The sequence below is a fragment of the Gavia stellata genome, chromosome 2 (assembly GCF_030936135.1).
Source record: "Gavia stellata isolate bGavSte3 chromosome 2, bGavSte3.hap2, whole genome shotgun sequence".
NCBI lineage: Eukaryota > Metazoa > Chordata > Aves > Gaviiformes > Gaviidae > Gavia > Gavia stellata.
In genome coordinates, this window is record NC_082595.1 from 19,900,306 (window position 1) to 19,967,359 (window position 67,054).

Sequence of the window (67,054 nt, forward strand, 5' to 3'; positions counted from 1 at the left end):
GATAGCAGTCTTCTACAGCCATGGATAGGGAAAATTCTGTGATTCAGCAGATTGTTAGGGCTGCTCTTGTTCTGGCCCTCATGTCAGAACAGCCGATAGTTGGAGGCCTCCTATGCCCCATGCTCTCCTCTGGGTCACCTTCTGGGACACTGATGTGTCCTGCCTTGATGGATTGGATTCAAATACTGGAGAGAAATACTGAATTCATCTACAGATAAACAGGAATTTTTAATCTTGGTCTCCCTAAGTCTCAGCTACAGCCTGAGTGTCAATAGGAAGGGCAGCTTTTTGGGTCTGTGCGGACTAAAAATAGAAGTGTGGGCATTGTGATAGAAAAACCCACGCAGCCAGCAGAAGACACCCACTCTCTGGCCTACTATCCCAGCCCATTCAGACTTGCTGCTGGTCACCAACAAGTCCTTCCATCTTTCTGTGCCTCAGTTTCTTGGGAGGGGATGTGTGGTGAGAGGAAGTCTGTGTGGGGCTTGGTACTGTTGCACCAGAAGTAAGGGAGGTGACAGCCAGAACAGTGATTGTCCCTGGAGGACAATTTTGTCTGCCGGGTTTGAAACTAGAATTGATTTGGATGGAAGAACCAGGCCTAGGGAGTTGGAAGTGAAAACCAATGCAGAGGCCACTGGGAAAACTGCCAGGACCTGCCGCAGGGAGCTGGCACCAAAACCGCAGCTGTGCATCGGTAATGTTCCCTGATCCTGTCCGTCTGGTTCAACAGGCAGCTTAAAGCATAACCGCTCGTCATACGCCAGGATGTTTGTTTTGCAGGCTTCTCTCCCGTTGAAGAGGCTGTAAACTTGAGCAGGTTTTGTTTGGGACAGGATGTTCCTGGTTGTAACCACACAGGACAGTGGGTTCCCTCAGACAGGTGGAGTCGGGGGGTGGCCGCATCTCCGAGTGTCTCAGGGAAGCATTGCCATGCACAGGATGAGGCAACACTGGGGCAAGGATCCTCTGGGGTCTGTTCTTCTGGGGTTGCTTGCAGCTGCCGTTGCAGGTCCTGACTCTGTGCTCCTCCTGCTTTGCAGGCCTCCTACCTCACATGGGGTGTCCTCCAGGAGCGTGTGATGACAAGAACATATGGTGCCACTGAAATGGACCCTGGTGAGAAGTTCAAGGACTCCCAGTTCCTAGTGTTCATGAACCGCATCCTGGCCTTCACAGTGGCTGGTCTGTACTGCGCCCTGACCAAGCAGCCACGCCATGGGGCTCCTATGTACAAATACTCCTTTGCCTCCCTCTCCAACATCCTCAGCAGCTGGTGCCAGTATGAGGCACTCAAATACATCAGCTTCCCCACCCAAGTGCTGGCCAAGGCCTCCAAAGTGATCCCAGTGATGATGATGGGCAAACTGGTGTCGCGCAAGAGTTACGAGTACTGGGAGTACCTGACTGCTGCCCTCATCTCCGTGGGGGTCAGCATGTTCCTGCTCTCCAGTGCTCCCAACCGGCACGTGTCCACCGTCACCACTTTCTCAGGCATAGTCCTCCTGGCTGGCTACATAATCTTCGACAGCTTCACCTCCAACTGGCAGGATGCCCTCTTCACCTACAAGATGTCTCCCGTACAGATGATGTTTGGCGTCAATGTCTTTTCCTGCCTTTTCACGGTGGGCTCACTCTTGGAGCAGGGTGCCTTGCTGGAGTCGTTACGCTTCATGGCCCGCCACTCAGAGTTCACGGCACATGCTGTGCTGCTCTCAGTGTGCTCCGCCTGCGGCCAGCTCTTCATCTTCTACACCATCAACCAGTTTGGGGCAGCTGTCTTCACCATCATCATGACACTCCGCCAGGCCTTTGCCATCCTCCTCTCCTGCCTCATCTATGGGCACACTGTCACTGTCGTGGGCGGGCTAGGCATAGCCGTTGTCTTCATGGCCCTCTTCCTCCGCGTCTACGCCCGCAGCCGCATGAAGAAGCGCAGTAAGAAGCTCCCGCCAGGCGAGACCCCTGTACAAAAAGTCTAAGGAGCTGGGGCCATGGCATTTAAGCCGTGCGTGCTGTCCTGCCTCTGCTCAGGGGCACTTGCTTGATTTCTCAGAAGCCGCTGAGGAGCAGGGTGGGGTATCGATAGGCTGGACCAGTGACTCACTTTCCACCTGCTTTTCCTGGGGAAGGGGCTGGAACAAGCCCACGGAATGCTCTGGGGGCTGTCACAGCTCCAAACCTTTCTGTTTGCCTTAATGGGTCAAAGACTTGCAGTCAAGGCATGGGCCTGGGGGCTCACATCCTGGGGAACCATTGTCAGGCTGCTGGTACTCCTGCCCCACCTCTGTCTTGTGGCTTCTCTCCAAAGTCACTGATGAACAAGGGAGCTCTTTTCCCTGGCACCATCTTGCCTCTGGCTAATGCTCCTCAATTTCTGTCACTACTACAGAGCCCAGCAGGAGGAAAGGCCAAGCAAAACACTAGGTTTCTTTTTGAAACACCTCCATGTGAGGCAAGTCCCAAGCTGAGCCTGTCCCAAGGGGGAGAGCCCTCAGCCGCTCTCTCAGGAGGTGCTCCATGTAGGACAGGCACAGCTAAGGGAAAGACACCCAGCCTGTCCTACCCCTAGCCTGGGATCTGCTCTGGGAGAGCACTGCAGTGAAAGCTGGTACCTTCCAGTTTGGTTTTATCAGTTCCTTGCCCCTGCTCCAAGACATTTTCCTTTGCTCCCCTTGACCCAGGCTGATTTTTATGCAGAGACTGATACTGGCCAGTACGGTTCCCAAGGCTTGCTGAGTTCTAGGTTGCTTTTTGGTTACACCCAGTGCTGTCACAGGCCAAAGGCTGTGCTGCCCAGAAGCCCCAGCATCACCTTGGGGTGTCTCAGTGCCACAGTTGCTGGGCTTTGTAGTTGCCATTCAGAGAAGCACAAATAGCCCCTCTTCTTCCTGCCAACTGGAGGCATCAGCCCCAGCTTTTCTGGGGCCTGGCCAGAGCCCCACTGTTCCTGGAGGGCTGAGAGATGGGGGGCAGAGCCCACTTCGGGTGCCTTGTTCCTGCTCCACAGGCAGCAGGGGATGGAGCGAGTGGGCATCTGCTCCACAGGCAGCAGGGGACAGAGCAGTGGAAGTTGCTCTTCCCCAGAAGCCTGGGTTTTACTGGCTAACCCTTTTCTCCTCAACACAACCTGACTGACAAGCCAGCAGGTTTTGGTACTTTTGAAAGGCAACTTTTTTCTCTTTTTATTTTATTAAATTAAAAATATGCTGCATATAGTGCCCTGGGGGTAAATGTTCATTTTTCCTGCCCCCTCCTCCCATGTACCTGCAAGGAGGGGAGAGACTTCCCAACCCTTCCTCCATCTCTAGTCTCTCTGGGATAGCAAAGCTGTCTTTCCTTTCCAAACACAGGTGCTTCTGCCTTCACCCAGGCAGGTATCAGCCAGGCTTGGACCCTGACAGCAGCTGAGAACAAGATAGAGAGAGTGCAGAGGTCTGCTGAGGACCTGCCAGCCAGGGTCACCAGTGCTGTAGCAGGGCCCTGGAGGAGCCCAGGAGGTGCATCTACACCAACACCAGCTCCACAGGCCCCACACCAGAGCCAGGAGAGGCATGGGGTGTGGATGGTATGTCCAATGGTACATATGGGAGGCCTGGTGAAAAACATTGTCTGTAGGCCCAGGCAGTCTGGTCATGGTGAGGTTTGGGGTCAGAGGTGACCTCAGATTAACACAGCTAGAGAAAGGGGAGACTCAGGAGAGGCTACAGGAGAGACAGGAGGGGACTAGGGTGAGGAGCTGCTTTTCACAGTGCTGAGTTAGCTGAGCCTGCAGGGGGGGGTAACAGAGCTGGTACTGAGCACAGCCCAGGCTTCAGAGCACTTGGCTCTCCAGCAGAGTTTTACCTGTGCTGCTTTCCTAGCTCTGAGCTCTTGAAAGTGCCTGTACAACCTTTCAGCCCTTCATCTTTCCCCTACAAATTCCCCCACCATCAGCTGACGTTGTGAAAACAGAATTTTTTTTTTTCTTTAGTCAAAAAAAAAAAAAAGGTTGTCTGGCAGGTTGGGAATAGGATTCCTTTTCTAAATTAAATGTAGATTTAAAGAAAAAAATAGTGGAAAAAAACCCCAAAACATTCTAAGTTAAAAGAATTGACTTTACTGATTATTTATAGCAAAACTTTGAATGGCCAGAGAGAAATCTTACTTTTAAGCAATTTTTTTCTCCTGTCTCAAGGGAAGAAAACCACCCTGAAGGCATTTGCTAGCTCAGCTCCAGCACCACCCTAGCAGCCTGCACCCAGACAGCTGCCACAGTTGCAGCGCAGTGCCCTGCAGGGCCCTGGTGTGCAACAAGGGACTCTAGCAGGCTCTGCCTCCTCCCTCCGTGTTGAAGATGGATACTGGCTAAAGCCCACTCTATTTTGTGCCTGTGGTTGCTGGCAAGCAGCCAGCAAGAGAACCTGATGTTGGTGTCACTTTCCCCTGCCAAACCCCAGGGGCCATTGTGGCTGAGGGTGACAAACCCCACTCATGGGGTGTGAGCTCAGTGCAAGGGGCAGATAAATCAAGGCTTTTCTGTCACAGGCAGAAGCCAGGGAGTGGCCAGATACTCCCAAACCCCCCAGGGCTGCAGAAGCCCAGAAAGGACAGGCTGGAGGTGGGCGGAAAGGTATTGAGTCTAGAGCACAGAGCAAGAGCAGTTTGACCTAGGAGCAGAAGAGAGGCAGCTCAAGCACAGTCCTGAGCTGTCACTCCACCCCTGCTCTGCCCAAGAGAATGGGCAGATGGCTCCTGCCACAGGTCCCAGCCCCAGGGCCACTCAGATCAGACCAGCCAGCAGCAGTGCAGGCTCAGGTCCTGGCACAGCTTGCCCAGCAACACATGCAGATTGGAAAGGTTTGTTCCCAGGCTGCAGGGCATGCAGTGCTCTGGGTGGGTAACTACTGCCTGAGATGAACCCACCTGCACAGCAGGTCATGTGGTTGTCTGACCCACTTTGTGGTGGCTGCGCAAGGAAGGGGTAGAGATCAGCTAAAGCAGAGCTCTGAAAACCAGTCAGGGCAAGGGAGAGACCAGCAGCCCAATACCTTCAAGCACAGGCTGAGGCCCCTTCCTCCATATGGTAGGCATGAAACACAAGGAACCCCTCCATGTAAACCACATTCTTTGATACTTTAATTCCAGTAGAACAAAACAACAGAAAAAAATAAACAAAAATAACCAAGCCAACCGAAATACAATATCCTACCCTGGGGGTTCTGGGAGGCAGCAGCTCAGAGGAAGGGCTCTCCCACCCCGATGGAACAAGGGCAGTGTTTGATGCCTACTGGGAATGTGGGAGACCCCAGGGAGGGAAGAGAGGGGAAGCCTCCTGCCTCCTCACCTCCACTCCCCATCAGCTGTTCCTACACAAGCAGACACAGAACAGACAGGCCGCAGACTGCCTGAATCACTCACTACTGACAAACAGGGAATCATGCCCTCCTGCCCCCTGCCAAAAACAACCCCAACCAAACAAATCCAAAAAAAGAGACACCACCAAGGAGTCAGTAGCAGCTGGTGGGCGCAGACCCTGTCCTAAGCAGATGTGATATGGGGCAAAGGCCTGGCAGGTGAGGGAAGAGGCTTCCTCCTACTTTAGTCTACCTCTTCCATGCGGGATGCATCTTCATCTCCCTCCAGAGGCGGGATTTCATCAGGGACAGATGCACCAGGCTCCTCTGCAGTCACCTCATCTTCATCAATGCCTGGGAAAGGGGAAGAAAGGAAGAGATGAGGACTCCAAGTGACACCAAATGATCCCAGAGGTACAGCCTCTCCCAGAGCAAAGGCTGGCTCCGGCCCACAGACTGAGGGACAGGGCTATTATGCCAAGACACAGCACCTCCCAATTTACATTTTTAGCTAAATAGCCAATTTAGAGAAAAAAGTTGGGTGCAAGCACAAGCTGTTTCACCAGCTGGGCCACAGGTCCCATGATAGGCTTTTGACATTCACTCTGAAGAAATGAAAAGCCTCAGCTTGTCATCTGAGCAGCCTGGTGGTGGCTTGGGGCCTTGTAGAGGACAGGACAGTCCACTCAGAGCCCTGAAGTACCTTGTTCCAATTTTCCACTTGCCCCTAGCCACCTTATGTACGCAGCCGGTTCTGCACATTACACCAGCATGGCTCTCGTACCGGCCTCCCCCTGCCCCAAGACAGTTACATGCTAGTCTGCCCAGCTAACCTGCTTTCAGGACCTGCTCCAGGCCTGAGAACCTGCATGGACACCTACCAAGTCCTAGTTTGATCATCCTGTAGATGCGGTTGGAATGGGTCTGGGGATCTTCCAAGGAGAAACCAGAGGACAGCAGAGCAGTCTCAAAGAGTAACACCACCAGATCTTTGACAGCTTTGTCATTCTTGTCAGCATCAGCCTTCTGGCGGAGGGTTTCCACAATTGGGTGGTCAGGGTTGATCTCCAGGTGCTTCTTGGCCATCATATAGCCCATGGTAGAGTTGTCCCGCAGTGCCTGAGCTTTCATGATGCGCTCCATGTTGGCTGTCCAACCATAGGTGCTGGTGACGATGCAGCAGGGAGATGAGACCAACCGGTTTGAGATAGTTACCTGCCAATGTAGCCAAGGGTTAGCTGAGCAAGGTTCCCGTATGCCCCGGCCTGGGCCCAGCCACAGCACACATGAGACCCCAGGTCTTTGCCCCAGGTTCACCTGGGGACAACCCAAAGCAATCAGAGATCCTCCAAGCAGCTCCAGGACTGCTGCATAGACCAGTTTGGACAGCTCAGCCAGCACCTTCAGCTCCCACTGCATGTTTCCCACACTTACCCTCTGCCATCAATGCACGTATTTGGGTCAGTGCCCCTCACCTGCAGCCTGGCTGCTTAGAGCAAGATGGTGCAGTGCATGCTGGGACCTCCAGTCTCCTTTAGCAGCTCCTCTGCAGGAGATGAGAGGCATGCATTGAGCTGGGGCCCCTGCCTGCATCACCGAGGGCCCAGCCCTCCTCCCTCCAGCCCAGGACACAGCCCTGGGCTGAGCTCCCTACCCATCTCACCTTCTCCACCTTCTTGTCCAGGATCTCCTTCATGAGTTTGCAGAGAGTCTCAAACTTGGCCTTGCTCTCCTCCATCTTCTTTTTCTCCTCCTCATCCTCAGGCAGCTCCAGCCCCTCCTTGGTGACTGATACCAGGGTCTTGCCATCAAACTCCTTGAGCTGCTGCACGCAGTACTCATCAATGGGCTCCGTCATGTACACCACCTCAAAGCCACGCTTCCGCACACGCTCCACAAAGGCAGAGTTGGCAACCTGCTCCTTACTCTCCCCTGGGTGTAGAATTGAGATGTCACCAAGATGTAAGAGCTGGTTACAACAGGACAAACAGCACAAGTTGCTCAGAGCCACTAGCATAAAACTGGCTGCAGGCCTGGTGATCTTTCCCCAGCTGCCAGGGATGGGCTGTGATTCAGCAGGGAGGGCCTGCTGAAGGCAGCAGGACCTACCTGTAAAAATCTCCTTTAAGTTAGGGCTAGTAGGCAGGTAGCCTGCCTCCACTTCACTAGGGCACAGAGGAGCTCTGGCTCACCTGTGATGTAGTAGATACTCTTCTGGGTTTCCTTCATGCGGGACACGTACTCCGAAAGTGAAGTCACCTCATCGCCTGACTGGGACGTGTGGTAACGCAGCAGCTCCGAAAGGCGCTTTCGGTTGGTAGAGTCCTCATGGATGCCCAGCTGGGGGCAGAAGAGATGCATGAAGTCACCAGGATGGGACTTGCATGCACTTGCCACCCCCAAGGCACAGCCATCTCTGCCCACCCCCTAATCATTTCCGCTCTGGGCCTAGGGCAGCCAGAAGGGCCAGCTGTGCACAAAGGCTCTCTGGGGCACTTGTGAGACCCCCTCTACCCTAACACCTACACAGAGAAGATGCGACACAGGGACAAGCCTGCTCCTCAAGCAGACAGGTCAGGGGTCCCTCCCTCCTCCAGGTGCAGGGTGCCCAGCTCACCTTCAGATTCTTGGAAAAGGCCTCGTAAAATTTCTTGTAGTTCTCTTTGTCCTCTGCCAGCTCAGAGAAGAGCTCCAAGCATTTCTTCACAATGTTTTTGCGGATCACCTTGAGGATCTTGCTCTGCTGGAGCATCTCACGAGATATGTTCAGAGGCAGGTCCTCTGAGTCCACAACGCCCCGGATGAAGTCTGAGTAGGGGAAATGAAAACAGGAGTCAGATTAGGAGCTCTAAGCTTCATCACAGGAGGAGAAGCGCTAAGACACTGACTCCTGTGTGCCCACACCAGCTAGTGCCTCAGCCAGCTGCTTTGCACTGGGAGGGGTACCACAGGCTGTGGGGATCCTAGCTTCACACCGGGAGGCCGAGGCAAGGGGCTCTTACTTAGGTACTCAGGGATGAGCTCGTCACAGCTGTCCATGATGAAGACACGTCTCACATACAGCTTAATATTATTCTTCTTCTTCTTGTTCTCAAAGAGGTCAAAAGGGGCACGACGTGGGATGAAGAGCAGGGCCCTGAATTCCAGCTGCCCTTCCACAGAAAAGTGCTGCAGAGCCAGGAAGGAAAAACAGCTACCATGGTGCTACCCCTTCCCCCAGGACCTGCCGCAGGCAGGCTGAACTGCCGTTCCTCAGCACTGGGGCTGGCAGCAGGGCACAGCAGGGTCTCTAGCATGCAAGCAGCCTGCATTTCCCCCTCCTCAGCCCCACTGCCCCCTGTGTGCCAGGACTCTCTGGCATCCACCAGGCCTGGGCAGAGGAGTCATGCTTCTCTGAGGCCCAACACCTTCCTGTCCTGCTTCTAGGCTGGCACTGCCAACCCTACCACCTGCACAGGAGTCACAGTGCAGGCTGAGGCACCACTGAGTGGCTTAGGAGCCCTCAGTCCTGTACTGAGGCACAACTATGTGGTGGCTCTGGGTACGGGCTGGAAAGGGGCCCTCTGTCTCTCCCAGCGTGGCCCAGCACCCACCTTGACAGCCAGGTGGTCCTCCCAGTCATTGGTGAGGCTTTTGTAGAATTCACCATACTCCTCCTGGGTGATGTCATCAGGGTTGCGGGTCCAAATAGGTTTGGTCTTGTTCAGCTCTTCCTGGTCAATGTATTTCTCCTTTATTTTCTTGGTCTTTTTCTTCTTGCCTTTGTCTCCCTCTTCCTCCTCCTCTTCAGAGCCCACGTCCTCGATCTTGGGTTTCTCCTCATCTTTGGACACTGACTCTTCCTCTTCCTTCTCATCTTTCTCCTCCTCTGCCTCATCATCACTGATCTCTTTCTCACGCTCCTTCTCCAGCTGTGGAGAAAGGGACAAGAAAGAGTCAGGGCCATGAGCTCAGGTTTAGCCCCAAGCAACCGTTACCAGAAATCCTTTTGCTCCAGATGAGAGAAATGGGTGTCCTCCTGAGGTAACACAAGGCTCAGCAAATGCAATACCCAGAACTAAGGCTTCTCCTGAAACCAGCCCTCAGAGTCCCTCCACAGCCCATGCCACCAAAAGCTGTGTCTGAGAAGATGAGACAAGGGGCAGGAAACACCCCTCCCTCCATGGCTAGTTTAGTTGACCTCCAGATGCACTGATTAAAGGCCAAAAGCATGGCTGGATACCCACCCCCTTCACCTCCAATAAGGCCCCAGCCTCAAATCACCTCTGGCCACACAAGCTGGGAGCACCACTGCCCAGTCAGCACCCAGCAGCCACGAGCTATGAAAGGGAACAGAAGAGACCATACTCTGCCCTTTTCTGGGCTTCTGCTCCCAACACCACCCACCCCTGCCTCCAGCCTTCCAGTAGGTCCCCACAGTCCTGCCCTTACATACATAGAGCGTGATGGGGTAGCCAATAAACTGGGAGTGCTTCTTCACCACCTCTTTGACACGCCGCTCCTCTAAGTACTCTGTTTGGTCCTCCTTCAAATACAGGATCACTTTGGTGCCCCGTCCAATGGGCTCACCTACAGTTCAGTGAGAGAAACATTATTGTTTCAGGGCATAGTGTTAAAGGGCAAAGAGCAAGTGGGACCAGCTCCTCGAGCCTAACTGTTACTTGATACCTCACATTAACAAGCATGACTGACAACACAGCCCAGGTCTAAGGAGCACCAGAAAAAGGGGGGCTTCTAGCACAGAAATACCCTTGGTTTTGTACAATACATACCATGGTCAGTCCGGACAGTGAAGGAGCCCCCAGCTGACGACTCCCAAGCGTACTGCTCATCGTCATTGTGCTTGGTAATGACGACCACCTTCTCGGCCACTAGATAGGCAGAATAGAAACCCACGCCAAACTGTCCGATCATGGAGATGTCTGCGCCAGCCTATGAAAATAGAGAAAGACTAATGGACCAGTAAAGAGACAGGACATACAACTGATCTGCAGTAACGAAGAACTGGGTCAGCATGCAAAGAAAAACAGGCAAGTGCCAACAGGCAGCCAGCCCTACCCTCAGCTCCTCCCTGCTGCTAGAGAAGTGGAGAAGCACACTCTGGTAGGACAACAGCTGCCACCAGCAAAAAAGATGGTAGGACTGGGGTTATACACCAGTGAAAGCCTGTGGCCCAGATCCTAGGGAACCCATACAGCCAAAGGTAACCCACCTGCAGGGCTTCCATGAAGGCTTTGGTACCAGATTTAGCAATAGTGCCCAGGTTGTTGACGAGGTCCGCTTTTGTCATCCCAATGCCAGTGTCCACCAGGGTGAGCGTGCGGTCCCGGGGGTTGGGGACTATGTCGATCTTGAGGTCCTTACCGCTGTCTAGCTTTGAGGGATCAGTCAGGCTCTCGTAGCGGATCTTATCCAGTGCCTAGAGAAGAGGATGATGTTCACCACGGCCTCCCTACTCAACAGCCACCTCCCTCCCCCAGCAAAAGCCTCACGGGCTGCCCAGGCACTGGCCTTGCCCAGGGCACCCCCGGAGGGACATCAGCCTCCCCCCGAGTCCCCCAGCAGAATAAGGAGGCCGCCCCACAGGGGCGAGAGGGGCCCGGGCTCACGTCGGAGGCGTTGGAGATGAGCTCCCGCAGGAAGATCTCCTTGTTGGAATAGAAGGTGTTGATGATGAGCGACATGAGCTGGGCGATCTCCGCCTGGAAGGCGAAGGTCTCTGCATCCTCCTCCCCACGCTGCACTTCCTCAGGCATCTACAAGGCAAGCACAGCCCGCTAGCACCGGGGGGGGCGGGCGGCGCGCAGCGGGGGCACCAAGCCCGGCCCGGCCCGGGGTCCCTACCGTGCCAGGCGCGAGGGACCGGCGAAAGGCAGACAGCGCCCACCGGTCCCCTTTTATAGGCACGGAGCGCACCGCCCACCGTCTCCTTCCGCCTTAAAACGGCCCTGGCGCCTGCTGCAGCCTCTCGGGCACCACCGCCCTCATGAACACACCTCCCCATCAGCCCTGCCTACCCCACCGGCTTCTGTCTACTCCATTGGACACCATACAGGCCGGTCCCGCTGCCACTCCCCGCTCCGGGCGTCACGGCAGAAGGCCGTGTAGGGCCCATCAGCGTTGCCGTTTAAGGGCGGCGGCCATGGTGGAGGCGGGCGCTCAGCTCCATGCCGCTCCCGGGCCCGCTCCCGGCCGGGGTTCCCCGCCGCCCTTCGCCGCGGCGTTCGGAGGGCTGCAGGTCCCTGTGGGCCCCCGAGCTCCGCGGCGAGGGGCGGCAAGGAGCCCCGGCGGGGGACTATTTCCTGCGGGCGACGGCGGAGGAGCACCGTCGCGAGGCGGCCGGTGGCGCTGTGGCCGCTTCCAGCGGTTTCCACAGGGGTCACGGGCGGCGCCTGTGGTGGTGCTGCATCGGTTCCCTTCGGCCGCAGGCTCCGGGCCTGGGCAGGACCCCGGGGATGGGAGCCGCACAGCCCCCGGGGGTGCCCGCTGTCCCAGCTCCATGCTGCGGCTTCCCCGAGGCCGGGAGCCGTGTAGCTCTGCCGTCCTGAGGCTGGGTGTAACCGGGTGCCTGCGGGTGAGGAGAGGACAAGGCGGAGGGGACAGGCTGTAGGGATCGTGTGAGGGGCCGAGAGCAAAGCAGGCCCGTTTTCCTCACTGGAAACCAGTGTTTGGATATCCTGTGTTTTTGGTGTCTGAGAGCAGTAAGATAAACCTCATCCCTTACCCTCCGTGTTGGGGCTGTGGGCACGCAGGCCCGACCGGCAAAGGAAGCCGGGGGTAGGATGAGGGGGCCCGGGCCCCACAACTTTTGTCTGGGGGTGCCGAGGAGGGGATGGCTGTGAACGATGTGGGGCAGGGGGGTGGTGTGCGGGGTGGAGTCCCGCTGGCAGGGTGGTGTAGTTCCCCCCCAGGAGCAGGAGGTGGCACTCAAGCTGTTCACAGGCACAAGGAATGCTCCCAGGTGCACGTGCTGCGGGTCACTGCACCCCAAAACGTGCAGGTGCATCCCCTGCTTATCAGAGGTGTTGGTAGTCCCTTGGCGTACCCCGAGGGCAGCACCCCCTTCCCATGCTGGCCGTGTCCCCGTAGCAGAGAGCCACTGGGCCTGTCCGTGCAGGGGCTGCCCACACCGCCTCACCACCTGATGACTACAGGGGACCACAGGGATGCCCAGGAAATGCCGGTGCCCCGCTCCCTTCAGCCCTTGCCCCTCCGCAGCCCTCTCTCCTCTGCTGATGGAGACACACACACCTACTCAAAGGGGCGTTTCAGTCTTTTTATAGAAAAAGGCAACTGTACAGACACATTTACACAGACGAGGGATGGGAAAGCCAAGGGAAAGGTCAGGCCTCCCCTTGCAGCACAGGCAGGCAGGGGAAGCAGCCTGGGTCAGAAGGGAGTTGCTTCTTCTCCTGCAGCCCATAGTGTGACCTCCTGTCACACAACCAGGAGGCAGAAAGAAAACGGCAGAATCACCAAAAAAAAAAAAAAGGGAACAAAGGCAAGGAGAGGGGGAGAAAGTGCGGTGTGGAGACCTCCTCCTCCCTCAGCCTGGCCACGGTGTTGGCTCTTTATGTGGGTGGGACACAGATGTCTATGTCCCTGGGATACTGCTGGGCAGGGGGATGTGTGCCTAGCAGAGAGTGGGGATGTCAAGGCTGCTGGGGCTTTCCTCCCCGTTTGCAATTCTCACCAGCAGGAGAAGTGGTGTGGGATGTTTCCAGGCCCCCTGGAAGGAGAGAGGAGCAAGTCCCTAGGTGCCTTGGGGGCAAGGGCAAGAGAGGGAATAACACTGGATACCTGCCTTCAACTTCGTCAGAGAGGAGGCTGAGAATGGCTTTTAGCCTTGAGCTAGGGAAATTATGCAGCGTGGGAGGCAGATGGACCTCTGTGAGATCCTGGGGGTCTTGCACACACACAGCATGGGGAAGGAGAAGGCACGTAGGCCTGAAGGCATCACACAGCCGAGTGTGGCAGGAGCCAGGCCAACCCTGCAGGAGTGGAACCGTCCCTGGTTGTAACGTCTGCCTTGGCAGTGCGATTTGGCAGGGGCAGGCGTGAGGTGTTATCTCCCCACGGCGCCGAGGTGTCCAGGGCCTTGGAGGAGGATGCGGAGCTGTTTCTCGGTGTCCCTGCACCCTCCAGGTGCCTCTGCTAGATGAGAATTCGGAACAGAAAGGAGACAGCAGCTCCTAGGGCCAAGCCCAGTGACAGGAAAAAGGCCATGACGGCTCCAGCTGTCTCTGCTTCGTGAGCAAGCACTTTCCTAGGGGAGAAACAATTGTCAGACTGTTCCCATCCTCAGGGATGCATGCCCCGTGCCCTGCCATGAGTTCAATGGAGGGATGGGAGGAAGCCACAGAAGAGCCAGAAGCTATGCTCCTCTGCAGCAGAGGAACAGCAAGAGCAAATCCACCTTGGCTCCAAGAGCCTGCCTCCACATTATGGGCTCGTAAAGAAAAAGTGCATCAGGCAGGCTGCCCTGAAGCTCCCAGCGCCAGGACACCCCTCCCTGACTCCTGCCCCCATGCACTGCAGCCTGCCTGGCTGAGCCCCAGCTGAGCTCCTCGTGCTGCCTGTGCTCCTCAGCTGGGCAAGGCTGCTCACCGTGCTGTGGGTGCTGTGCCACACTTGGCTTTCCTCCAAATCCCTGCTGTGTCCCAGCCCCTTCCCGGCCCAAATCCTGGCCCCTTCCCCAGCATGGCAGGTGGGGGAAATGGAGAGCCCAAACAATAGCTTCCTCATATCTTGGATATGGAGGCACATGGCTAGGAGATGGGACACTGGGGTTGTCTTCCCCAAGGTGGTGTGGCGATTCGCCTCTGCGCCCGCATCCCCTTCTCCAAACACCAGAGCTGGGCAGAGCCAGACTCCAGGAGTCATGCTGGGACTGGCATCTGGGGGTGTAACCAACCCCTCCCCTGTCCCCAGCTCTTACTCACTTGGGCCCGAAGCACATGCAAAGGCTGGCCAGGTAGCCATTGGAGATGGAGAAGAAGATCATGAAGATGATGTACCAGGCGTCATGAGAGAATACAACAGGCAGGTAGTCACGGGGCTGCACATTGCACAGCATGAAAAGAGGGATGAAGATGACACGGAGGGCCACCATCACTGGCAGGAGGCAGCTGTCCTTCCCGGGCTGGGAGAAAAACACAGGTCACTGAGCAGCTGCAAAGTGGACATTCCCCACCCTATGGCATGCCAGCAGGGGCTATACAGAGGCTGTCCCTACTGCACCAGAGCTGCGGAGGAGCCACAGAGAGGGCAAAGTTGCTGAGAGACTTTCTCCGCCGCAACAAATCTCAGCATCACCACCTGCTGTGGTAAGGAGGTCCTACTATGTCTGAAAGTCCTATCCCAGCTGACTTGGAGAGCAGCACTAGAGCCAAAATACTGAGCTGGGCTTGTGAGCGACTGCTAAGCCCTTGCTGGAAACAACAGGCAGGCAGGCAGGCGAGCCTCGTGCACGCTCACGCAACCTCCTCCTGCAGCGAACCACTACGCAGGACAAGGCTGGCTGAGGTAAATCCCCTCTGGCACCTCAGGGCCTGCAAACTGGGATTTAACCAGCTCTTCAGCCTCCTACGCCATCCCCCAGCCAAGCGGGGTGAGATCCAGCAATCTGGGAAAGGGATTATGCTGGGGCTGTTTCAGACAGTGCTGGGAAAGGCACGTACCAAGTTATGGTCTCCTCCGATCCTAACAGAGTTCCTGGACACATGAGGCTGGGACAAAGAAGGAGGCACCATCCCCCTGTGTTGTCCCTGCAGCTGGGACCGAGGCAGCCCCTGGTACAAGATGTGCCTGGCTCCATCTGGGGTCCCCTCAGTGGGGTGCCAGGGTCGCAGATGACAGGGCGCACTGGTCTGGGGTCAGGAGAGACCCACAGCTGTCCTGGGAGCTGCCTGGGCTGGCATAGCCATGGGACACTTCATGAGCATGGGGGGAAGCTGAGGTTAGGCCAGCTGCTGTGTCTGTGGGCAAACTGGCAAGCGCAGCAGCCTCTCCTGCCTGAGGAGGAGAAAAGGAGCAAGTGGGGCCCCAACCAGGGAAATGAGGCCCAAACCACACGCAGTCAGACTTTCCACACAGCCTTGTTTTGGAAATGTCTCCTGCTGGGTCATCCCACCATGGAGGCTGTGGCCTGGACACCAGGCAACGCGGCTCGTGGCCAAAGCTGAGGGCAGCCAGCAGTTGATGGCCAGGGGAGAAGCAGCTCCAGGCTGTGGAGGAGCCAGGCCCAGACAGACCCCATGGCGCATGGTGCTGAGGAGCTTCTCTAAACAAACAGCCTGAACAATACAGGGGGAAACAGCACTTGGGGGTGGGTGAAGGGGCAGGAAGAGAGACAGACAGGACAGCCCCCTTCCTTGCCCACCCCCATCACAGCTCCCATCCTTCAGTCCCAGCAGCTCTAAGCCAGGCGGGTGAGATGAGAGCAAAGGGACGTGGCAGGGGACAGCTCTGTGACCCACGTGGCATGGCTCTGCCTTCCTCCCAGGACAAGGCTCTTTAAAGCAGCTGTGTCCTGTGTGGAGGCCAGAGGTTTTATTTTGGGCTGCCCTGTCTTTCACCCTCTTTCCCTGTCGCCGTCTTGCCTGGCTGTTTGCATAGCTGGAGTGAAGGTTTGTTTACAAAGAGGCTGAAAGGGAGGAGGCAGCTTCATCCAAGCCATGCTGGAAGAGGGGTGGGAGGAGGACAGGACAACACTGTGGTTCTCGGCTCTGACCCATAAATCTCTGCTTAGGACTTAAAGTCAAGGCAGGAGTCAGCTCTGCACTTCCTTCCTGCTCCAAGCCATGGATGGCAGCCCCAGTGAGAGCCGTGGCTGAGGGGCCTGGGGATGGAGACTGCCTGGGCATTTGCTCCCTGCCTGTGCTTACCCATGTGAAGAGGGCAGTGAGACTCCGTCCCGTCCAGTCAAAGACATTAAAGAGCAGGAAGCAGGAGACAGGGATAAAGTAGAGACCTGCAGAAGGGGGAGAAGGTCACTGATGAGCCCAGGGTGCCCCAGGCCCTCCTGCCAATTGCACGGAGACTGTCTTTCAGGTCTAGGCCCTCCTGGTTTCCCACTAAGGGCTGGAATGCTCTCCCAGCCAGGCCAGTGTCAGCATCCAAACCATCATACACAGTGGTTTCCTCTTTCCCTCAGGCATACCTACTACTTCAAGCCCCACTTTCTTTTCTCGCATTTACCTTGTTTCCAGTTCCCTCCTACCCCACCCCATCCCTGGCCACACTTACCCCATCTGTTTCCCTCTCCGAGGACAGTGGACACCTTAGCTGTGATGGAAGGAAAGACGCCGATGGTGACAGTGAAGACAAGGCAGACAGACACAGCCATGACCCAGAGCTAGGCAGATGAAAGAAAGAGGCTGGTACCAAACACAAGGCAAGAGACCAGTACAGGGCTGGTCTCCTCTTCCCATGCTCTCCTACACCTGCACCCATCCCCTGATACGAGGGGCAGGGCAGGAGTTGCTGGCAACTCACAGACCTTCTTAAAAATAGTGATGACTGAGGGCTTCTCGTCAGGGTTGTGGATAGGGATGATCTTTGAGTTATTCTGCTCCATCCCATTGGGCTCATCTGCAGGGAGAAACACAAGTAGAGCACAGCAGGCCCCAGAAAGCTGGGATCTAATTTAGTCCTTCTGTGTCGTTCTTCCTCTCAGCTCTTCCTTTTTTTCCTTCCTCTTCCTCCTCTCAGCCCCTCACCTTTCTTAATCAGGTCTCTCTTGGTCTCCAGCTCTGCATTGTACACGTGGTACTCTGTCTTGTCCTTCATGGAGTAGTATCGGAAGAAATCCTGCACAGAGACAGCCACAGAGAACTCATTCATGCATGAGGAAAGAAGGCTGCCAGGGGCTGTGTGGTAATAGCAGATATGGGCAATATGGACAAATGCAATATGGGCAAAATATTCCTTCCACTTATGTCCGATACTTATGCTTTCTTGCTCACCCAGGGGCTCATTTCCACAGCACCCCAAGGATACTGGGGTATCTGAGGTGGGAATTATCCCAGAGAGCTCCCTTGGGACAGGGGAGGGCTTGCCCTGATCCAGGAGGTGGAGGCTGGTAGGAGCCAAGGCTGGTAGGAGCCAAGGCTGGGGTGCTAGCGGGCCACGGTCTTTGTGCTGTGATGTGCAAAGGTCCCAATGTCCCCACACCCTTCCCCAACAGGACGACAAAAGTCTCACCATGTGAGGCAGAAGGATGTAGGAGAAGATTGCCAGCATGATCGCCACACAAGCTGTGGTGAAGTAACCAATGAAGCTCTCAGGTTGCTCGGTGCCAACTGGGAGCACAGGAAGGGAAGAGACGGGGGGAAAAGGAAAAAGATGACAAGGGCTGAGAGGAGCGAGGCCCTGCTGTCATCTCCCACCCAACCCTGCAGTATGACCCCAGCAGATCCTGGTGATAGCAGTGCTCTGGGAAGACCCTGTCACCTGCAGAGCAGGGATTACTCACTGGCAATACTGATGATCATCGCCAAAGCAGCAAAGGTGCCCGCCAAGCCCTGCCCACTCATGATGGGAGCTGTGTAGCTGGCAGGCAGGAGCCCTGCCAGCCCAAAAAGGCTGCTCTGGAGGATGGCGCCGAAGGCTGCGAAGGGGAAAGATGAGCAGAAATGAGAAACGAAAGGCAAGGATGGACTGCAGGGAGCCAAGGCCCCCGCCCTGCGAGGCGAGGCAAGGCAGGTCCCCCTCCTCCTTGGCTCTGCCGCAGTGAGGTTCATGCTCTTCTCTCAGAGAAGTCCTATCCATGGGGCTGTGCCCCTTTCATTCCCCCCGCTGCCTCACGCACAGTTGATGAAGACGATGCTGATCATGGTAAAGATGAAGAAGGGAAGAGGCTCCATGGCAACCTTCACCATGATCGCGGTGACTAAAAACACCAGCCCGATGGCCACCAGGCTGCCTGAGATGCGGATCTGCTGGGGAATCCTGCAAGAGAGCGTCTCAGTGAGGAAAACTCACCCCCCAAAAGCCTCTGAGGCTGGGGGCAAGCTCTCCCATGGGAATCCCAGCCAAGCCCCAGCACAGGAGACCTGTGTTTTGCCTTTGACTTGATTGAACAGGCTGCGTCTTGGTTCAGTGCTGGGGCAGGAGGATGGGGCAGGGCTGGGCAGCCCTATGGGGGCTGGCAGGGGCAAGGACAGGGCAAGGCTCACCGCTGGTGGATGAAGGAGTTGAGGCAGGTGAAGATGAGGAGGGGCACCATGGCGCAGAGAGTCATGAAGTTGTCAAACATGGACTGCAGGTAGGACAGGGGAAAGGCAGTCCCACCGGTCTCGTTCAAGAAGCGGCCTATCTCCTCCAGGTCCGCAAGGCGGCTGATGAAATACTGCAAGGGAAGGAGCCTGATGGGGCTGAGGTGCTGCGAGGCCTCCCCCCAGCACACTTAGGCCACCCTTGTGCCCCCTCCAGCCCCATGCCCAGCCCAGGGCTCCTCCTGCTGCCTCAGTGCCACTTGTCCCACCCAGGTCACCCACACTTCTGTCTCCTGCATGCCAACGTGGGGCTTTACGCCATGCCGTGCCACGACACCTACAGCATAGTCCCTAGAGGTGACAGGGGACAATTAGTGTCATGAGCAGCAGCAGGAGGGAAGCCCTCACCTCCCTGGCAGTCATGAAGAAGTTCCATGGCAGCAGCGTTCCCAGGCCGAGGACGAAGAAGATCAGCCAGACACCCTTGTACCTGCGGAAGGGACAGAGTGGTTTGGAGCAGGACTCTGGGCAGCGCAGAGGACGGGCATCACTTCCAAGTGTCCCTGACACCATGGCCAGAGGCACCAGGAGGAGGAGGGAGGACGAAATTTATTGCCTTGTCCATGCCCCACAGCCCCTGCTAGCCTGGGCTGCCGGAGGAGACGTGGTGCCCCAGAGGGACCATGGGAGGCCCTCCCTGGGAGGGTACAAAGGCAGGGGGAGACTGTCTGCTCCTCAGCATGTGGCACCCAGACACACAGCTGCCGTCGCCAGAGCTGGGAGGGAGTCATGCTCCCCAGGTGTGTCCCAGTGCCGGGGACTCTTTACAGCCCGCTTGCTATGGAAAAGATGACGGAGAGAGTATCTCGGGGAGGAGACAGCTTGGTAGACCAGTGAGCATGCAGGAAAGGGGGTCCCCCAGATGCTGGGTCCCCCTGTTCTCCCTGACCTTCTGGTGTCCTGGATGGGACCCCACACCCACCCCGGAGCCAGGGTTTACCTATCTTGGGGCCCGTCTCTTGCTGTCATCTTGTGCGGCAAGGGTCAGCACAGGTCACAGCAGGTCTCGTGGCTGCTCTCCGTCTGGAAAGCAAACAGAGGATTTTATGGTGGAGTGAGGGACGCAGGCCAGGCAGGGGCAGTGCTGGTTTTAACGCCCCAGCCGTGCCACCATGTAAATGCTCCACAGTATGGGGACCAAACAGAGCCAGCAAATGACAAGAGCACAGTGCAGCAGCTTTGGAAACCTGCTGCTCAGAGCCCTTCAGCTGAGTGGCCGTGACACACAGCCTTATGCCGCTGGCCATGGGACACGAAGCCTTCCCTCCGAAAGGGAAACCGCTTTCCTGAGATGCCCAGGCTGCTCAGCACCGGCTGCCTGGCTGCTCCGCAGCAAGCTCTTAAGGGATTTGTGAGCCTGCAGCTCTCTGTGCCCCCAATCCTCAGGCTGTGAGCAAAGCATATGCGCAGTGGGCTGTGTGTCCCCGCCCGCCCTCCCCACGTCCCTCCAATGTCTGGGGCATGGCGGCACAAAAGACATATTTAATTCAGCAGCGTCCAGAACCACGCAAACCACCCATTTTCAATTCCTGCTTCCCTGGGGCTCTCGCAGCCCTTTCCTGGGTCACCTTGGAAAAGACAAGGGCGTCCCTGGTATTGCTGTCCCCTCCCCGGTGCCCACTGCTCCTTTTCCCCCATCACCACCTGCCCGGCCCCTGCCACTGCGCTTCTGTTGCTTTCCCCGCAGACAGCCCCAGAGACGCAGCCCCAGGACCCCTGAGAAGGGACCTTCCCTCCCCAGTCCCCCTCCTCTTCCTGGAGCAGAGCGGGATTAGCCGCCCCAGAGAAGCAGCAGGCCTGCCTTGTCCTTTTCCAGTCCCGGCAGCGCAGCATGGGGTGCTCCGGCACCTCTTCCAGGGCTTCATCTGCAGTGGGGCTCCCGGCGCTGAGCCCCCGGCCCCCCCAGGGCATGCCCCTCAGCCGCCTGCACCGCTGCTGGCTGCAGCATCCCTGCCTGCACCCTGCCAGGTAGGGCGTGGGAGGAAGCAGGCAGGAAGCAGCATGCTGGGATCTGTAGTCCCTGCCAGCCCCGGCATGCATTAAAGGCAGCGGAGCCCGTCCCTTGTCGCAGGTGCCCGTGTGGTTCTGGGCACAGCTCGCCTCCTCCCCCGGTGTGGTCCTGCGGGTGGGGGAGCCTACAGCCATGATGGAGCTGAAACGTAGCCGGCAGGATGTGGAGAGGGATTTGGGAAACCCTTTGGCTGCTTGGAAAAGCCAGAGCAGGCTGACAGGTACGTCTGCATGGGACCGAGAGCCCCACCAACCCGGCAGGTGCCACCCCATGACGCCGGAGCCGTCTGCAGAGCTGCTTCCCTGCCTTCCCACGCAGACAGCTCAGGGCATGACAGCTCCTGCCTTGCCCTTGTGAGCCACCCGGCCTTCCAGAAAACATCCTAAATTCCCCCCCTGGCAGCCTGCCAGTGCCTCTGTGGGCAGGGGACGCCCCAAGCCCTGACCCGGGATTAGCAGCGGGATCTGCAAGCACGACTGCCACCCCCTCGCACACAGAAACCCCGCCAGGGCCGCTGCTTGTCCCCGAGCAAACAGATCTCTCCCCCAAACAGGCAGGAGAAGACCAGCTCCCCCAGCAGGTCCCCAGCAAGCCCTCAACAAGCTGCCCCTTGCCCAGCAAAGCCCCCAGCCCCCCACCAGGTCACATCAGTGTCCCAAGAAACCAGGGCACAGACCAACCCCACAGACATACCTGGGGAGGACGGAGCCAGGGAAAGCCCCGTGTTCAGCGTATTTGAAGGCGGCGCAGTCCCCCCCCCCTTCCGCACCCCCCTGCTCTTGGGGGTGAGCGTCAGGCCCCGGCTCAAGTCACGGGGGCTGGGGCCATGTGGGTCTAGCGGCATCCGCAGAGGAGGAGGAGAAGAGGTGTCAGGTACCACAGCTGGCACATGGCCCGCATCCCACTGCCCAGGCGCCTGTCCGAGGCACCCAGGGAAGGGAGGAAGGGAAGGGTGTTGCAGAGGAGGTGGCAGGGAGGAGGTGGTGGGGGTCTGGAGTGAGGCTCTGGGCGTTCCGGGGCAAGACGCTGCGTTCTGCTCTGCCACACTGCTTTCCTGGCCGCCTCCTGCTTCCGTCCAGAGAGCGCCCACATCCCTGCGTCAGGAGCCCGACCTCCTCAGCAGGCGCTGCCCAGCTGCCCAGCCACAGCCTCCTGCCTACTCTGTTTGTTTTCTGTCTCACTTTGCTAAGTGCCTCCTAATTTTTTCCACAAAGAGCCGCTGCCTGCCAAGGGGCGCACGGGTCAGCGCTCATTACGGCAGGAAACGCGTCCAGCCGCCGGCTCTTACAAACAACCCTACAACAAACAGAAAAGGTCACACAAACCAACACCAGCAACAGGTGGCAACCCTGCTCCCACCCGTCGAGATCAGCCTTACAGACGGAGGCCACCGGCCAGCCACCTGGCTGACGCAGCACAGCTCTAACTACTTCCCGGAGGAGTCTCCTGATGTTTAGTCCGGCCACCAGCTCAGTGGCTGCGCAGTCTGGGGGACAGGGGAAAGGCGGAGCGATGTAGGGCTTTGGTGTAAGGACATCCATTTTGTTCCTGGGTGCAGAGCGGTCCGTCTCATCCCCTCGGAAGTGATGTGTAGGTGGAAGGAGCACGATAACAAGGAGTGGGCTTAACAGACCCCAGGCTAGCGCCTCTGAGCAGGTACAAACAAGAGATGGCACAATTTTAATTGCCCATTTGCACCGCACAAAGGCCTTGACAGACGCCAAGTGATACCTGCAGTATTGGGCCACGCACAGTCCCATTGCCAGCCAAGCCCTGGGAGCTCACGGCAGGGCCAGCCGTTGCCAAAACCACCTAACCTCCCCAAAAAAACTTGCACTGCAGGACAGCCACCCCTGCAGGCAGCCGTTTGTCACCGGGCTTCAGAGATTTCCCTACCTCTCCCTTCCGAAGCATTGACTTTTCTTCTGCTTCTGCTGCCTTCACCGAAGGTGAGCCCAGTGCACACTTGGCTTTACATTCAAGAGCAATATCATGGTGTCGGGTAGCCATGCTACGGGTTTATACCCAGAACCACCAGCTCTTTGAAGAAAAGCCCTTTATGCCACACCAAGCCGTAGCACCATCCTTGTGGTCCCTAGACAAGGGGCTGCCAGCAGACCCAATGGTGAGCACGCCGTGTACTCGTGCTGCCACTTGTAGGGGATCACTTTGCAGGGATAAGGTCAGCACTTCCTCCAAGCAGGCCAAGTCAGGGCAGGGCCAGGTGCCTCACCAGGCTTCACCCCATCCCCTACATCTGCTCGCCCCTCTGGGCGACACCAGAGCCCTCCCGGCAGGAAGGCTGATCTGGGGCCCCACTGAGGTTTACCGGTGGGCAGGAAACAAGCCCCGCACGGGTGTGCGAGTCGCATGAAGCCCTGGTGGCCGTGACTCAGCTGGAGCATGGGAAATGCTCTGAGACCGCCTGCTTCATGAGATTTCATGTGTGTGCCTGACCTCTAACCACACCGCTCACAGTTCCTCCTACCTTGTGCTAGGGTCCAGGGAACCAGGCTCCTGGGCAGCGTCCTGCCTGCCTCCACCTTCAGCCACCAGCCGCAAGGACACGTGTTTGTATTTCACAAGACGTATGAGTGTGCGCGATTGTGCACCATCACCACGGCACTGGGACAAGTGCAAGCCCTCCCAAAATAAGGGCAGGTACCCTGGGTCAAACCAGAGGCCAGTCTGGCTCAAAAGCTTGTCTCCCTCAGAGGGCAAAAGCAGATGCCAAGAAAGGGTAAGAGTGACACAGGCTTAGACTAACTCCCCAACTGCTCCCCCAGCCTCCGAGCTGAGAGGGATATGCTGTTCAAGTGTTTTGTGCCCACAGCAGCTTTTGCTTCTGTGAAATCCCTGCTTCCACCTCTAAGTCAGGAGCCTCTGAGCGAGGGCAGCATCTCTCCCCGTGCACAGGGCCTCAGCTGGGGCTCCCTCGCTGTCAAAGGGTGGATGAACACCGGAGTGGCTTCTTCATGCCAGCCACGGCTTTACAGGCCTGGATTGTATCCACCCTACAGTACGTTTTCCAAACAGAGAAATTCTAGCTCACTTAGTCATCCAGGCACGGCTCCACGCCTTTGGTCTTCCTTGTTGCTTTCCTCCCAAACTTACCCATCTCCCCTCAACCCTTCCAGAGATGCTGGGGCTGGGGACACACAGTGACTGCAAGGGGGCGAGCAGTGAATTTGAAGAGCAGCACAAGGCTTTCCTGCTCTGTTTCTGCTTTGTCACTCAGAAAGATGATTTGATGTGTTTTTATGCACACCGAGCTATCCGAAACAGCCCCAGGCCTTGCTGCGAGTGGCCAGCTCAGTGTGTAATCTTGTTTGCAGATTTGGGGCTTCCTCCCCCCTCATCTATCATTTGATATTTATCTAAACTGAATTTCATCTCCCTACCGCCCAGTGTTGTAATGGTTGTCTGTACTCTTTCTAGTTGGCACTTGTCCCTACGAACCCAAGTAATCCAATCGCCTCAGCAAGCCCTGTCATCTCATTGCTCATTCCCTTTTCCAGGTCACTCACGAACGCATTGAAAAAACACGGGACCCAACGCAGTGATCTCTTTCCACCGCACAAACTGACCGCTGAGTCCTACACCCTCCTTCCTGTTTTCATACCAATTACGGAGCCATGTGAGGACCTTCCCTTTTGACCAGCCAGCTCCCTTAAAAACTGGGCTGAAAGCCCTGGTTGAATGTTTTTTGGGAAACAGCGTGGGTGCCACGAGCCCAGAGTCCCTATGAAGCACTGCCCCAGCTTGTGCGCCCCTTGGCAGGAGCCTTCCCACCTGCACATGGACCCCCTCCCTGCACAGATGCCTGGGACACACAGATTTACTGGTCAGCTTTTCCCTGAAGTTCCCTTCAGCCCTTCTTAGAAATGAACGTCACATCTTTCCCCCCTCCCAGTCCCTGGGGCCAGGGCAGTTGTGAATGAATGACTAGAGGCCATACGTGACAGCCAGCCAGTTCACCCTCCCTTTCCTTTTGGTGGACATCGCCTGGCCCTAGTGACTTGTTGCTGTTTAGCTTTGCTTTCTAACCTTTCCTCTGCAGATGCTCTGAGGAGCCCCCCAAAAGAAGGTGGAAGAAACTGCTCAGGCTCTTCTGGAGCGGACAGAGAGGCAAAAGCTTCATCTGGCTTTTCTGTTATGGCCTCTTTTCCTCCGATCCCCTGTCCCTCCAAGAGACTGGCAGGCTTCCTAATCCTGATGTGCTTTGCGAGAAGTTTCCATCAGAGCGCTGATAGCACTTCCTATTATTCTTGTTCTCCTTTCCGAGCCCTGCCTCTCTGCAAACAGGCTTGCTGCACCATCCGCTCCCCCCCGGCGCTGCTTGCGCCTGCGTCCCGAGGAGGGAGCTTGGCGAGGCAGCGGGAGGGGGGCATTTCTGCCTCCCCTCTTGCCTCACTGCATGCAGACAAATCCCTCTGCATTGTGAGGGCTTGGCAGGCAGAAAGAACCTCCTGCAAGGCAGCCTGTGCAGCATCCTTACCCCACAGAGGTTTCCACACCGTGAGCAGCAGCTGTGCCTCCTCAGCACCTCCCTAGGAAGCGTCCCAGCCCTGGGCACTGTTTCTGACCCTGAGCCTGCTTCACCTTGCTCCCTCCAGTCCTTCGTTGGCAAAAGGAGAGGCAGCTGTAGACCCTCTCTGCCTTCAGGCTTGCAGCACTCGCAGCCACCATGCAAACTCCTCGCAGAGCAGAAGCTATGGAGGCCGTCCCCCCTCCCAGCACCTGCCACCGGCTGTTATCTCGGCTGCCGGGTGGCATGGGGAGCCGCGGGGGGAGCAGTCAGCCCCGCAATGTGTTTTGAACTGCGCACACCAGCCAGCTGCAAAGTCCCTTATCTGGAGAGTTCAAGGAGCCCCGAGAGGCTCCCCAGGGCCCCTTGCCCCTGGCAGGTAAAGCCACCCGGCTGGGTGGCAAATTCACCAGGGCCATGTGGGATTCCTGCGCTGTACCTGAAGGACTTCCCACCAGGGAGAAAGGAGCAGGCAGTAACGGGGCAGAGCCAGCCATAAAACTCCCCCAGGCCACGCAGCTGGGACTCTTGCACCCATCACCGAGTCCCACAAGGCTGTGGGCATCCACCTCCCCACCGGTGCTCCTGAGTGGGTTTCCAGCCCTGAGACACATCACTGACCAAATACCAACAAGGGGTCCCTAGCAATGGCAGCCCCATGATGAACGCACACACCTCTCTCTCCAGCACGTACTGACTGCCCAAGCCCGGGCACGCCTGGTCCTCGGGCCAGAGAAAACCCCTCCAGGCACCCATGCAACCCCCTGGAGCGGAGATAGGTGCTCTCGCTCAGCATCCCATCAAATGCTGCAGGGGGACATTTTAATGTCACAGCAAGAAGCTTACCAGAAGGGCAGGTTTGTCCCAGACCCTCACTCCTGGTCACTTCAGCCCACGGGACTGTGGGGACAGCACAGCCTTGGGAGAGGCAGGAAAAGCCCTGCAAATATTTGAGCAGTCGCCAGCTCCAAGGCCAGTGGTTTGGGGGTGCAGGAGGAGATACAGCGCCCAGGGGGGCAGGAGCTAAGGGAGGACGTCATTTCTGAGGAGGCATCAGAGGAGGAGAGATAAGCTGCTCTCGGGAGCCTGTTTGCAGAGACAGGATTCGTAGGGGCTCTTCCAAGGAGCTGGTTTCCCTGATGGCACCCGCTCAGGCTGCTGTCCCCAGGGGAAAAGACCATCCCCTCCAAGCCACAACCCTGACCTGCTTCTCGGTAGACTGCGGAAGGAGGCATGTTTCTCCAGGGCTAGGTTCAGGCTCCATTTGTTGGAAATTTAGAAAACTAAAGACCCTTTCTCCCAAGGGCAGAGGGATTTGCTCAGGACTCGACTCAATGCAGCTGCAGAAACCTCCAAAACCAGGCAGAAATCACCTCCAGGACCTGGATGGTGCCTCCAGGCAGCTCTCAGCACCTCCAGGGGCTGCCTGGAGGTGGGAAGGGGAAGGGGGATGACCCACTATGGGCAGGCACAGAGGCTCACACCAAGCTCATGCCATCTGGCCATGGCTTCCCATGGGACCGCTATAGGTTCAGGGAGAGCCGGGGGATGCCTTGCCACAGACCTTCATCCTCGCCCAGCATCCTCTGCAGCCAGCAGCCCCCCACAGCCCATGTCCTCAGGGCTGCTCCGAGCCCCCTGCGGGTGCCAGTGTGGCTGGCAGAGGTGCTGCCTGACTCTGCCCAGGTGCCGCGGGGAGCAGGGGTGCTGCAGGAAGGGGTGCTCCCCCAGGGTTGGCCGGGGGGCCGCGGCAGGACAAAGCACAATGGGAGGAAGCCACATTTCCGCTTCCCCATGGAGAAAACCCTACAGGACCCCTGGGGAGAACAACCGGACACCATTAATGTAAAAACCAGCTGGGAGCCCAAGGAGTGGCCAGAGGCAGACCCAGGTTGGAAGTGGATCCTCCTTGCATGGAGGAGCCTGGGGCTTGGTGCACTGGTGGCACAGGCCACCACGTACCAGGACAGCCATGCACAGAGGGCAGAGGCGATCACAACCATGCTATAGCACAAGGCACAGTGCTGACTCCTGCCTGCCTGCAGCCCAGCTCTCCTGCAGGCAGGTGACACTCCTCATTTCCACCCAGTTGGGTGGGAAGAGGGATGGTCCCTGGTGGGCTGGGACAGCGCTTAGGTAAGACCCCCTGGAGCATGGCTGCCAGATGCATCTCTTCTGCTTTAGTAGCTTTCCCCCAGTCATGCTCGGGCTTGCTCAAGAGGAATCCCCATCTGTACAGATGATATCTCAGCCGGCCGCACCTTGGGCAGCAGCAACAGCACGTCAGAGGGATGGGCTGAGCCTACGGGACCATGTCCCCGTTTCCCCCGCACATCTGCAGCTGAAAGGAGTGGAGGTGAAACCCGTAAAGAGGAAGCACACAGCAAGACAGGATGAGACCAAAACAGCCCGTGGCCAGACAAGTCTGAAGATAAGGGCTCAATGAATGCACAAGAAGAAACCCAGGCAGGCCAGGCTGGGAGAGAGTCCCGTGGATGGGGAATGAAAGAGGGGCAAGATGAGTTTCTCCATGCCCTGCTGTATCTGCCAGCAACACGTGGCTACCCCAAGGTCACCACTCAGGGAGCAGTACCAGAGGGGAGGAACAGGACTGCAGAAGGCCACCTGCCCATCGGTGGCCCCCAGGGTGCTGGGATGGAGAGTGGAGAGGGTTCCTCCTTCATTGCTTCATGTTCCTGGCCCCAGGACTGAGCTCAGAGCTGACAGACCTGGAAAGGAGTCAGGCCAGGAACGACACAAGGGAGCTGAGCATGGAGCAACCTGTGGTGAGGGGCTGGGGGAGAAGGATGGGTACAGCTTACGCTGCAGCTGGGAGGTGCTCAAAACTGCCCTGCAGTGAGGGCCAAGGCAGGGGGGGCTGTGTAATCATTGGAAAGCTCAAAAGCCCCTCTAAATTCTTCCCCAAGCTAAGCACGGAGCCCCCGTTACGCATGGAGCCCCTGGCGGAGGAGGCTTGGAGGGCTCAGCTCAACCTCAAACACACTCCCCCACCCCAAATGCCCCTCTGCACTTTACGGGGGCTCCTCTCCCCCAGGAGAGCCTGAGCCCAGGGGTCGCTTGCTTGTCCCCAAAACAGGGCTGCTTCTGAAAGGGCAGGAAAAGCTGGCAGTCAACCAGCAGCGAGAGCACCTGCCCACAGCAGCCCCCTGCCCACTGCCACCCAGCTGCCTCCCGCACCCCAGGGCACGTTGGCCTCCCAGGGGAGAGGCTTTGTCCTTCCAGCTCTGGCTCATGCCTGTATGAGGACGGTGCCGGATGCAAACGTACAGAGCTGGCAGCAGGCAGAACCCTCAACCGGCGAGACCCGCCTGCACCCAGCGGGAGCTGCTGAACCACATGCACCTGGGCCACACTGCCCCCAATCCCGAGCCTCCCGAGCAGGTGGGAGAGCATCCCCAAGGCTGGATGGAGCGAACCTTGCCCCTGCACCCAGAGGACGGGCGGAAGGGCTGCAGCAGGCTGCCAGCTGTGCTGGGGGGCTGGCGCAGGGGCACAGCTCATTTTGCCCCAGCTCAGCAGTTTTTCAGAGGCTGGTCCAGGCTGCACAGCTGTTTCCAATTTAGGGGGGGGCAGAGGAGTGAAACCAGAGCCAGAATAACACAATCGTCCCCCGGCATCACCATCTCCCCAGCTCCCAAAATTTGGAGGGGCGATTCCTCCCTGCTGACCAGCAGCCCCCTGGCAGAAGCTGGGACGGACGTGCGGGGACTAACCACTGCTGGGCCTGCGGTGCATCGAGGTTGGCTCCGTCCTCCGCGTGTCAGCTGTGCCCAGTGGCTGGGACAGAAATACAAGGGCTATTTTGGGTCCTCGCAGACCAAAGTGGCCTTTCCCTTGTAGGCCAGGTCAGAAACAGGGGCCTTGGATGACTGCTGCTTTCGGCATGAAATGTCTGCAGCCCTACTGGGAAAGGGGATAGCGAGCAGGGAAGCAGGTTTTGGCACCCACCATGGTCCCTCATGGTCCCTCTGCCAGCTGCCTGTCCTACCAAGATCCCGCTTGCTGCTCGGACAGCTGCAGCATCTTGCAAACCCTGAACTGGCTTCAGCTGCTAAATGCAGCCATTTCACAATGGACAGGGGCATGGCAGCTCTGCTCCAGGAGATGGGGCACATCTGTCACTCCCCCCACCCCCAAACACCCTTCATCTCAGCCAAGGGGCACCCCACATCACCAGAAACAAAAGGAGGCACAAGAGATGGATGCCCTGGCTGGGTTTGCTCTCCCGCCGTGGACCCTGCCCAAAGCCAATCACTTCCAAAGTTGCAGCCAGCTCTGAGCAGCAGGGCAAAGCAGCCGTCCCCCCAAGTCCTAGGAGCTGGGGGCATTCCAGGAGCCAGACACATCTGCACATTTCCCAGCTGATTTTAAATTTGGCTGAGGGGAAGATGCTCCCTGCTGAGAGCCAGGCTTGCCACGTGCCTGCTCTGCAGCAGCTCCAGAAGAGCTGTGTAGGCAGCACATGGTCTGGAAAGCCAAGGTAGCAGCACGCCAAGGACTTGGAGTAAACACCCAGGGCGGAAATGCCACCTCTGGCACCCCCTTCCCTCCTCCCTGAACAATTCAGCTTCCCCAAACACCCTGGCAGAACTAAGGTCTCAAACGTGGAGCCAGAGCAAGGCTCAAGGCAGACACCTCCTTCGGAGGGAGTAAGTCAGAGCCCAAACCTCCAGCCCTCTGCACTGGCCTCGGCTAACCTGCAGCAAACAGGAAAACGTTTATGTGAGTAGGATCAGGCAGGGAGAGCCAACCGGAGGTAGGAAGCTCACCCCCGCGTCTGCCCAAACCCTGGCAAAATACACTCTCCCTCATGACCAACAATAATAAGCCTGGCCACAAGTCAGGAAAGGGCAAGTCACATCCCTTCTAAATCCCAGCCTACAGACGCTGCCTCATCCTTGTAACCAGCCACTAGCCGGTGTGCCACAGCCACGAGGTCCCGGGCTGCCTGGCACCACGAGCATTATCAGGGATGCCTCAGGTAGGCATGGAGAGCCCCACCTGAGAACCCCCAAGTGCTCTGCTCATGCTGAAATGATGCTTTGGAGAGGCAGGCATCAGCCTGCAGGCTCCACAAGCACCCCAGCCTCCCCTGCATTAATTTGGGGAGCAGAGGAGATGAGGTCAGCTCTGATACTCCCCTCTGAGAGACCCAAGGGTACCATAGCCTCCATCAGAGTGGGCTGACTATCTGGCAAGGCGTCCTGCCGGAGCTTGCCCAAGTGCCTGAACACGCTGGGATGCTGATGCACTCCCATGGCGATGCTGGGCGATAGGGAGCCCAGGCGCTGACCCCTGCTGAAGCAAGCCCTTTCTGGCACACTGCATCCCCCTCGCAGCCACGGGGGAAGGAAGGGACAGCTGGTGACAGATGACTTCTGTTTGTTTATTGGCAGCCAGGCAATTTACTGCTGTTGGGTTTTGTTTCTAGTCGAAGGCTCCTCTTTTGGAGCAAGCCCAGCTGCAGAGCCCAGGCAGGGGGAGAGTGGGGCCCTATGGCAGCTCCCTCGACCCCCTGCGAGGTACAACTCCTGCCCCGCATCGCCCGGGCACCCCGCACCTGCTGCCACTGGGGTTACAGCCCCGTCCAGGAACATGCCGGCAGATCAGTTCCCTGATGTGGTTCACCATGCAGTTACACCAGCCTTGTATTGTCATGAGGAGAGGGTGTGAAGACGGGAAGGAGAAGCTGCAGGGGAGGGTGGATCGCTTCTTAATAGCTTGGTTGTGTTGCTGTTGCTCTGCCTCCTCCTGTGGTTAATGGATAACGCTCCCGCTCTTGTTAGGACAGCGTAGAGACCTACCCAACCCCGCCATCCTCAGCCGCAGCCCAACACCTACAAACCCTGATGGGCTGAAAGCACTGTGCTTTCAACGTGTACCCCCCAGAAGCAAACTCTCCAAGGGGGCAGAGATCCTGTGTGGAGCAAGTACCATTGGGGAGCTCATCCACAGCACCGAGGGAGGATATCCCAGGCAAAAAAATAGAATTGCCTCCAACTTGGTCCTGAGGCCAGGAAAAGACAAGGCCTGTCAAAGGCAGGGCAGGCAGGTCCTTCAACCCTGAGCCCCTGGCCAGGACCAAGAAGGGAGCTGTGCCACCAGTCCCTCCTGCCTCCCCAAGCTGTTCTCCAGGAGTAATCCCCAAGCCTAAAAGGAGGGAGCTCCTCTCACGAGGGTTTCCCACGAGCAAAGCTGTAGCAAAACTCTAACAGGGCTGCCCACCCCAAAGCTCTCACCATCTTTGAGCTCCTCCAGGTGAGCCGGACTTCGGCCACAGGTGTAAATCACCTGGCTCCCTGTCCCTGCATGGCATCGGTGGGTGGCTGTGCTAGGTGTGATGAAGCAGGCAGGGGTGAGGACCATGCCCAGAGCCGCAGCATGGGCAGCAGCAGGAGAAACCAAGCGGCGTGGCCCAGGTGGGACGCCCCTCTCCCCAGCAGCCTTGCAGGAGGCTGGGGCCATTTCAGTGGCAGTCCGGGGGCACTGGTATGCATTCAGGTTGATGGCTTGCCCCCAGCACAGCAAGACTGATGACCCAGTCCTGCTGCCCTGACTCAGCCTTGGTACGTGGCTGGAGCGGGCTGCTTGCTGGGCAGGAAGCTGACAGCACGACCCTCCGGTCCTGCCGCTGCTCCCAACCCAGCCACATGCCTCCCAGCCTTGCTCTTCTCCACCTCCAGCCCCTGCCTGCCTCATCCCTCTGCGTCTTCCCGATCCACTCACTCCATGAATTTCCAGCTGGAAATTTCACAGCAAGGTGCTTTCCCATCAGACAAGTCCTAAAGGAAATGAACGAAAGCAAATCCCACTGGCAGTAGTGTGGTGGGAAGAAGGCAAGAAGGCTCTGTGGAAATCTGCCTAATTTCCTTCTGGCTTCTTCTGCATGAGCCGGCAAGCAGGCAATAGGTCTCTGCTCCCCTTTGGCCTCAAAAAAAGCTGATCTCTTGGAGATGAAGTCTGACTGTGATCATCCACGGCTTAACGAAGAGGCTGAAAGAGAGCTTTGAGCACTGCACCCAGAATGCCAGGCTCACCGATATGTGTCACGGATGGTGCGTGACAGCCACGCATACCCAGTGCTTTAAGCCTCCCCTTTCTCAGGGATCAGTGAGACCTGGGAAAAGCCTGCTGCAAGCCGAAGCAGGACCACAATGTCACAACAGTGATGTTCTTCACACCACCAGCATCAGCAATGAAGTTACAAAGGGCTAGCGCTATCCCTACGCAACAGATTCCCTTGTCTCATGGGAGCAACAACCCTTGTACACATTCCTCACGCAGCACCATGGCTCATCTCCCACACGGGGACCCCAGAGCTCATGTACAGCCAATCCCGCGACCAGGTCTTCGGGGTCTGGAGTGGGAGATGGGGTGCAGCTCAGCTGGGGGCAGTGGGGTCCCTCCAGACCACACATCCTGAGGTAACCAAACCCACCCAGGGTCTACCCCTACTCCGCACGCTTCATTCCCCATCCCACGTCTTGCACACTGTTAACCTAGAAAGCACTTAGTCTTTATCGCACTGCTTAATCAAATCCTAATAGCTGTGTGGCTGTTAAAACCCTGACTCCTGCCCATCTGCAAATGCCTGTAGCTCACATCGCACAGTGCTTTGCATCTGAGCTTGCTGGTAGCTGAGTACAAGTTAGCATGGAGATATGACCCTGAGAGCTCGTGGTCCTGCAGCCCCAGCAGCACCAGTCACAAGGCAGAGCTAGGCGCTGGGGGGGCTCAGGAAAGCACAGAGAGGTGAGCGGAGTTTGCACTGTGGGGTCAGTACAGAGCTGGCAAGGACTGAAAGCAAACAGCACTCTGCTGATAAGAACGGGTGTTGCAGCTTCCTTAACACTTGCCAAGGCCCTGGATGTTACGCTGGACAAAAACAACTGACATCTATATCTGTCCTACAGAAAGCACTGGAGGCTGCTTGTTGGCTTCCCAAAGCCCGTGCCCGGTGCCTTCCCATCTGGACAGGGCAGGCAGGTGCTCGTGGGCTCCCTCTGGCCCAACGGGCCGGTCCCCAGCCCTGCCCCTGCCAGTGGAGCTAGGAGTGGAGCCAGGCAGAGCAAGGAAGGTGCAGCACGGGAGTGGGTGAATGGGTGCTTGTCCTCCTCGCCCTGGCTTCTGCCCAGACCATAACAAAGAGGGAGACAGGTCAGGCCAGGGCAAGGACAAAGCCCATGGCTCATCTTCAAAGAGAAAGAGGCTCATTAATACCTCCCAGCCCAAAATAATGACAGCAGGGATGCCATGATGGGGAAATGATGCCAGTAGTTAATTACACAGCTTGGGGAGGAAGGGAAAAGAGGGACAACTGCAGGATGGAGGTGCCACACTGCCCTGTGTGCTGGCACTACATTTGATGCTTCAGGCTGGAGTGAATTTCTTCATCCTCTTCACTCCAGGTACCTGGTACAGCGTAGGCCCTGGCCTCCCATCTGTGCTAGCTGGGGAGGAACAGCCACTCTGCAAACTATCTATCTTCTGCGACCTACATTACAGCCCTCGGTGCAGTAAGAAAAGCACCCCTGCTCTGTGAAGACCTTCTCGGTGAGCCAAGAGCGAGCTGACCTGTCTTTTCCAGGAGCAAAACGCAACGGCAGGAGCAGGAGTGCTCCAGAGGGCACATGCATGATGTCCGCACTGCACTGACACTGTATCAACGGCCCATGAGCTGCACTCGGACAACCAGTGAACCTGAGAGAAAAGCATCCCTGCCTAGTCATGTCCTGAGATAGCTTTGTAGGGACGGCAGGCCTGAGGGAGCCCAAGGCTGTCCGGCAGCTCACAGGGGCTGGCGAGCGGAAACGATGCCGCCAAGCCGGGATGCGGTGCGGGAGGGGAGTGGGATTTCCCGTGTCGGCATTCACAGAAGTCCCTCAATTGTGTCAGCTCACAACAGGCAACTGAGGGGCCATCGGGCTGCTTCCTGCTTCGGAGCAGCCGGGAAGTGCATCCAGCTGTGGCCAACAGCTGCACGAATTCCTCCTGCAGCCCCTAGCCCGGGGGAATCTACTGGGCTCAAGGATACAGGCTCACTTGTCTGTGATCCCGCAGCCCCGAGGCTTGGCCGCTGCTGCCTTCCCACACAGCCCGCAGCTCCACAGCCCGTTCCCAAAAGGCAGATGGGAGCGCTGGTGAATAGAGGCAGGGACTGTGTCAGTCTGGCAGTATTAGCACCTAGCAGGGGTGAGAGGCTCAGATTTAACTACAGGGGTGGGAAGGACAGCACAAAAGGGCTCCAGAGGAGCTCTCGGCGCTCCTGCCTGGACCAGGCTCTCCGTTAACACAGCTGGTTTGCTCAGGAACAGAAAGAAATGCTTACTGAAATCTTCCACAGCACCCTACAGCCAACTCAGAGCATTTTCTTGAGCAGGACCTGGAGCAACCCCGGCCCAGTGGCTTTGCTGCCAGCCAAGGGGGCTCTGCCCTGCTGCTTGCACAGCGGCACATGGCACCCAGCCCACGCGCCTTCCAGTGGGTCATCCCAACGCGCGCCTGGCCGCGGCACCCAGCAGCCGCTGTTGTGCACACACACGAGTGCTCGGCAGAGATGCACATCCCTGCAGCCGGAGGACTGCTGAACAACCCCTCGGTGAAGTCCTGCATCCCAGGCATCAGAGCACTAGCGCGCTTCACATCCCCAAAGCCCCAGGCTGGCTGCTCTGCTTCGCATCCCCAAAACCACATGCTCTCCCCCCGGCAGTACCTACGAAAGGGGATTTGGAGTTGCCGTGCGAGGCAGCGAGGAAGAAAACCCCCCTTCCCGAAAGGCAGCATCTAGGCAACACCTCGAGCCGCGACCCACACGCCGCCTCCCCCCCACGCTGCGGCGTCGGATCCTGAGCTTGCAACCCGCCCCGCCGCTCCCCCCGAGGCGCCTAGCAGCGTTTCAAAGCTCCTAGCAGCAGCTGCTAGCAGCGTGGGGAACCCACGCACCCGGAGGGAGCCGGGGGGGCTGCAAGCTCAGCGACCCTGGGCCAATACCTTAAACACGGGCGCCCACCGCTGCCCCCCTCTCCTTGCCGGCTCCGGCGCCTTCTGTCCCCGATGCGGATGGGAAAGCACCTCCTCTCCCCCCGCTTCGCAAACTCCTCCCCCTCGTCTTTTTGCCGCCTTCAGCACCACGCGGTTCCCGCGTGGGGGAGACGGCGGGTTTTCCTTCCTCCTCCCGCCTTCCCCCGCTCTCCGCTCCCGGGGGGAGGCGCCGCGACCCTCTGCGGGCAGCGGTACCCACCCCACGGCTGGACCCACCTGCCCCGCGCTCTTCCACGCCGCGCCGCGCCGCGCCGCTTACTGGTGCCGGCCCTCGCTGTGGGCTTGCCCGCCCCTGGCCCCCCCCCTTTCCGCGCCTCCCCGCGTGCCCACGCCCCGCAGCCGGCGGGGAAACCCGCGGCCCTCCCAGCCCGGGCTTCAGGCTGCTTTAGCAATGCACAGCCCTGGTGCAAGGACAGCAACACCCCCCCACTATGCTCCTGAGCTGCACCCAGCTCCGGGTTTGCATTAGTACCCACACGTTAGTAAATACTATAGCCCTAAAGGGAGCTACACATTGTATTATGGCTCTAAATGGAGTGTGAACTAGCCCCGTTCGCTAGATCCATCACTTGTCCCCACGCTGCATCCTGATCCAGACAAAAACCCTCTCTGCTGGCAGTCACCGCTTATGGGTGTAAATTTTTATATATATATATATATGGGTGCATATATACGGGGGTGTGTATATACGTGTATATATAACTATCTTGGGTTGCGGAGAGGGTTGAAGACAGCCTTTTGCACTGTGCATTCATGGTGGTGCCACCCGGGAAGGCAGACAACGTGCTGACCCCTCTGAAATCTAGCAATTCCCCTGTACCCAGAGGATATAAGTATCATGTGAACCCAGTATCCAAAGGGCAGGCGTGGACTCTAAGCTGGGTTTTTTTTCAGGCTGCTGGTCTCCAGGCTCCTATCTCTCCAGAATAGATATCCACTCTACTGTGATAAAAGCCTGTTGTTCTACTTAAGTGCCAAGCTGCAGCAGGACTCCGGGTACTTTGTCCCCCAGCAAAGGGGAGTGCACCTGAATTCAACCTCATATCTGGGTGGTTAAACGGTCTGTAGAAACCTTTTTTATCTAGCTCGGTGTTTTAAGGTGCTTCTGCCGGGAGCACAGAGCCCTTCTCAGCTCTCTCCGTTCATTTATGCCATGCGGCCGCAGGCAGCAGCACCAGGAAGTCCCTGCTGCAGCTTTGACTGCGAAAGCGTTTGCTCCATTAATAAACAGCCTCAGAAAATTCTCTGCAGACAGCGATCAGTTTGGGTTAGAAATTAAAATCAGAAGTTAAAACACCCCCAAATGCTCTGGCAGATTCCCATCCTCACTATCTCTCAGCAAGATGATCTCTAACACACATCTCCCTGCAGAATCCAAACACCAAGCTTGTATTTTAAGACAAACCTGCAAAACATTGCCACGTAAGCAAAAAGTCCCCAAGACCTGAGAAAAAGGCAGTGGGGACAGGGGTGAGATGGCTACCGGTGCTTTCTGAGACTCAGTGATGACACTGTGGAGTGTCACCCTCAGGAAGCGACTTCTTCGCTGTCCTGCTCAGTGGCAGCGTCTGCCGCTGGATCTCTCTGCACTGGTGGTTGATGTTTGTGGCGGTTATGGGTTTCTGGGGTGAGATAGCAGGGTGCACTGACAACATGAAGTGAGCAGCAGACAATGTTGTCAGGTAATAAGACAGGAGGCTCTTGTCTTAAATGTGAGATTCATATCAGATCAAATTAAATTTAAAAGCTCCCATCTCCAATTAAGCTCCTGCTGCATCTCCCAGGCAATGACGGATCCAAGCCCTGGGCCTGCCTTTCTTCAGCCTACTTTCCCTAAGCCTTTCTGATCTGGAAGATCTTCTGGGGGAACTGCAACACAGGCAAAACCTCTCTCCTCTCCCTCTCCCTCTCCCTCTCCCTCTCCCTTCCCTCCTTCCACCCCAGTATAAAGGGAAAAACATGAACCACAATCATTTCAAAGTAGACAGGGGAAAAAAAGGCAAAATAGAAGAGCAAGGTCGCCTGCTTTGGGATGTTTCACGTCACCTCCTCTCTAGCTTTGAGATGTGCCGCATTGTCACCTACGGAGGCCTATGAGCCTCTATGGAAGTCCCCGGGACATCAATGCTGCAGCACCTTGGGCCCCATTTTTCCCCTCGAGATGTCCACACTCGCCACTCAGCAGCATTGAGCTAAAATTTGAGCATCACTACAATTTTATTTTTCTATATAAACTCCAACTTTAGCACAGGCTAAAAGCTGCGGGAACCGATCCCCCAGGGACTCCCGAGCATGGGGTCCAGACTGGCGGTGCCCAGCCAAACCACCACCACGGTTCCAGAAGCCAGGACAAAGGCTCTCAGCATCATTAAGAGCCTCAGACCCCACCGGGAGGAGGAACACCACAAAATTTACCTTTGACTGGATATTCCAGGAAGTCTCTGCTTCAGGATGGGGTGTGTATAGCCGCTGCCTCACCCCAGGCTTTCAGCAGCCGAGTGCATAGCACTTACCATCCCCAAAGTAGGGGATTAAATGTCTTCTAATTCACAGCTCTGGTCCTGTTCACAAAGCCACTCCGGAGCACTGAAATCAACATCTCTCAGTAGAGCTGTCTCTCAGTGGAGATGTGGGGTTTGAAATCCATTAGCGCTGAACGGCGTCGCAGCCACCGGTGACTGCAGGCAGACAGGAGGCCAACAGCATACCCGAGGGCAGGTGAGGAGAAAGGCAGCTTCCAGTTCCAAAGTACAGTGTGGGCCTCCAGCTGCTTCTCTGCATGCAAACCTGCGCTCCACCCACCACCGACTTGCAGGATGGGCTCTAACGATGCCTTCCTTTGGGCAAGCAGGAGACCCGGAGCGAGCAAGACACTGTGGAGTGAGAAAAGCTAAGGCTGGAAGAGAGTGTCCTTTAAAATCCAGCCCTGGCTGGCGCAGGACAGAGGAGATGTCACTGAAGGGTCTCATCTCGGGAGAGGCACTTCAGGCCCTGGGGAGCACATCCGCCCTCAAGAGCAATGCATGGTCCATGGGCTGGGTGACACCAACGCCAGCGTGTAGTCTCAGGGGGCTGACACCTCCTCTGTGAGGGAAGGTGATAAACTGCACGGCCGGTGACAACTCACTTGTCACCCCGCAACCACGAGCCCTTGCTGAAGGGCCAAGCTGCCTTGCTTGATCTTGATGGGATGCGTTGCCTTTGCGGAGCCCTCTGCTCCCAGATGACTCTCATGTTATCGTGTTGGCTGTTGTGAGTATAATAACAAGCCTCCCAGAAGAAGCAAACAGCTACAGAAACAGTTTCTGCTCCAAACTAGAAATAGCTGGTGCTTTGCCCAGCACTGGTACTGGGCCGACCACAGTACAACACCAGTACGACACACAGAGCTAGATCTTTCTCCCCTGTGTAATTTGGGCAAGGAGAAAAGGCAGCCTCAAGCGGGGCCCAGGGACTTGTTGCTCTTCCACCCTCTCCATCCCCGAAGCAGCAGTGTCGTGCCAAAATACGCTGCTGCTGTTGGCAGATTGCTGTGCTCCCCTGAGCAAAGGGAGAAGGCAGAGCCCTGCTTTCCCGGAGGAAGACAGCCAGCAAAGCCTCTCCCTTACACAAGGCCGGGAGTCCCATGGACACGTTCCCCAGGACATGCCAATGGGGCGCAAGCTGCCCCCCAGCCCTTCGCGTTTGCTTTGTGAAACCTCAAATGTGCGCCGCAGGCATTGCGACGCCATCACCTGGAGCCCAATTTGTACGCTCTGCTCAAAACTAGGGTGTAACAGGCAGAACAAACAGGCGAAGTGCTCTCCCTTCAGAGGTGCTTGCTGCCAAACCTTTCACAAAAGCTGCTTTTTTTTCCCCCCTTGTAGCAATTCCCCGCTTCAACCAAAGCGACGAAATCCAAAAGGGGAAAGCAAACAAACAGCTGGCTTGGAAAGCAAGAGCAAAAAGGGAGATTTATTCCAGGCTGTGGGTAATGCATCATATGAGCTGAAGGAATATTTTCCATGCCTCTTGGGCAATATTTGAGTTTTAGGGCCTGAGGAGCTAGGCAGCATTTGCAGGCAGTTAGCGTTTCCAGGCTCCTTTACACTTGGCACCCACGTCAACCGTTTTCCTTGGAGATTTGCAAGCACTTTGCAACCGTACATTAATTATCCCACCAGCCCTCCTCCTCCACAATGAGATTTCTCTTTCCCTCTAATGTGCCTGTGATAGGGGCAGGGGAAACTGAGGCATGGCGAGGCTGTCAGCCTGCAGCAGGGCTGAGGTAGGGGGGCTGCATGCTGTCCAGCTCCCCTTTCCATTGCAAAACTGCCCTTCCCTTCACAAAGCGTGATCCACAGTGACAGTGTTTCCCTCCACCAGGCGCTTCCCACCCCATCCCCGAGGAAGGCACAGGCAGATCAGCTCAGAGAGCCTCAGTACCACAGAGCAGAGAAATAGAGAACCAGTGTGCTTAAAAGGCCGAGCAGGCAGGCAGGAGTGGGGTGGCAAGCAGATTAGCAGCCGTATCCGATTCTCTGCACGTGTGACAAGGCAGCGGAGCACAGTCGGGTTGGGAAAGGGGGAGAAGGGGTGTTTTAATCAGTCACATGGAGGGAAACACGGAAGATGCTGGACCTCTGTCAAGTGCCAGCAGGTTATTAACCTACTAGCCAATGGGGGGGGGGGGGAACCCTTACAGGCTCCTGGGAATTCAGTTATAACGGGACTGCAACAATCCTGGATGCTTGGATAATCAACAAAGCATCTCAGCCTCTTGCTGAGATCAGCAAATGGCTCAGGGACCGTTTTAGTTTTGCTGTTTCCTCGCTGGCCCCGGCTGGCCCCGGAGCAGGGTCCTGGTTGCAGAGCTGCCGGCAGACCCTTTTTGGGATGGGGGTTCTCCAGTTGTTGCTTGTGGGGCTCCCGATGGTCACCCCCTGGGACCTTGGTGCCCTGCGCTGCATTTTGGGGTGGGAGGTGGCGGGGCGGAGGTGATGCTCACCTGATGGCCTGAGCCTGGCTGGGACGAGGTGAGGAGTGGGGCTGTGATCCCCTCCCGAGCTTTGCCCGTGGCACGGAGATCCAGCCGGGCACGTCACCACTCACAAGGAGCCACGCAGATCTCCAGCGCGCTGCCGTCCCTCTGCTTCCTCGCACGACCCGACCTGCCGGGATAAAGTCAGGCAGCTGCCCGTGACTTCTTCACTAGTGGGCAGAGGGCAGCAGGAGCTCGCTGCCAGCAGAGGAACAGCCCTGGGCGAAAACCTGCAAGGAGAGGCAGGGGAGAGGGAGGCACTTGCTGCTGATCGGCCCCACTGCCTCCCCACACTCAGCATGCCCTTCGCTGGTAACACTGAGGTGAAACGGGGTGACACCGAGATGCAACAGGGTGACACCGCTGCCCCCAAAGCTTGTGTGCCCGGTGAGCAAACGGCCTGGAGACGCGGCAGGGAAGGGCCTTGGCCCTGAGCACCTCCAGCCCAGTGGTGGGGTGAGGAGGGGCCACAGGGCCACCGGTGTTTTCCAGCTGGGCAAGCAGAAACAAACCCCATTGTCCACCCGGCGGGCGCAGCTCAGCAAGGGGCCTGGGGCTGGTGTGGGTGGTGGGGTCCAGCCAAGCTCCAGCCCCTATCAAACTGCTGGAGGGGAGGGCCTGGTGCCCCTGTGGGACAATAGCATCTTTGGGACCAGGGTTACCCCCCAGCTGGCAGACTGGGGTGGACACAAAGCCCTCTGCCCCAGCCACTGCTGAGGATCTCCTGTCCCTGCCACCTCCTGGGCACCATTGTTCCCGCAGCAATCCCTCCCTCCTCCATCCCCATCCCTGTGCCTCCCTCCCTGCACATCTTGCCTCCCTCCCTGCACCACTGCTGCCCTCTCCTCAGCTCCAGCTGCCCATTTGCTTACTCTTACAAGCATTTACTGCCTAATGACACCAATTAGCCGCGGAGTTGCTGGGTGGCTAGTTATTGAGTAACAGCCATGCAGCCACTGGCCAAGGGTGAAATGTTACCCCTGCAGCAGGCACTGTCCACCTGCCAGGGGCTGAGCTGAGTCCTGGGTAAACTCAAGACACGCAGTGCAGGCTCACACTGGTACTGGCGGAGCCAGGGTTAACCCCTGTCTCAGAGGCAGGCAGGAATGCCCTGCAGCATTTAGAAATGGCAGCCCTGGGGGCATGGCCACCAAGCACCCTGTGTCACCCTGTTGTGGTCTCACGCTGGGGTGTCCTTGGTGCAGGATGGAGCTGGCGTGCGTGGAGGGAGCCACACTATAGTCAAGGCCATCCGGGCTATTGAAGCAGTGCTGGGGGCACATCCCACTTCTTGGCTGGCAGCAGCAGCCTCCCGCAACAGAGCAGAGGCATTGAGGAAGGAGCTGGCTGGCGCCCAGCCACCCTTTTAAAACACCACCAGGGAGCTGCAGGCGGCTGGGAATGAGGGAATCTGGCAGGAGGAAGGGTGGGCAGCAGCCGCTGTGTGGTCCCACTCTCCCCCACAAAGCCCATCCACACCCTGGCAGAGCCAAGTGCCCAGCGGCTCCCTGCATTTCCGTGCACCATCTAAAAGGCAGAAGAAGCCTTTCTGGAGGATGGCTGAATCCCAGCCTCGAGGGATAGCCTGAAGCCATGGCTCCCCATCAGCCCTCCTGAGGCACCTTGGTGGCTCCAGTGTGCTCGGGCTCTCAGGGAGTTGCCGCCACAGCTGGGGGCTGCCTGCCCTGCACGACAGGGGCAAGATGCCTGCCTGCTCTCCCAGCCAGCCTGCTCCCTGGGCAGGCTCTGTGGCCACCAGCACCACAGGGACCATGGCACATGGCCACCTGCAGAGACAAGGGCTCCAAACACAGCCCCAGGAGCTCTCACGGCCATGCCGGCCCTGGTCTGTGCCTGGCCCGACAGTCGCTGGCTGGCGTGGAGGAATTCAGCTCTGTGCAAACGTCTGGCACAGCTGACCAAATCCTGTTTGGAAACTAAGCCCGTCCTGTCATGCTTTCCCCCATGGGCAAATTGGCGGTGGAGCTGTGGCTGAATGCTCCCAAACATCCCCCAGGGAGATCTCCAGGAGGGCCCTTTCCCACAGCTTCCAACAGCACCAGCCGTTCATTACTCCCCCTCCCTGCCAGCCACACTTCCGTGGGTTCCCAAGCTGAAACACGGCCCCCAGGCCACCTGGCAGAGCTCAACCGTGAGATGCCAAAAGAAAGGCAGGCCAAACGCACAACCGGCAGCCCGGCCGTTGGGTATCGCCTGGGTATCGCTTGGAATGCCCTCCCTCCCTTGGCCCCTCCGCCACGGTGAGAGTCTACCCATGGGCAGAGGTGCCCCAGGGGTAGAAGGAAACCCTCGGAGGCTCTTGCACCCCTCAGGCGTGGGGCTGGAGTACACTGCTGGGAGCCTGCGGCACCCTGGGCTCATGTCGCTGGGGGGGCCCTGGCAGCTGTCCCCAGAGGGGAAGCACCCGCTTCTGGCCCCTGCCCGCCCTCGCTGCAAAGCTGCCTGACCCCGAGAGGGGCTTTTCTGGGCGCTCTTGCTGGGGGCTGTGGTGGGGACCCCCCAGCGCAGCGGCAGAGCACCCACAAACTCATCGCCGGGAAGCGCGCGGGCCGGTGCTGCCCCCTACCGGCGGCAGCCCGGCGCAGCACCCCCTTGCGGCGGGCACGGGACGCGGAGGCCCCCGGATGGGCGGCGGGCAGCTGTGGGCCCCCTCCCGTGACCGGGGAGCACGGGGAGCCCACGGGGAAAGGCTTAGCCGGCCTATAGGTTTAAGTGGCCCCGCGGCATGCGGGAGGGAGGGGAGGGAGCACAGCAGTGGCGTGCTCCCAAAAGTGGGGAGCTAATGGATGGTGGGAGAGGATCCGGCCTTTCTGAGTCAGGGAGCATCCCAAGCCGCTCCCCTGGCAGGGGGCTCGTAGGGAGAGGCAGGCGAGAGCCTGAGCACTGGGACCCCAGGCCCCCCGTGTGGATGAGGAGGCAGTGGGCTGGAGCAGGGAGATGGGGCATCACCGGCATTGGGAGCTGTGTGTGCGAAGTGGGAGCAGGCACCCTAAAGTGTGGGCAAGGATTTGGAGGGCTTGTTGCGTGTGCTGTGCTAACCCACGGCTATGCTGCAGAGGGGGGGGCTAGGGATGAGCGAGAGCCAGGAAATCTGGGGGTTAAGCAGGGAAGTCCAAGGGCAGAAGCTCCAGCTCTTGGATTGAGGGCAGTGAAAAAGAGAAGGGCAGCATTTGCCTGTAGGTAACATACCATGGAGAAGGGCAGGGATGGTGTTAGGAAGCAGATTTCAGGGTCCTGCTGTCACCCAGGATGGATCACATGAGGACACAACGCAGTGACATTCACCCTGAGCACGATACCTTTCCTGTGGGGCTGCGCTTGCAGCTCAACTGTAGGCCACAGAGAAAGGGGTCCTGGCTAGTCCTCTGAGAGCCCTGAGTCTTGCAGGGGTAAGATGGGATGGGATGGGACAGGGAAAAGCACGAGGTGCACCTCCTTGGCGTAGCTCACTTCTCAGAAGTCAGCTCGCCTGCTTCTCCTCACCGCCCTGGGCTATGAGGCAGCCAGGAGCATCCTTGTGCCTCTGCCAAGTGCCATAGGGCCAAGAGGGGCTTCTGGCACTACCTTCCAAGGGGCTCATGGCCTGCGGCTCACTCAACACATTCATCCTCAACTGCCTGGGACTCACAGACAGTATCCGGGGAAACACAGCCTGCTCTGCTAACACTGCGACCCAGACCCAGGAAACCTCCTTTGTGGCAAGCCAGAAGGGGAAAGTCAGCCCTGACAACCATGGTGGCTGGCTTCCCACAAAGACCCCCCCCATTCTGAGAAGGAGCTGCAAGCATTACCTACTCCCTGCATCACTCTCCCTGCAGGACCTGCCATCTCCAGTGGGTGCAAGCAAGTGGAAAAGCCTCACCTGGTTTTCGCTAGTGCTGTATCCTGGGATGGCAGAGCTGGGAAGCTTTGCAGCAGGGCTGAGCTGCTGCGCGGTGCCCAGCAGTGCTGGTGCTGTGCTGCTGCTGGCCTTGCGTTGTAGCTGCAGTCATGGAGGTGCTGGGATCCCTGCAAAAAGCCAGGCTTCTCGAGAAAAAAAAAGAGCTCCACAAAAGCCTGGCTTCCCAGTAAGCCCCGGAGTGGCTCGTTGCTGACAGCAGCTCAGGTCAGGGCTGCCCGCTCTGATGCAGGACAGGGCCGCTCTAGATGCTCTTGGCAGGGAGCAGGGGCTCCTTATATATCTGTGCACGAGACAGCCGGCACAGTGCAAGCAGGCCAGCACCAGCACGTAGCCATGCTCCTCCACCATGTCCTCCATCATCTTTCCTGCACAGGCCTGGGGACCACGACCGTTTCACTATCTCCTACCACCTGTCCGTGTCTGCTTCCCTCGCTCCCTACCTTTCCCCATCCATCACAGCCCCTACAGCACCCACTCTCTCCCCAAGGCAGCACCAGGGCGCAGGAGGGATAGGTTCAGCAAGCAGTAGCAGAGACCCTCTTTTCTTACCTCTTGCATGAGACCTTTACCGCAGCAGCAGAGCAGCACCCTGACCTTAAAGAGGCACCACAGATGCGTGGGCAAGGGCCATGCCACGAACCCTACGCTGCCTGTACCTTCGTCCCTCTCTCCTCTGCACGAGAGGTCAGGCTCCTGCAAACAAGCCCTGGGCTAAGCCTCGGGCCCTGGGGGCAGCCGGGACCTCTGCACCAGGCCAAATCACGCTGAGGGCAGCCGGGGAATGGTGCCTGGGGAGGAAGGAGCTTCATGGGGAATGGTGCAAGGGCAGAGGGCGGGCTCGCAGCTCCCAGCAGTCGGCCTACAAATAGAAAGGGTCATGGGAGAGTGCCCGGCTACGGGGACAAAGGGCCTGCGAGAGGCGGATGGGGGTGCAGCAGAATCTCTGGCGGGGGTGGTACAGCACCAGGGCCTCCAGGAACAGGGAGGGCTCTCCGGTGGTGTCCCCTACAGTGCAGGCACCCCCAGGAACATACAGGAACATATGGGACTGGTGGGGCAGGGAGGGAGCCCGTGCTCAGGGAAGGCTGGGACTGACAGAAGAAGGTAACAGGGGCCAGTAAGAGGTGGCTTAGCCAGCCCTGGGGTGACATCCCCACGGGCAGGCTAGCCAAACACCGTACCCAGCTGGCTGGTGCTGGGGGGGGGTGGGGGGGAGGCGTTTGCTGCCCCATGGCACTGTCCTGCTGCCAGCCATATCTCTCGGGACAGCTCCCCTGCCCAGCCCTGTGGGGGGTCCCGGAGGGGGAGAAGAAGGCAGCAGCACCCAGTACAGACAGGAGTGCAGAGCCGAGCATGTTGGGGTCAAAGCACCCATCGGACGGCCTGCCACCCCCGCAGCACCCCAACCTCGGCTGCCCTGCACTGCCACGGGCCGGGTGCCAGGGCTTCCCCTGAGCGTTGCCACTGCCTCTACCAGGGTCCCCGCTCTGCCCCAGCACCCACCACTCCCGGGCAGCAGGCACCGGCCCATAACCCCGTGCCCCGTTTACAGCCTGCGGCAGCAGTCCCCAGCCCTCCGGCCGGCGCGTCCCTGCCCATGGCACGCAGCGCAGGGAGCTCCTGTCCGGCCCGGGGTGGCCCGGGGCACAGCCACGCTTGCTTACATGTTTTTTTCCGGAGCTGGCAGGCTCCTTCCCGCGGTGCAGCCGGCGGACAAGGCAGGATCCCGCACCGTTCAGGCAGAGCGCTGCCAGCAATGCCTGCCTGGGGCTCGCCAGGTCCTAGCGCGCTGCCTGCCACGTCAAGGACACAGCGCAGACGGGAGCAGGACAGCGCTCAGCCCCAGCCCAGGGCCGGCCCTGGTGCCGCCGGCACTGCAACCCGGTGCTCCCACCCCTGCCTAACCCTGCCTCTCACCCCGCTCTGCCCCGGGCCCCCCAGCTGCAGCACCCGCAGCTGCGAGAAGGATGCTGCTGGGGTCGTCCCGCTACCGCACCCCGGCACAGGGGTGCCCCGTCCTCTGGCTTCTCTCAGTGCATCCCCCTCCTCCCGGAGCAGATGGCTGGCCCGCCTGCCCCTGCGCCCTCCTGGGGACCCTGCCCCGGGGGTTCCTGCCCTGGGAGGGGGGCATCGCTGCGCTGTGAGTTTGCCCAGGCAAGGAGGGGAGGGTGCCGGCAGCCAGCCCCACCACTGCTGCTCCCCCTTTCACCCTGACCCCTGCAGCGGGCCCAGGCTCCAAACCCTCCTTGTAGCCACGGGACCAGAGAGCCCCGGCTCCTGGTTGGGGTCCACCCGGGGTGGGGGAGCAAGGCAGCAGCTGATGGCTCCAGGAGCTCAGCACAGGCCCCCGGCTGCAGGGTGACCTTGCAGAAGGACTGCCGTGCAGCCAAAATGGGGGGCAAGTCCTTGGCTCAGCGGAGCCGGGCTTGGAGCCGGACCCCTCCCTGGTACCCGGGGGAACACGGCACAGAAGGAGTAGCGCTTGCTCTGCTCACCCTGTTGCCTGCACCCTGCCCACACCCTGCCCTTACCTCGAGGGCTCAGCTCTCCTGGTGCCAGCTGATGCTGCCTGCAGCCTCCTCACTGCCTGGCGCCAAGTGGGGTCGTGGTTTCCTGCAGCGGCCGGACCAGGGTGCAGAGGCTCCACTGCCCCGCAGGCTCTGTAGCCGGAGCGGGTTTCAGAGACCTGATGCTGGCTGGAGCCAGCTGAGCAGGGCTCCTGCTGGCTCAGCAGGTGGAGGCTGCATGCACTGGCGGATTAGCGGGGGGGAAGTGGCTTCTGCCATACGAACCGCAAGCAGGATTCGTCAGCGGGTTGCAGCGGCCGAGCGCCAGCATGGGGAAGGAGAGAGGGGAGGCTGTGTGAGGGCAGCCGCGGCAGAGGGACAACGCAGCCCTTGCAAGGGGTATAGCCCTGGGCACCTAGAGCGGTGCTGCGAGTGCCAGCGTCATCCCTGGGATGGGGGCACCTCTCCAGTGGCACACGTCACCCTGCACTGCTGTGCTTGTCTCGGGCTATGGTGGGACACTTGTTGAGCCCCCACCCCACCACGGGTCTGCATAGGCCCGCTGGGGCCCGGGCGGGGGGGGCCCTCAGCAGAGCACCCTGCACCCGCTGCTCCCTCCACCGGGCCCCTCAGCTGCTCAGGAATGAACTGGCGCCTGCCCACCGGCTGCTCTCCTGGTATGTGTGGCCGGAGCCATGAATGCCGTGCCTCGGCCTCCTCCCCAGCCAGCCGGGGCTGGCCCCCTCCCAGGGCATCCCCCCCCAGCCCCAGCCACCCTCTCGCCTCTTCCCATTAAGGCAGTGCAGGTGGCCGAGCTTCAGTGCTGGAGAAAAACAGGTGCCAGAGCCAAAAGCAATGGAGCTGAGCAGAGGCTGGGGAGAAGTAGGGGGAGCACAAAAAGCACACACTCCCCCACCTGCATGGCAGTACCCCTTGCCCACACTTCTTCCCATCCCCTCCTTGGGACCATGGAGAAAGCCCCTCTGCAGGTGACACTGGTGTGCCCACCTCCACCTCCTTGCCTGTCCCCAGCCCCAGGGAGGCTTCCCCCCCCCTCCGTGGGGGGGGAAGAAGCGGTGGTCGGAGCAGCCCTGCACCCACGTTTCTCCTCTCCCAGCCCTTGCTGCAGAGCTGGGCTACAGCCAGCACTTCTATTTTAAGCCCCACAATGTGGATGAGGAGGCAAGGGGGTGTGTGGCCAAGCCTCGCAGCCTGCTGGGGAGAGGGCTTGCTACCCATGGCCCCGGAAGCTTCCCCTTCTTCCCCCGGGGCTGGTGCATGCTCAAGGGCAGTCTGGGTCAGCAGCTCTTTCCCCTGCCCAGTGCAGGCAGGAACCAGGGCAGCTGAAGCCGGCATAGCCCAGTGAAGTTATTGCAAAATATCAGGGATGGAGGAAGCCCTCCATGGCACGCAGCATCCGCTGGCTGGGACCTGGGCCCGCAGCCATCCTGTGAGAGAGGAAGGGCAGGGCTGCGGGGGCAGGAGGATTTGCTCTACAGGCTGTGGCTTCCCTGCCAAGCTCCTGCGGCAGGGAAAAAGGGCCCAGGTGCCCCATGGGATTAGCTGGGCTGGGTGCAGGCACAGAGGAACCACAGGACAAAGCATCCTTGGGAGAGGCACCAGATGGCTCAGGCTTCTAATGAGCAGGACTGAACCCCACTGCAGGGGCCCCCCTCACCTGAAGCTCCCCCCACCCCTTAGCAGGGACCACCTTGCAGAGCCCCTCTCCTCCTGCGCTGATAGGTGCTGCTGGAGAAAGAACCTCCCAGACTAAGTGTCTGTTTGTTTTTTAATAAAAACAACCCCCCACCCCCACCCCTGCTTGTGCTGTGTGTCAGCAGGATGCCTGGGGAGCTGGCGGCACCCAGGGAGAGCACCCAGTGGGCAGGCAGGAGGGGTGCTCAGCGCCGGGCTGAGGCTGGGGGCAGTGGTGGCTGGGGCATGGTGCAGCCCCGGGGCCGGCTGGAGCGGAGCCGCTTGCCACAGCCTCTCTCCCCCGGGCAGGCGGTGAGCAGTGAGCTGGTGCTGGGAGCGGAGACCATGCCACGATGGCACCCAAGAGGAGGATAAAGGGCAAGCTAGGGCTTTTCCCCTCCTCGGCTGGGGCTCATTCCTTCTTCCCAAAGAACTTCTTGAAGACGGATTTGTTCTTGGGGCGAGGGGGGCCTGGAGTCTTCTCCCCCAGCGTGTCCCGCGGGCTCCCAGGCTGTGCCACAAAGGAGTGGCAGCGTGCTCGGGGCACAGCCGGTGCTTGCTCCCCGATGTACAGCGTGACGGAGTAGCTGCTCCCGGCCTCCACTGGCTCCTTGGGCACAGCCACCGGGGTGATCTTCTGGTAGGTGGCTGCAAGATGGAGCAGTTACTGGGGAGGGCAGGGTGCCAGCAGGAGCTGCCAGCCCTCCCCGAGTGGGGGCTGCAGCCCAGGGCACAGGGATGTGGGACAGGGTGGGTGCTAGAGCAGCATGGCACCTGCCCTCAGGTGTCTGTGGGGACAAAGGCAGTAGTGCCACCTCCTGGCAGTGACAGTGAAACCAGGGCTGTACCTGAGGTGAAGGAGTAGGACCTCCTCTTGTTGGCCACCAGCCCGTAGTCTTCTTGGCAGCTGTTGTCCCACAGCCCAGGGGACCCCCTAGGTGACCACTGCTGCTCCCTGTGCCCGGCCCCATGAGCATCCTCTGAGGCAGAATGGAGACACATCACAAGGCAAGGCCACCACGAGACACCCCTGTGTCAGCCCCAAAGAGGACCGGGAAATATGCGATCGTCCCAGTATTACAGGAAGTAAAGGAAGGTAAGTGGTCCTTCCCCCAACCCCAGTCCCAGGCATGGGCCCTGGAACTCCTGATCCAGACACCACCGAGTTCAAGACTGACCGACAACCTTCAGCTTCCCTCAGTCAGCTCCCTTGCACCTCTCTGGGCTGGGGAGAGGAGTCGGGGGACAGCAGGAGCCCAGCCAGGCAGGAAAGTCACCTGTTGCTGCCACAGCCCCGTTGGCTGGGCCATCCTGGCTGCCCAGAGGCCACTGCGGCCGTGCCTTTGAGTGGGGTAGCACCACGATCTCCTGGCTCTTGGTGGTCGCAACCTGATGATGTCCCTGCAGGTGGGAGCTCCCAGGGCTCGGGACCTTGCTGAAACTGGAAAGTAGCAGAGATACAGTGAACCAGACTGGCCCACCGATGCCCTGCTAGAGCAGCACACACCGGCAAGCATGGGAGACAGTTGTACCAACGCGACACGGTTGGCCGGCTCCTGGCTACTCACCCCCCAGCACTGCCGGTGCCCTCGACACATTGTGCCGCTGCCTGGAAGTAATCCACTTCAGGGAAACCTGGGGGCACAGCAAACATCCCGCTGGGTGCTCTAAGTGCACAGGACTGTCCCATGGAGCCCGCCCCAGCTCTGGCTGGCTGAGCTGCCTAGATGCCCGTGCTGCAGGGCTGGCCCCTCCAACCTCCTGCTGTAGCACCTGCTCTTGGTCCTGCCAACCAGCCTAGGATTTCACGGCAGGGCCTGAGCCCCCTCGGGTATGGGTACAGCAGCAGGAAGACCTCAGTATTACAGATCTCCTTGCCTGGAGGACTGGCAAGGGGTTTCCAGGCCTCGCAGAGGACATGGAGGAAGACTGAGGCGCAATTATAATTTTCCTGACACTGGCTTTTTGCTGCTGAGGCTCCACTGACGTCAGTCGTGCTATTCCTGATTTATAACTGTGTATGTGGTGTGAAAACAAAGTCTCCAAATCCTGCCTGGAAGAGAACTGCTGTTCCCGAGGCAGGTTAGGAGGATGCATAAATCAGAGACAACGCCGTGCTGCTTCTCTTCTGACACACCCCCCCCCCCGCCATGTATCAGAGGGCTCGATGGGGGCTGCACACCCATAGTAACTGCATACAGCTGGGCCCCCACTCTGCCAGCAAGGGCTGCTCACCTGAGTTTTGCTGCAGCTTGGAGACCCATTCGTTCATGAGGGGCTGGGAGGGGGCCCTCAGGAGGTACTCAGAGCCATCCCGCAGCCTGTGGGGGGGGAGAACAAGTCAGCGATGAGAGATGTGGGGTGCAGATACCACAGCCCCTGCCAGCCTGGGAAAGAAGGGAAGCAGGTGAGAAAGAAAGAAGGAAATCCTCCTCTAAGCACCAGACCAAGCTGGCCCTGGCTGGGGGTGTTGGTGTGTGTCTGTCCCAGCAGAGACATTAGGCAGGGCTGTGGCTATGAGACCCCGGCTGCCCTGGGCTGGGGTGACTCACTGAAGCCTGAAGCAGTTGGTCTTCTTGGTGTACTCAGCGTCCGGGGTGCAGACCGCCCCAGAGAGGTTCAGGGGAAGGGCCACCACGGAGCTCTGCAGCACAGGAAACAGCAAGAGCAACAGCGGGATTGGCAGGCTTTCCCTTCCCTGGCCGCAGGAGTGAGGGTGCCCCACTACCTGCCCCCCACCCCACTGCCAGCCCGTTCCCATGTCACCCCGGTCTCCCCCACCGCACCTTGAGGCTGTCCCTGCGGTCCTGGTAGAAGCACAGCGTCTGCCTCATCAGCACGGCATGGAAGAGGCCCCAGGCCCGGCAGTTGGCCTGCGGGACACGAGCAGGGGACAGCTGTGATGCCAACATATTCAGGAGAAGACAGGCAGCCCCTGCCACTCAAAATGCCCCCCAGCCCCGGTGGGCTCTGCCCTCCCAGCATGGCCAGCAGCACTGCCATGGTAGTGCCAGGAGCATCCCTGGCTTCACTGCTGCCCCAAAACCTGGACGCCCCCCGCCATGTCCCAGCACACCAGTCCCGAAGGAGCCCCACAGCCCCACAGCCATGTACCTTCCTCCCTCCTGACTGCAACACGTGCTTCCTTTCCAGCGTCCCCTCCATCATCTGAAACTCCATTTTACCGGGAGGGCCCTGCAAAGGGACAAGGGGTGAGCAAAGCAGCGCTGTGGCCGGCGGTGCCAGCTCAGGCCCCACGGAACACGGGATCTGTCTGACCCATCCCTGGCGGGCAATGCCAAGGTGGGAATGGGACAACAGGAGCAATTTTCTGGCCGGGGCAGGGGCTGGGCTGTTTGTAGGCTTTTGGGGTGAAGTGCTGCCTTGCTAAGGCTGAGGGCTGGCAGGGGAGTGCATGCTGCACAGACCCACAAATTCAGCACCTATCTCTTCCTCACCCCGCCAGCTGGAGCAAAGGGGCCACTGGAGTTGGGGAGTCCCCAGACATAGGTCACGTTTGCTGGAGCAGGTAACCCAGCTGCTGCCTGGGGTGTCCCCCAACCACCTGCCTGACCCTGAGGGAAAGCCCCCAGCCCACGGCTCTCACCTTGCTGCCCTCTCTCTCCTCTTCCCCATGCCTCCACCGATCCCAGGCGCCGGGGCTGTCCAAGGGGGCTGCAGACACCAGCTCCTCTGCGTGGGGGCACACCCTGTGCCTGCTGGGACTGTCACTGCCGCTGTGCCCTGTGCCGGGGCTCTTCTCTCCCAACGGGCTGTGGAGGAGCCGGGCGGAGGTGGGAAGGGTGAACTTGGCCACTAGCACGTTGTTGGCCGACGAGAGGATGAGGGGCCCGCTGGCGGTGGCATCGGGGCTGGGCAGGCTGCCTGCTCCACTCCCCGGCCGGTGGCAGGCACGGCTGCCTGCCGACGGGCTGGGTGCCTGCCGCTCACCCGCCCCGTTCCAGATGGCCTGCAGCTCCTCCTCCTCTTCCTCAAACTGCCCGTGGGCAGGGTGGCAAACCTCCCTGGCACCCGACACGGCGCTGGGGGGCTGTGGAGACCCCAGTGCCCACTCGAAGACAGAGAGCTGGGTGGGGGCGGCAGGGGAAGCCAGGGACTCTCCGGGCTGGCCGCTGCCAGCTGGCCGCTGTGCACGGGCAGTACCAGGGATGGTTCCTGCTCTGCCTGGGATGCTGGCAGGGGACGGCCCAAGCTCCAGCCGAGCGGCTTCACGATGCCTGGCCCTGCCAGTGGCACTGGGGCTGCCTTCCTGGCCCAGCCGGGCAGCCAGCTTGTCCCCCTCCCGGCTGACCCACTTGTGCAGCCCACCTATGCGGGACGGCCGGTTTGGCCTGAAGTCCAGGATGTCTTCACTGGCACTGCCGGGGCACCGTGGGCTCCAGCGCGCCTCTTCAGCACTGTGTGCCCTTTGCTGTCTGTAGCTGGGGTTGAAGCTCACCTCCTCGAACCATGTTCCTCGCTCGCTCTTGGGGGATGTCCCCAGCCCCTTGCCGGGCCCCTGGGGACTATGCCCATCCACACCTACCTCCTCCTGCCATCCAGCCCTATGCATGCCTGTGGGGTCCCATGGCCTCAGCCCCCCACCCTGCCGCTGTTCCTGCCCCTCCACCTCCTCCTGCTGTACCATGGACCCTTGGTGGCAGCCCAGGACCACCCTGTCCTGGGGCAGCTCCAGGCTCAGCATGGAGCCCAGGGAAAGGTGGGGGCACGTGGTTTTCGGGTCAGGGAGGTGGGGGTTCCGGGGGGCAGCCCCACATTCGGCATCGATGTCCCGCACCAGGGGGTTCCTGACGTAGAGCAGCAGCTCCCCGAGCGGGGGTCCGGCGGCAGCCGCCCCCAGCCCACCCTTCCTCCAGCCGCACTTCTGAGGCCATGTGTTGCTGGGGCCATGGCACTCCTCAGGTGCAGGCTGCAGGGAGCTGGCGCCCATGATGCCCTGCAGTGTCAGCAGCTGGGCCTGCTCGGCCCTCGCCCGCTCCCGCCGCTGCAGGCTGTTGAAGAGGGAGCCGGCCCCAGCCTTAGGGAGCGTGTGGGAGGTGGCCGGCGTCCCGCTGCTGGATACTGGAGGGCTGCCCATGGCAGCAGGTGGTCGTTTCGTGCTGGAGGTTTTCCCAGACTCCACCTGCACCTGGGGACACAGAGAAGGAGAGAGGGGTGACCCCCATGGCCGGAGCCTCCACCACCCCGCACCGACTGTCCCCTCTCCATGGTGTGCCTGGGCAAGCAAGGAGGCGGTGGGGGCAGGCAGCTGAAAACCCTTGCCAGCAGCACATACAATCTGGGAGCGGCAGGGCTTCACGCCAGCCCCCTGATGGCTGCTCCCATCTCGGCACAGACAGGGAAGAGGCAGGCAGGGGAATGCCTGCCCATGATGGAGTCCCCCAGGTGTGGTGCAGTGGGGGCTGCCTGTGCAATACGGCTCTCCCCTGGCACCGCTGCCCTCCAAGCCACCACTTTTGGGTGGCTATGGAGACTGCAGTCACTGCTGCCTGTCCCTGCTACCCCTGCATGCCCCCAGGCAGCAGAATGGGCAAATGGAAGGGCAGGGGTTGAGCACAGCCCCTTCCCCACAGAAACCCTCTCCAGCCCAGCTGCAGCCCCTCTCCTGGGTTTCCACAGCTGCAAGGATGAAAGCGAAGGGCTTTGCCTGCAGGAGCTGGGGCAGTGTCCCCCTGTACCCCTTAGGCCGGAGGGTGCCCGTTACAAAAACCCTCCTGGCAGCGGGGCAGCCCCTCGCCCTACCTCGATGCCCTCTGGCCTCCTGCCCTCTCCCTCCGGCTACCCACCCTGACTGGGCAGGGGGCCCAGCGGAGGCTGCCCCTGGGGCTCCTCACACACAGCCCTTCACACGGGCTCCGGAGTGACAAACGGATGCAAGCAAAATAACGGGCTCCCAGCCCAGAGTTACAAGCCATGCAACCCGGAGCGAGCCCCCTCCCCAAAACATGCACCATTGCACAGCCCCATCCACCCTTGTCCCTTTCACTTCGCTGCACAAGGGACTCCTGCTGCCTCCCAGCAGTGGGGTGGAGAGGCTCTCCCGCTGGCTGCCAGCCTGCCCTGCCTCCCGTGGCCACCAAAACCACTTACCTGGGGGGCCAAACTGCAGCCAGCGCCATCCAACTCCCCTCCTCGCATGCGCCAGCACCCACACTCTGGTGCCCATGGCACTGGGATAGTTTCCCCTCTCCCAAGGGACCACCACTGGCAGGGCACAGCGGCACAGCCAGAACGGTCGGTAGCAGGCAGGTTCACACCATGCAGCCACTCCGCCCGGCATGCGGCCTCCCCAGGGGACGTTACCTCTTCCACTGGCTGGCGAGGCGGCTTTCTCTTTCGCTTTAAACTACCCCAAGTGTTTCCTAAAAGCCCCTGGCAGCGCTTCCAAAAGGTTTTACAGCCTGAGGGTTTAGTGGTGGGGAGCTGAGCAGAGGGGGGAAAGAGAGACAGAGAGAGTTGAGGGCAGAGTGGGTGAGGAGCCGCAGCAGGAGAGCGCAGGCAAAGGGGGTGGTGCAAGCTGGTCCTCAGCCCTCGGGCATCGCTCAGCATCAGCACAGCCAAAGGTCCCTCTCCTGAGACTGATACTAGCTCCAACAGCTCGCTTGGAAACAGCCTGGTGTGGTCCCAGCACAGGGCCTACCCCACAGACCTCAAAGCCTCCCCCTCTGCATGGCTGCACAGCTCCAGGGAGCCGTGGCTGCATGGTGGTGGCCGGCCCTGGGACAGGCACTGGGTGCTCACCCATGGTTCTACCGAAGCCACCTACCGTCCCCCACGTACCATCCGCAGCGCCTCCTCCCCCAGCTGCTCGCTGCTGGCCACCGGCTGTGCCTTCTTCTTCTCGCCCTTCTTGCCGATGCTGAGGATGAGGTTGACCGTCCCCCCCAGCCCGCCAGAGCCCCGCGGCGGCAGCAGCAGCGTGGAGGTCTCGGCAGGATCCCAGATGACAGCCTCCTCAGGGGGTCCTGCACCGTGGGGTGTTGAGCTGCCCCAGCTCTGCTCCACTCCCGATGGGGCATCTGAGATGGGTGATGCCAGTGGGGAGATGGCCATTCCTGCTGGTAGCCACGGCTCCGATCTTTGAACGGGCTTGAGGAGGGAGCAGGGCGTGAACTCCACTGGGCTGTGGATGCTCTCCAGCTGGGGCCAAGCACAAGGGGCGTGCTGCTCCTGGGGAGCAAGGCAAGAGAGAGAACGTGGAGGAAGGGCTGCTGGGGCCAGGCACTTGCTCAGGAAAATCTTCCCTTTGCCCTGCTTGAACCCCAGGAAGTCCCAGAGGTATTGGCACACATCCCCCCCCCCCCACTTCTGCACCACCCACTCCATCCGGTGCCTTTGCTACCCTCAGCCTTGAGGCCGGCCCTGCTCCCCGACAGTCTCAGCATGGCTGGGTACTCACTTGGCCAGTGGGGGACAAGCCCAAGGGGCTCTCCAGGTCCCTTCTGTCCTCCTGCTTGCTCCCCAGGTCCCGCTGGTGCCTCTGTGCTCGCCAGCGTACCAGCACCCAGCCCAGCATGCTCTGCAGCTCCTCCAAGCGCTCCTTTATCTGAGGGGAGGAGAGATGCTGGGCAGCCTGCAAGGACCCCTGGCCCAGGGACACTGGCCCTACCAGGACACCTCACTACGGAACATTGTAGGAGGTTTTTTGGACCAGGATACAGTCAGTCACATCACCTCAGGTCTCAGCATCCATTGCCCTGAGGATGCATGGCTGGCCCCGTACCACTCACTGGGGCTCTGCACCTGCACCTTGCTCTCTCTGCTAGGGACTGTCCCCAGAGGATTTGGGGGGCTGCTGAGGCTTTCCCTGACCCCATTTCCCCTGTCCTTACTGTCGCACTCAAGTAATGCTCCTCAGACACCAGCTGCTGCCCCAACACCGCCAGTGCTTCAAACTCCTTGAGCTTCCCTTCGATCCTCCTCTCCAGCTCCTCACACGGAGTCTCCGGGAGGCTGTGGCTGCTTGGGCTTTCAGAGAAGATCTGAGCCCGTGTGTCCTCCGTCCAGGAGCTGTGGGCACATGAAAGATGGGCTGAGGGGGCTGAGGAATGACCCAGCCCCTCCTCAGTCCTGCAGGCCCCAGGGAAGCCATTCCCATGCTCAGGGATGACTGGAAGCAGCTCACTGGGGTAGCGGCAAGTCTGGTGAGGCAGGGCAAGATGCCGTGGGACTGCCCCATGCCAGGCAGCCCTGGCATAGCCCTTTGTTTCAGGCTCCCCATGGTCTTGCCTGGCTGCAGCTCTGGCACTGCCCACGTACTCGCCAGCAGCCCGTGTTCTGGCAATGCCATGCTCTCACCAGCTCCCCCCCAACCACTGCAGAGGCAACCCCGACGGCTCATTGCCGCTTACATCATGGCTAAGTAATCCTTGAAGAAGTGCCGCAGCCGGCTGGCCTGCTGCACACGGGCCCGGGTCTCTCGCAGCAGCTTCTGCAGCCCTGTCCAGGCCCACAGTGTCCCCTGCACCTCCTGGCTGACGGGGCACAGCTGAGCAGGGCAGAGCTCTTGCAAGCGGGCAGCTGCCCTCTCCAGCTCCTCCAGCTGCCCCTGCAGGCTCTCTGACACCTCATGCTGAAGATCACAAGGCAGAAAAGGTTCAGGATGCATCCAAACCCTCTGCGCCCAGGCTGGACTCCCCTGCGTTCTGGGATGCAGGGATGGAGGGGAGGATGGAGGGGAGGATGGAAGGGAGGATGGAGGGGAGGATGGAGGGGAGGATGGAGGGGAGGATGGAGGGGAGGATGGAGGGGAGGATGGAGGGGAGGATGGAGGGGAGGACGCAGGCACAGGGCCTGCAGGGAGTGGACAAAGCCACCCTTGGTAGGGAGGACAGGCAGAGCGGAGGGCTGCCTGGTTTCCCCAGTCTGCTCACGTGAGTCACCTCCCCGCTGGCAGGAAGATGAGTGAGGTGCTGGCAGCTGGGCGCTGGCACACAGGAGCTGATGCAAGCTCTCTCCCCTCGCCTCGCCCGCACTGGCGGAGGGGAGTGGAGCGGGGCAGGGCTTGGCTCCGCTGGAAAATTCCAGCCTGGCCCACAGCGGTGTGCCAAGGCTTACAACACCTGGGCCCCCGGGGGCCAGCGCCTCCTCGGGACGGCCCCAGCCAGCCTCAACATCTCCCTGCCACGGGCACGACTGGCTACAGTGCTCCCTGGGTCTCACCTCCATCTCCTGCTGCCGGCTCAGCAAGCCCTGCAGCCCCTGGAGGTCCTTCTCGCTCTTCACTGTGGTGAAGCTGCTCTCTGCTTGGGTAGTGTCACGAGCCAGTGCCTCGGCTCTGCATCGAAGGGCCTCCAGGCGCAGGGGTACCTCCGCCACCTGGATGGGAGGGGGAGGGGTTGGGGGGTGAAGAGATGAGCCCCGGTGGGGGACCCCCTGTGCCACCACTCGCCACGAGGCCCCAGCCCACCCCAGCCTGGGGGCACCCTGCCATGCACCTGCAAAAGGGCAGGGAGCACCAGCCACAGGAGGGACAGGGATACCAGCTTCACACAGAGTGGTCCCCATGTATCCCAACGCCCTTGTGTCCCACTGGGACCAGCCAAGGTGCATGCCGTGTCCCAAACAGCCAGAATGTCCAGCTGCAGGTGGAAAACCTGGCTGCATCCCTAGACCCCCTGCCTCCATCCCCTACCAGGCGCTCCAGGCTCTCTCTCTCCGCTGCCACTTCCATGACCCGTTCCCGCTCCTTCGCGGCATCGTTCAGCATCTCCACGGCCTCCTGCAGCTCTCCCAAGGGGCGGCTCATGTCCTCGCTGCTCAGTGGCTGCCCAGCCTGGGCAGAGAGCAGGGGAAAAGACCCCTGCGAGCTGCAACGCCCACTCCCTGGCTGAAGCCAACAGAAACACTGGGTGTGAGGGAGATGGGAGGAAACTTCCCAGGCAGCTGGGCCAGAGTGGGGGCACCCCTGGGGTCTCCCCTGCCAGCCACAGACCAACCCTTAGGCTGGTCCCAGTTGCTGGGTGATCCCACGGGATGCCTGGCCCTGCTGCTCACCGCTGCAGGTCCCTGCTGGCTCTGCGCTTCCTCCTCTTGAAGGTCCTGCAGGAACTCAGACAGCACCAGGGAGTCACGCAGGTCTGCCGCCCGGCGCCGCAGGGCTGCCTGCACGCGTGCCAACCTGTGGGGACAGGTGCTGATCACAGGTGCTGGCACCCTCCACACCTCCTCGGGGCGAGCATCCTCCTCCCCGCACCTCCTTGGGTGCCTCCTCGCACCTCCACAGGATGAGCATCCTCCTCCCTGCCCACCCCGGGGACCAGAGAGAAGGAACCTTCCCCTGGGACTCACTTCTCCTCCACCATCTCCACCTTCCTCTGCATCTTCCTTGCACCTTCATGCTCGGCGGGTGGCTTGCCCGCCGCCTCCTTCTGCAGCGCCTGGAGCTTGAGGCCACACAGCAGGAGCTGCCTCTCCAGCTGGCCTGTGTCCTCCAGGTCCCGACGCAGCTCTGCCGGACTTCTCATGGTGGCTGGCTCTGAGAGTGACCCAGCCACAGCTTGCAGCCACCGCTCAGCACGGTCCAGCTCGCCCACCAGCCTCAGTGCCTGCGGGAAGAGTAGGGACCCCATCAGCCTGGCCCTGAGCCACCCAGGGGCAGCAGGAGCCATGCTGCCACCCCACTGTGGGTACCCAGGGCACCAGCAGCTTGGGCAGCACAGCTGGAGCAGCACATGGGCTGTGAAGCCAGCTGGAGATGTCACTGCCAGCACTGCAGCTCCTGTCCTTGTGGGCACAAACCTCGCTTGCTGATCCCCAGCAAGCTGCTGCGATTGGGGCATGCCCCTGTGCCCACCCCAGCCCTGTGCCTGCAGGTACCTTATCAATTTCCCGCAGCACGGCGCCGTTCTCCTGGTGCTTCCTCTGCAGGTCCTCCCACAGCTCTCCCAGCTCCTGCAGCATGGCCTCCACCTGCGGGGTCCCCGGGGGCCCCCCCGGCCCCGGCCCCTCCTGGGAGGCAGGGAGGACAGTTAGGACAGGCCCTGCCTGGTGTACCCTCCCCAACCCACACCAGAGGGGGCTCACCAGGAGCACAGCCCTGGCACTGGAGCTGGGGTCCAGGGGCTCCTGCTGCATCCGTGCTGCCTCCAGGCTCTCCACGTCCCCCACCGGACACGGGGGGACTCCAGGACCCGTGACCTCCTTGTGCGGGGACACAGTTTGCTGAGGAGCAGGGAGACATGGTGCATTAGTGCCCAGACCAGGGATGGGTATGAGTGCACAAGCATGCATGCCCACGAGCAGCGGGACAGGGTCGAGGAAGGGGTCTCCTTCGACACTGGCTCCCCTGGCCAGGCTGGGAGCAAAGGGGGCTCTTGGGGAGACATTACTGCATTCACTGCCTGACAGACATCCTGCACCCGGGGCTCCGGCTGCTGCATCCCCCACTCAGCCTCCGCCTCTCTCCTCTTCCTGCAGAGAGGGGGACAGTCAGAACTGCAAGGTCCCCCCTTTGCACAGGGGACCCCCATCCCCATCTCCTCTGACTCCATCCCACTCCCCACAGCCACATCCATGAGCTGGTACCTTTTGCTGTCGCTGCCATGAGGGGGCTGTCCCACCGCTGGGGAGCCAGGGCTGCTCTCCTCCCCTCTCTTGTGCTCCGCCATCTTTCCCGGCATGTCCTTCAGCGCCTACAGCACAAAGGCTCCCATTCCTCCTTTGCCAGCCCAAAGCATGCAACTCTTTGCCCTGGGCCTGGCACTTATCTCCTCCCATAAGCAGTGGGGCCAGGTCACAGGTGTGCTCAGCTTGGGCTTTGCCCAAAACCCAAGCACCTTTCCCACAAGCTCCCTTGTCTTCCCAAGGCAGAGGCGCTGGAGATGCCAGGAGGAAGGCAGACGCCTACGCTCACCGTGCTCCCGAGGCCTCTTGTCCGTTTGTCTCCTGCTTCCTTCTCCACAGCCCTATGGCCGCTATCGTCTCCTCGGGGCTCAGCACTCAGAGCTGCAGCTTCACCCACCGGCGAGCTGCTTGCCACTGGCGGAGCCTTCTCCGTCCTGGGAAAGAGGAGACAGAGACAGCCTGACAGGGGCTAAACCAGGTCTTTCCCCAAGGCTCTGGCTCCAGCACTGGGGGGGTCAGGGTTGGGGCCCTGGGGCTCCTGCTGGGCTGTGCCCTACCTCAGCACCTGCTGGAGCTGCACCCAGCTCTCCTTGACGTCTCGGTGCTTGGGGGCAACTCGGTCTGCCAGGCTGGGCTGCAGGCTGAGGAGCTGGGACACGGTCACATCCAGCATCTGGAGGAGAGAGAGCAGCCGGGGAGTGATGACAGGGCTGGCAAGGGACAAGCCACGGCGGCCATGGTGCGAGTGCGTGATGGCAACCCACCACCAGCCCTGTGGGAGCAGGAGAGGTGGTGTGTGCTAAGCCCGGTCTGCTGCTGCTGCCAGGGAGGGTCCCCTGTCCATCACACAGCCCCGGCCACCCCACGTGGCCATGAGGTGCCCACCAAACCCCCAGCCCTGCCGGTGCCAGCGCTGACCCGAGAAGGCACACAAGCTCCCCTCTGCCGGGATGCTCCCGAGGGCTCAGAGGATGAGGCAGAGCCTTGCACTTACCATCACCTGGCTGGCTATGTCCCTGACGTCCTGATCCCGGCCTGGGTCCACCTGCCCTGGCTTCCCCACACTGCAGACACTCCTCTGCTGTAAGAAGAAGTTGCAGCCAGTGGTGGGAGGAGGACAGGGCCCTGCCCTCGGCTCCAGCAGAAAGGGACACTGCAAAGCTGAGCTTGCTGCTCTGGCTCCCCATCTTGCATCAGGCTCTGTTCCCAGCTCTCTCCCCGAGCCCCAGGCTGAGGGTGCTGGGACCACAGCAGCCCCCATGCAGGGGACGAGAGCGAGGTGCTGCCCGCCCAGTTTCACTCTAGCTGTGCAACAGCCCCGCACCAGGCTGACCCTGGCTCCAGTGTGGTACCTTGGTGTGGATAGCCCCGAGCAGGGTATCCGCTTGCTGGAGGAAGGCAGCCACCTCCAGGGCCAGCTGCAGAGCTTCGTGGTGCTCCTTCAGGGTCCCCTGCAGCCGCAGCCACCTACAGGGGTGGAAGGGGAGATGTGAAGGGCAGCCTGTTCCCCCCTGGGGAGCTGTGCAGAAGTTGGGCAAGGAGAGGGAGGCAGGAGGTTCGGGGGTCCTGCTTCCCAGCCCATCATCTCCCTGCCCCCAGCTCGGCCCTGCTTGGCCCATGTGTCCTCCACTCACGTTTTGTTGAGGTGCTTGCGCCGGGCTGAGATACTCCTGCTCTCACTTTTGCCTTGTTTCTCCAGCTTCTGGGCCAGACTGTTCAGCTCCTCGTGCAGACTCTGGAACTGCTGCTCCTCCTGGACCGAGCAGAGAGACAGACATCAGCATCCTCCGGCCGTCCCTCCTGCCCCCCTCTCAGGGACCTGTGCCATGCCGCAGCCTCGTGGGGTTCAGGGTCCCTGGCATGCTGGTGGCCCTCCAGCAGCCTCTCACCTGCTTCAAGTCAAGGATGCGGCGGGTGAGCTGGATCTTGTCTGAGTTTTCCTGCAGGAGGGCTGCCAGGGAGGGCTTCTCCTCCTGGGCCAGGGGAGAGTATGAGAAGGCAAGGGGACAGCCAGGCTGTCCCCCTCCCCAGACTGCGCTCCCCACACCCCACACCTTGTGCCTGATCCATGCCTCCAGCTGCTCGGCCTTCCTGTTGAAGTCCTGCAGGCTCCGCAGCCCCCCCAGGGCTTTGCTCTGGCTGGCAGCCGTGTGCTTCAGGAGCTGCCACTGGTCCTGCAGGGCCAGCAGCTGCCTCCGCACCCCCTCGGCGCTGGGGCTCGCCCGCCACATCAGATGCTCGCCCATCTGTGGGGCCAAGAGACCTGCTCAGTGTCAGGGCCTCCAAGGAACCCCCCCACTGCGGAGAGCCCAGGGTCACGGGTGCTGTGGGGAATGGGAGCCGTGCTGCCACCCAGCCTCACCTGGTTGAGCTTTATCAGCGTGTTCTCAAAATCCTTCATGTCCCGTTGCAGGGTCTGAGCCACCTCCTCCCAGTCCTGGAGGTCGCAGCCATCCTTCAGGTCCCGCAGCTTGCCTCGCACCCAGCCCTCCGCCTGCAAGGTGGCAAGAGCCACATGGACAGGCACCTCTGCCAGAGCCCTGAGGACGTGCCGTTGGCGACCCAAGCCCAAATCCCACCAAAGCCACAACAGGGACCGAAGGGCACCCTTTCGGCTGACAACCCCTTTGCTCCAAGCGAGAACAGGTCAGCAAAGGGGCTCAGGATGGCAACAGCGGTGATGGGGGCAGGAAGGTGAGCGGCATCTCACGTCTTTCCAGCATCTGCCTGCCCCAGCCCAGCAGGAAAAGCCGGGGCCCCCCAGGCAGGTCAGACTGGGGGTCTCCGCGCAGGACATCCCTGCACGAAGCATCTCTTCTCCCTGCGCTCAGCTCCCCTGTGCAAGCACCCATGCACTCTCTCCAGCATGGCGTGAAGTAGCCCTCACCCCCCATCCCCATTCCCACACTGCTGAGGAGGGACAGGGGCTGGGAGGAGAAGGAGGAGGATGGGGGAACGGGAGGAGCGTGTGCACGTGGGGAGGAAGCAGGGCCCTGGTGCGGGCTGACCCCCTCTCCCTGGGGCCGACAGCCAGGGAGAGGCGGCCAAACATGATCTCATGCCACAACCATGGCTTCGCTCGGGGCCGGGAGTTCAGCCCTTCCCACCGCGCACCCCACCCCGCAGCTCACATGAAAGGCTGCCGGTGGCACTGCCGCCCCACTCCCCACACAGCCCCTTGGGCAGACGCCCTGGCTGGCCTCACCTGCAGCATCTCCCGGTTGAACTGGGCTACCAGAGGGCTTGGGTCAAGGAGGGGGGACGCTCCTGCGCCACTTCGCCCACCACATCTCAGTGCCGCTGTGGGCTCCTTGCCCTTCGGGCTCTCTTTTCGGGGTGACGCCAATGGGGGTCCTGCCAGCTGGGGTGGGCAGAGGTGGAGGGGGTCAGCATGCTGCCTGAGGCAGCCCTCCCCATGACCTCCCAGGAACGTTTTGGAAACCCAAATAAAGGATGTCAGCCTGCCTCATCCCTGATTCCACTGTTTCACTGACATATTTGGGGTTCCCTCCCAGCACCCCACCCTGAGGCACAGCTCCCCTCTACCAAAGCTGCACCAGTGGCTTTTGCAGCCTCGACAGGGGGTTGCCAGGCTGTCCCTCAGCCCTGGGTCACTCCAGGCTGGCGGGCTGGCACCCAGCGCCCGGACTGGTTCCCACGCCTACTTTGGAAGCAGATGCAGCGCTTGCTGCCCCTCCAGCCTGAGGCTGCACATCCCTGCAAGGAGCATTCGTGTCTGTGGCATCCATTTGGTGTCACCCTGGGGGACACTGCCAAGGGATGGGAAGGGGGGAGCCACAGGGCAGGGTCCCCAATGAGCTCAGCCCGCCCCTCCTTCAGAGGGGCCCCTCCTTTCTCCCACCCAGAGACCCCCATCCCAAGGGAGCAGCGGCGAGGGTCAGGAAGCGCAGCATCTCCTCCGGGGCTGAGCCTCGTGGGCAGTCGGTGCTGACGAAACCCTGTCAGGGCTCCAGTTCTGCCAGGGGTGACAGCGAACGTCAGCCAGTGAAAGCGCTGGCCCCCCTCTAAGCTCAGCCCCGGGGCCCAGCTGCACACAGCCCAGGGGACAGCACAGCCACCTGGGCACTCGCTTCCCACCCCGCTGCCTGGGGACGGGACCTGACTGCACACTAACCAGGGCTCACTGCCTCCTCTAACCAGGCAGAAACTGCTCCCAGGGCCAGCCAGGGCCAGCCCTCCCTCCCCAAGGGAGATGGGTGTGAGCTGCCCTGGGGGGTCCCAGCCGCCCCTGAGCCCGCCAGGGTGCAATCTCCTGGGAGCCTGTGGAGCAGTGTAGTTTGGGCAACTGTTTCAGGCTCTCTAAGCACTCTGGCATGTGCTGTCCTGCTGACGGCATGGGAGTCACTTTTCAAAGCCTTTCTGCCTAACCACAAGAACTAGAGAAATCCTCTGTATTTCTTTTTTTTTTTTTTTTTTTAAATAGCAACAGATTCTCAGGCCCTCCTGCGACTCCAGGCTCTTCAGTCTCTTGACACGGCCAGGGCTGGAGGAGCCCGTAATCCATCCCCCTTGGAAGTGATAAAACCCCTGGGTGCTGGCCTGGGGGCTATCCCCTTGCACCATCATGCCCAGCTTGTCTCCTCGCTCACTGAAAGTGGCGAGGCTCCATCCACACCTGCGCCGGGGGAAGACCACCAGTGGCCACCCTCACTTACCCAGCCACAAGCTGCGCAACTGGGTCAGACCCTCTAAACGGCAAGGGCAGGGGGACGTACCGCATAGAAGGGGGAACCTCTGTCCACCTGAGAGCAGAAACCACCAGCCCGGGGACTCCTGGCCTCCTGCTGCTCATCCTCCGCATCCACGTCCTTCCTGAGGAAGACCTAGAGACGGGAAGGCGCAGCAGTGAGCCTGGAAGTGCTTGACCATCCCAGCAGCTGAGGGGAGGGAGGAGCATGTGCCTGCCTCCCCCTGCCCTGGGCCAGAGGAGGCTGCTGGCAGTACCCAGACACTGCTTGGCCAAGCTCTTGCCCGTCCCTCCTTAGGCATCCAGGCCAGGATCCTCCAGGCAGCATCCGCAGCTCCTGCCACGCATTCAGCATGTGGCAAGAGCTCCTAAGCTTGCTTTGCTCAGCACCTTCTCCATTTTAGCTCTCACACACCCTTTTCCCCCTTGAATTGACTCCAAAGCCAGCAGAAACCCATTCAGTGGTCACCACTGGCCCCTGGTCGTCTAAGGATACTTGGGGTCAGACCACCCTGCCCGTCTCCAGGACAGCAGGGCAGAGGCGCAAGAACACAGGACATCAACTCCACTGGCATGAACCTGAATCCTCTCAGCTGCCAATCCCTGACCTCAGCCTGGCCAGGAGGCAAGAGTTAAGGGGGCGGCTGGCTCGCAAGGAAGGGCTCCCACAGGACCAGGGTGAGTGTGGGAGCAGGAGAGGCAGGAGGAAGGAAGGCCTCCTCAGCCAGGCGCAGAGAGGAGGTCCAGGATGAACTCTGCATTACCTTATCCTTAATGGAGCCCAGCCCCAGGAAGAGAGGTGCGTGGGATTGCTTGGATCGTACACAAGGGCAGTCACTCTCACCCTCTACGGATGAATCTTTTCTTGAGCTGTCGGATATAGCACGCCCATTTAGGGACCTCCTTCCACCCCCTCCCTGGGGCCACCTTGCTGTCTCTGTAACAGCCATCCAAGCATGCACAGGGCAGCACGAGGTGGTGGGCAACGTGTGCTGCCCCAACACCCCCTCCCTGGTCTCCTCTGAGGCCACAGCACACAGGGCAGTGGGTCAGCCAGAGCTGGACCCAGCCCACCACTGGGCAGACCACTCCAGACTGGGGACAGTGTCCAAGGGGAACCAACTGAGGTGAAGCAGGACTCACTCCCTGCCCAGAAAGCAGCTTCCTATTGTCTCTGCAGGACTGAAGAAGAGTCCCAATGTGGATGTCATCCCCCACCACTAAAGCTGCTGCCACCAGAAAGGCTCAGAGCCTCACAAACAGCCCAAGAACCCTATAACTCCTGGGAGACCAGCACCACCAGACCTTTCCAGGGGCCTGCGGAACCCGGCTGGTGGCCACAGAGGACAGACCACCGCCCCACGCCACAGCATTCCATCCCAAGCAGGAAGAGCAGGCAGGGACCGAGACTGAGTCATGGCCCGGCAGGCACAGCGAGAGCTCAGCGCATCTGGCAGGAGGGTGCCAGAAGGAGAAGGCACCCCCCTGCTCGACCGCAGGGCTGAGAGGTTTGGCTGCCCATTTAGGGAATGGCGGGGAGCTAAACGTGAAGTGCTCACAGGGCATAAGACCCCAGGAAGCCCCTCTTCTAGGCAGCAGCGTTCCACGCTGGCTGCAGCACGCAAACCCCCCTGCCAGGGCTTGTCTCCTGCCGTGGGAGACAAGCCTGCAGGTGACACGGGAGCTTTATTTAAAGTCCCCGTCTCACGATCCATCAGCCACAGGAAAACAGGGCTGCCGGCACAAGGATGACTTCATCCTTCCCGCAGAGCTGCTCCACCGGGACTGCCCCTCCTCCCCAGTCCCTCCAGCCGGAGCCGGGTCCTTGCTCCGGCAAAACAACAAACTCTCGCAGCAACTGAAGGCTGGGAGAAGGAGCGGTGCCTTCCTCGGCATCCCTGAGGTGCCGTGCTAACTGATCGCCAGCAGGACCCCAGGCTTCACGACATGAGCAACGCTACATGTGAAACGAGTGCAGCGGCCTCAGTTGCCTCCTCTGTGAATGCTTCTTTCCCTTGTTAAAAGCAAAATTAACACGGCACACGTGCTCACCGCATTTCCATAGAAGGGTAGGTGCCAATGACTTCCCACGAGCAAGATGAGCGGGGTCAGACCCTTCTGGGCTGCACTGTGCTCATCCCAGAGGAGTCCCCCATTCCTACAGGGCAGGAGCAAGGGGCAGAGCCAGGGGCCAGGGGGCACGCTTGGGAAAGCCCTAATGTGCCCTGGCTGGGGGACAGTGTTCCCTTCTCTCCTCTGGCTGCCGTCCTGCTTAACGCACGCTTTTCCCTGTGCCCTGGCTCTCCCTCTCCCTCCTAAAGCTCCATCTTGCAGCCTGCCCCCCCTTCCAGCTCCACCTCCCCAGGCCGGACAGGCAGGAGGGGCCGATCCTGGCAGCCTCC

At 59.9% G+C, this 67,054-nt stretch overlaps 4 protein-coding genes across 9 annotated transcripts in view; 1 reads left to right on the forward strand and 3 right to left on the reverse strand.

Moving 5' to 3' along the window:
• The window catches only part of SLC35B2 (solute carrier family 35 member B2), a 9,054-nt gene extending 5,880 nt beyond the window's left edge, over window positions 1–3,174 (forward strand). The window contains exon 6 of the mRNA XM_059827662.1: window positions 1,044–3,174. Within this exon, the coding sequence (XP_059683645.1) occupies window positions 1,044–1,982 (939 nt within the window). The 3' untranslated portion in view covers window positions 1,983–3,174. The remainder of the gene's footprint in view (window positions 1–1,043) is intronic.
• Window positions 3,175–5,096: 1,922 nt separating this feature from the next.
• HSP90AB1 (heat shock protein 90 alpha family class B member 1) lies at window positions 5,097–11,189 on the reverse strand. 2 transcript variants are annotated; one of them, XM_059835937.1, is made up of 12 exons: window positions 11,181–11,189; window positions 10,946–11,092; window positions 10,549–10,755; window positions 10,109–10,268; window positions 9,772–9,905; window positions 8,930–9,247; window positions 8,339–8,504; window positions 7,954–8,144; window positions 7,529–7,676; window positions 7,000–7,268; window positions 6,218–6,551; window positions 5,097–5,690 (listed from the first exon to the last, which is right to left on the reverse strand). In XM_059835937.1, exons 2-12 carry the CDS (start codon window positions 11,090–11,092, stop codon window positions 5,581–5,583), a joined length of 2,184 nt encoding a protein of 727 aa, XP_059691920.1. In that variant the 5' UTR covers window positions 11,181–11,189; the 3' UTR covers window positions 5,097–5,580. The 2 variants fall into 2 exon arrangements, with proteins under 2 accessions (XP_059691920.1, XP_059691921.1); XM_059835938.1 differs by lacking the exons at window positions 5,097–5,690; window positions 6,218–6,551 and adding an exon at window positions 6,780–6,882.
• Window positions 11,190–12,876: 1,687 nt separating this feature from the next.
• Window positions 12,877–47,021, reverse strand: SLC29A1 (solute carrier family 29 member 1 (Augustine blood group)). Of its 5 annotated transcripts, none has more exons than XM_059833205.1 (15): window positions 46,688–47,021; window positions 40,202–40,364; window positions 37,630–38,087; window positions 19,554–19,636; window positions 18,962–19,043; window positions 18,515–18,687; window positions 18,148–18,287; window positions 17,812–17,946; window positions 17,541–17,638; window positions 17,057–17,147; window positions 16,837–16,928; window positions 16,584–16,692; window positions 16,223–16,308; window positions 14,279–14,478; window positions 12,877–13,602 (listed from the first exon to the last, which is right to left on the reverse strand). In XM_059833205.1, exons 4-15 carry the CDS (start codon window positions 19,580–19,582, stop codon window positions 13,491–13,493), a joined length of 1,347 nt encoding a protein of 448 aa, XP_059689188.1. In that variant the 5' UTR covers window positions 19,583–19,636; window positions 37,630–38,087; window positions 40,202–40,364; window positions 46,688–47,021; the 3' UTR covers window positions 12,877–13,490. The 5 variants fall into 5 exon arrangements, with proteins under 5 accessions (XP_059689188.1, XP_059689180.1, XP_059689172.1 ...); XM_059833197.1 differs by having other exon boundaries at window positions 37,630–38,461; XM_059833189.1 differs by lacking the exon at window positions 37,630–38,087.
• Window positions 47,022–48,438: 1,417 nt separating this feature from the next.
• On the reverse strand, window positions 48,439–59,646 carry LOC132320766 (uncharacterized). The gene is made up of 19 exons (XM_059834117.1): window positions 59,405–59,646; window positions 59,198–59,329; window positions 58,670–58,926; window positions 58,376–58,499; window positions 58,014–58,208; window positions 57,542–57,697; window positions 56,731–56,951; window positions 56,212–56,389; window positions 55,779–55,925; window positions 55,160–55,549; window positions 51,966–53,507; window positions 51,473–51,553; window positions 51,145–51,231; window positions 50,911–51,002; window positions 50,594–50,679; window positions 49,927–49,993; window positions 49,636–49,799; window positions 49,207–49,338; window positions 48,439–49,006 (listed from the first exon to the last, which is right to left on the reverse strand). The coding sequence occupies exons 1-19, from the start codon at window positions 59,609–59,611 to the stop codon at window positions 48,771–48,773; spliced, it is 4,494 nt and encodes a 1,497-aa protein (XP_059690100.1). The 5' UTR covers window positions 59,612–59,646; the 3' UTR covers window positions 48,439–48,770.
• Between the last annotated feature and the right edge of the window lie 7,408 nt (window positions 59,647–67,054).

Coding starts and splice junctions, on each gene's coding strand:
- HSP90AB1 (XM_059835937.1), bottom strand. CDS start 11,092: ATGCCTGAGGAAGTGCAGCGTGGGGAGGAGGATGCAGAGACCTTCGCC. Junction 7,677..7,953: donor CCTTTTCCAAGAATCTGAAG/GTGAGCTGGGCA, acceptor TTCTGCCCCCAG/CTGGGCATCCATGAGGACTC. Junction 7,269..7,528: donor GAGTATCTACTACATCACAG/GTGAGCCAGAGC, acceptor TTCTACACCCAG/GGGAGAGTAAGGAGCAGGTT.
- SLC29A1 (XM_059833189.1), bottom strand. CDS start 19,582: ATGACAGCAAGAGACGGGCCCCAAGATAG. Junction 17,947..18,147: donor CAGCATCGTCTTCATCAACT/GTGCGTGAGGCA, acceptor TCCCCTTCGCAG/CCTTCGGCGCCATCCTCCAG. Junction 13,603..14,278: donor TGCATGTGCTTCGGGCCCAA/GTGAGTAAGAGC, acceptor TTTCTCCCCTAG/GAAAGTGCTTGCTCACGAAG.
- LOC132320766 (XM_059834117.1), bottom strand. CDS start 59,611: ATGCATGCTTGTGCACTCATACCCATCCCTGGTCTGGGCACTAATGCA. Junction 51,554..51,965: donor AGGAGAGAGAGGGCAGCAAG/GTGAGAGCCGTG, acceptor GTCCCTTTGCAG/GGCCCTCCCGGTAAAATGGA. Junction 49,339..49,635: donor CGGGGCTGTGGCAGCAACAG/GTGACTTTCCTG, acceptor ATTCTGCCTCAG/AGGATGCTCATGGGGCCGGG.